General features: G+C 37.7%; 3 protein-coding genes across 7 annotated transcripts; 1 reads left to right on the top strand and 2 right to left on the bottom strand.

Annotated features, from left to right (window-relative positions):
- Positions 1-14,139: 14,139 nt before the first annotated feature.
- On the bottom strand, positions 14,140-14,615 carry LOC116206257 (stigma-specific STIG1-like protein 1). The gene is given in 2 exon segments (XM_031539077.1): positions 14,140-14,418; positions 14,421-14,615. Coding segments are annotated over 2 exon segments (474 nt in total).
- Positions 14,616-41,252: 26,637 nt separating this feature from the next.
- LOC116206176 (O-methyltransferase MdmC-like) lies at positions 41,253-44,837 on the top strand. 5 transcript variants are annotated; one of them, XM_031538975.1, is made up of 10 exons: positions 41,253-41,913; positions 42,311-42,379; positions 42,650-42,775; positions 42,946-43,013; positions 43,281-43,350; positions 43,470-43,535; positions 43,648-43,725; positions 43,808-43,868; positions 43,989-44,080; positions 44,181-44,837. In XM_031538975.1, the coding sequence occupies exons 1-8, from the start codon at positions 41,575-41,577 to the stop codon at positions 43,847-43,849; spliced, it is 858 nt and encodes a 285-aa protein (XP_031394835.1). In that variant the 5' UTR covers positions 41,253-41,574; the 3' UTR covers positions 43,850-43,868; positions 43,989-44,080; positions 44,181-44,837. The 5 variants fall into 5 exon arrangements, with proteins under 5 accessions (XP_031394835.1, XP_031394833.1, XP_031394834.1 ...); XM_031538973.1 differs by having other exon boundaries at positions 42,311-42,394; positions 43,984-44,080; XM_031538974.1 differs by having other exon boundaries at positions 42,311-42,394; positions 43,984-44,080; positions 44,178-44,837.
- Positions 44,838-52,874: 8,037 nt separating this feature from the next.
- Positions 52,875-60,841, bottom strand: LOC116205121 (general transcription and DNA repair factor IIH subunit TFB1-1-like). The gene is made up of 20 exons (XM_031537613.1): positions 60,452-60,841; positions 59,996-60,074; positions 59,684-59,745; positions 59,470-59,536; positions 58,771-58,900; positions 57,655-57,730; positions 57,402-57,497; positions 57,203-57,247; positions 55,853-55,909; positions 55,572-55,727; positions 55,377-55,442; positions 54,878-55,001; positions 54,721-54,777; positions 54,515-54,642; positions 54,220-54,411; positions 54,026-54,139; positions 53,844-53,921; positions 53,709-53,756; positions 53,528-53,596; positions 52,875-53,184 (listed from the first exon to the last, which is right to left on the bottom strand). The coding sequence occupies exons 1-20, from the start codon at positions 60,530-60,532 to the stop codon at positions 53,098-53,100; spliced, it is 1,812 nt and encodes a 603-aa protein (XP_031393473.1). The 5' UTR covers positions 60,533-60,841; the 3' UTR covers positions 52,875-53,097.
- Between the last annotated feature and the right edge of the window lie 11,248 nt (positions 60,842-72,089).

Here is a 72,089-nt window from a genome sequence, read left to right as displayed (position 1 = left end):
GGTAAGCGTAGTGCGAGCACACCAAGAGACATGCATTAATACGTTGAGCATGCGTGTATGAGTTGGTGTGAACATGCTTGGACATGTGTGAGGCACGCTTGATCATTGGTAAATGCGTGGGTTCACGCAGAGAGATGTGCGTCCGATTACGCGGTGAGGCTCTCTGTTAGGAAAAAGTTAGTGTTGGTTAACTTCCCCTGGGAAGGTTGATCGGCCTTCGGGCCAAGGCTCGTCTTGCCGTGGAGGAAGGGTGAAGGCCGCGAGTGGCCTGCCCGCGAAGGTTGGCATGACTCGCCGATTATGCGGGGTGGGTGGCCGGGATGGACGGCCTCTGGTCATAGCACGTCTCGCCATGGAGAGGTGAAGACCGCAGGTCGTCTATTCGCGAAGGTTGGCACAACTTGCCTGTTGTGCGGGACATGGTAGTTGATGTGCAAACATCGGATGTAGGCAATGTATGAGTTTTCAAAAGCTAATGTCGCTGCATTGATTTGATTCAAGTTCCCAGATTTACGAAGATGGTTAATTTGAAAAAGGGAACTTAAGCAATAAACCAATGCAATGTCCTAATTTGTTTAAAAACATGCATGCAGTGCAGAAAAGTAGAGTATAACTGTATCTGTTACAATGTACATCGCTCTTTGTGAAAAACAGCAAAAGGTCCGCCTAAAGGAAAAACTACAGGCCGACTCAAAGACTCAACTTTTGGGTCGGTTGACGGCATGAAGGCAATTTTGGTCTAGCATGACAGTCCCTGTTTATGCATGATTTAGGTACTACCGGGATAGCAACTAACTAGGGATGGGGGCTCCCGACTCAAGGGTATCAATTCCTTGAAATCGGGCATGATTCATTTCAAGGCCTAAGCAACAGTCGAACCGCGCGTCGTACCTCTACTTCGAACCCCTGTCTAACCTAGCTTCCTAGATTGCCGCTCGTGGGATTTCCAAGCGTGGTACCTAAATCCATTAGAATGATGCAATACAAGTGCAGAAAAGTAAATATGCGTAAAATAGATAAGCGAGAAAGTTGCAGAAAGCGATAAATGAACATGCAAGCAAGAAAACGGGATCGAGCCCAAACCACTAATTATCTCCCCAGCGGAGTCGCCAAGCTGTACGGACTCGAATGTGGACTCTCGTCGAGGTCTGCATTGCGCGCTTTTGGATCGCGCGGCTTGAGAGTGTCCACCTTCCCGTGGGGACGCGTGACGGACACGCGTGAGAGAAGGAGTCGCCACTTATCATTTTACGACCCGAATGTCGAGCGCGGATAAGTTACCCGGGGTCTAGGGATATGGAACACCTAGTCGTTGTTAAGGCATTGGTCAGTGCGGAACCGGAAAGTCCGTGTTCCGGGGTTCATGTTACATGCGGGCCTATATCCCTCATACCCTTTCGGTACTCTGTTTTGCTAGGCTTGCATATTTTATTATTTACCGCATGAATTAAGTTACACTCGGTTAGCACGTTTTGACACCGTAAATTCGGTGAATTAAACGATGTCGGTTGAGAGGCCGAGAGAGAAGTAAACCTGTGTGTCGGGGAATTGGTTCACAATCTTGCGTTACAGTTCATCAAACCGTGGAGGTTGAATTCCTGCATGAACCATAACCGCGAAATCTCGAATTTATTTTTGACTAGGCAAGCACGAAACCGATTCGAATGATTCGACTCTCGGACCGTTCGCTCACCGACTGGAATTCTTATAGAGTGAATGTACAATATAAAATTCCTTGCAATACTCTCGAAAAACATTAAAATGTAAATTACAAAGGGCCGAATTCCAGTCAACTCGCGTTCGGTTACTATTCCACTCTGACTCGCCGTGAGTTCAAGGAAACACCGAAAAACTGAAATTCATGCGCTCTTAGTGAATGGGGCGTTGGACCCTGTGATTGAAGGTTAGGGCGTTGAATCCTAAGAACAACGTGTCCTATGGGTCGAGCTCGACTCGCATGGATAAGCAATAGCAGAAAAGCAACAAACAACATGCATATTGTTTGGAAAAGACAATTCTAATGTGAAATTTGTGGCGTTACTGAAATTACGACTTACACGAAATCCGAGAATGGACTCAAAACGGGAAGAGGAAGCCTCATGCAATCCGAATAAGCCCATGAAGCTCTCGGCCACTACTCCTTAGAGAGAGAGCCGAGAGGTCCCATGGCCCGAATAGGGTTCCACGAGTTTTCCCCGTCTCTTTTCAAATCATTTCTCGCATGCTTAAACGACAAACATGATAAATGACACAATTAAACGAAAGTCGGTATTGCCATGATTTGATTAACTCATTTAAACATGCAAACATTCACAAACATATTATTTAAGGAATCGATAAAACAATACCGGCTTCATGCATGCAAGAACAACAAAATAAACTCGGAAACAAACTTGGATCAGGCTAAGGAGACCAATCTTAACCCGAAAAGAGCAACTTAAGTCTCGGCCATCCCGTTTAGAGAATTGGCCGAGAGCTTGCTTGCCATTTTCGGGTCGGGATGGTCTTCCGGACGACGATCCAAACCATTTTCCGACATGCTAGCAAGTTATAAGGTGGTAAACATGCATAACATAACATAAAAGTGTATAAAAATTAAGTCTTGCAAGTGAACATGCTTTGTGCACCATATAACTCCATGAACATGCAATAAATGTAAAAAGCCCCAACTCCTCTAAGTCAAGAGTGATTTACCTAGTCTTGGGATACGAGGAAAGAGTCAGGGAAGTGTTCGAGAGCCGGGTGACTCGGTAGAACGCTTGGAAGGATGCTCGGGTGCAAAGGATGCACGTTCGGGTGTGCACGGACGTCGAGCGTGCGGGCAGGCACTTGGGGGCGTACGCGGGCGCGTGGGAGCGGGCTGCTACGGGTGCACTGTTCACCTGAGAGCACGATCTTCACCCGAAATGAGGAAATCAACCTGAAATGATGAGCAAATGACTTCAAACCAAAAATCTAAGTTCATAAATGAACTCCTTGGGTCCAAAACATGTGGTCCATGGAGTTTGAGAATTTTTGAACTTAAGTCAGGATGATGAACATCGGCTTCCGACTTAAGAAACTCAAAGCTTTCTTCGGGTTTTCTTCGGTTTTTCTCTCTTGGTTTTGAAGTGTTGAAGCTTGCTGGTTTTAGCTTATGGAGTTGAGAGCTTTTCTTGAGGGAGAAAGCTTGGAGAGAGTGTGCAAGAGGAGAAGTGATTAGGTTAATCACTTTGGGGTTATTTATAAGCAAAGCTAATGGGCAATTAAGCAAAAGCAAGCACACTTAAGCCTCCCATTAGCAAATTTCGGTTTGCCTAATGAGGATGAGGATGAATGTGAGCCAAGTATCCTTCATGTGAAAGAGCCAAAAGCATTAATGAGCATTGATGAAGGCTTGAGTGTTGTCTTCAAACTTCTTGGATATTTTCATGTAAGAGTGCAAGTTGGCTGCTTGCATTGCAGAAGAAGAAGAAGCTTCTAGAGTAAAGGGTGACTCATCTTGGGCATCCCGTCGGTCCCACGACCGAAGAGGAAAAACCGAGAAAAAGCTCGGGTCTCAATTGATCACGCATTCGAGGCTCGTGATTCGAACCGAATGTTGAATTATCGATATACGCGAGGAAACGGATTTAATGAGTCCGAGATTGGCATTTTTCGTGAGAAATTGCCAAATGTCTGTATGAAGCTCGGAAGCCGGTTTTGCTCCTTTTATGCATTCAGAGCAAGGTTACCCACTTCTGACAACATATCTTGTATCTACATCCCATGTTGGTCATTTTGACATAAATTGTCAAATTACGTGGACACTTGACTCTTAAGCCGGTAACTGCAAATATGGAGCCGGAGATGTCCTAGGAGGCTGAAACTGGATTTCTCATATTGCTTTCTGAGTTTCTTGGGCGATCCGAAGATCACTACGATCTCTGTTTGCCAAGATGGGGCCTCTAAGAATATGAAAAGTGCATCTGAGACCCTTAAAGCACTGCTCGAGGGGTCTAGATGAGTTGTGTGATTCATTCCGACGATTCCACATTGAGCCTTGAGAAGGCTAGCACTGTGTAAGGTAGGCATTCGGCGTCAAGTTTCCTCAAAGAGGACTTCCGGATATGGATTTTCATTGAAAATAGTCTTTTGCGCTCCTCGGAGGTTACTCGGGAAACCGTGAAGGGTTTTGCTCTCTGATTTTCCCAATTGCGTCTGTCTGCTGGAGTTTTCGGGGCAACACAGGGTCAACTTCGTTTGCCGTTATTCCATCAGACTAGTTTCCGGTTATGCTTTTCCGGAGAGGGGTATGCCCGTTTTGTCGCTCGGAAGTCATTCGGGGTGTCTGTATGGCTTCTAAAAGACAATCAGAAGCACTGCTCGTGCTCTGTATGATTGTGGGGCATGGCCGCATCTGATATTTGGAATTAACTTTTCTCCGAGAAACCGGCATTTTTGGACTTCCACTGAAAAGTTGTCTGTATATAGAAAGTTGTTCTGTATAGAGCAGATGATTTGCGAAATGCTTTTGAAGACACTTTTCATCTGTTTGACATTGATGTGGATTTTTGAAGTCCAATATTGGCTGTCTTCCGACGATCGAGCAAACTATCGGAAAATAAGCTTGTTTGTGTGAACTTTGGAAATGCCGGTTTCAGACATTATTGAGCTCTCTGGTCACTTTGTTCGCTTCTGATAACCAAGGTTACTATTCTGTTATGTGCATATGTCATTTGCTCAATTTTGCTAACTTGAGGTGAATTGTGATTTCTTGCTCTGCCAAGCCGTTTTCTGTATTCCTGCTCAAGTCATAGTCTGGACCATTGCTGATATCGTTGTTTGGAATGGTGAGCCAAAATGGGGTGCTGACAACTGCGACTATACATCAACTGAGGCAGGGTGATTACAATCAGTCGCTAACATCATTTCCTCTTTCAACATCAATTACTTATCGGTATCATCAAGTTATTATTTTTGTCGATGACTCATCTACTACATGTTCGCAACAATGGAAGGCGGAGGTATGTTCCCAATAAGAGGATCTATTTACTGAAGAGTTTTATCGAAAGTTCAGTACTTTAGAAAGAGACTTCCAAACATACGTGTCAGTTGTAAGGTCAATAAATGTCCAACAACCACCTTTGCCTTCTTCTGAGCATGTGTCCCCTACCTCTACTATTATTGCCCAAAGAAGAACATGGTCCGCGTTTACTTGACCAACAATCAAGGGCTAGTAGAGAGCAAGTTAATCGGCTACCTACCACTTCACTAGTGGAGGTAGTCGAACCATTAACCACCAACTCAAATGGAGTGGCTAACAAGTTAGCCGTTAATTCCATCACACATGAGGGAAGTAGCGGAGAGCTTCATGATCCAACGAATTCGGAACATGAGAAGCTACCTTCTCCGTCTGATCAAGACCAGTTAGTGCACCAGCCACAACAACATCAGCTAGTCGCGGCAGATCATCCAGCACCAGCTGGACCCCAGATTGATAAGCTGCAGCAACATCAATCGACTGCACTATATTAGTCATCTGTGGCTATACAAGAGTCGGATGATTGCAATTAGCTGCCTTCATCCATACAAGCCGATGCGCCCAAGATGTCAATCTTCAATTCAACCATGCGTGAAGGGAGTACAAGGCTTCCTGGTTCAGCAACTGAGGAGCACACGAGGCCGGCTACTCCGCCGCCTCAAAGCAGCTAGAGGTGCTGGATCCTTCGCCGCTTGCAAAGGATTTCTCACCGCATTCCTCCCAACTCCCTCAAGAGTTGAAGAGGTCGATCGTCAAGAAGGCAATCATGTTGAAGATGAGGCCTTACCCCACGAAGAGGCCAAGCAATATCTTAACCAAGAGCCATTCCGCCATAATCTTGAAGATTTCACACATACCGACTCCAAGGTCGGTGTGATTGAAGTCTCTCTCAATGAGTCAACATCGGGCATTCTAAGATCTCAATCGAGCCATCATGAATCACAATTAGACGAGTAGACCCCACACAATTGGACAATAACAGCTACTATGGAGCTAACATTGTCAGGCGCCACTCTTCATTCAATCATGTCATGCCACATTGCATAGGTAACTCCAACTAGCTGTTAATTTGACCGAATAATTTACATTATGTTAAATGCGCAATCAAACCTAAAGATCGTGCTATATTAAGGAAAAAATGCAAATGTCGTGCCTTTAGATACTACTCTCCAAATATTGTGCTGCATTTAGGAAAAAATGTAAAAGCTGTCTCTTCTGTGTTATTTTTCAAAACTCGTGCTATATTTAGGAAAAAGTACAAATGTTGTACTTTTTTGTGTAATTAACCCTATTTTTAACTCAAAAACCCATGACAACCTCACCTTTGGAGGTGGGGTCGCTGGCAGGGCTCGTTACTTGGCAACGATCCAGCCTAGCAAGGGGCTGCCTTTTTTTATTAAATACTTATGAATAAGTTTTTTCTAAAAATTGCCACAAACAACTAGCTGGAGCAAATTGCATGGCGTTAAGTCTAGTTCAGTGATGCCATAACAGTAGGTTACGAAACGGACTGAGAGTGTCTTATTTAGAAACAATTTAGCACTCATTTTGCAAAGTGAGATTTGTAGAACTCACTTACAAAAATAGCAAATTTTTAAGATGATCATTGTAACTATCCCAATAGAAAGGTCAATCCATTAAAAAGAAATTGCATGAGCTTGGTGCAATTGACTTTCCTATATGAAAGGCTTGCGTTTTTTTTTTTAATTATAAGGGATGTCTTTAAGTTTAGTATAATGAAATATAAATTCTAAAAGTTAATAAATGAGTACGGATAGTCGAATATGGAACCTCATAATTATTAAACGAGGCATATATTAGTGTGGTACACCCTCCTTCTCAAAAGAGTTTTTTTTTTTTTTCCGATGATTCAAAAGACTACTTTTTAATTGTACTCTCTCATTGTTAAATGGATGAATTACATATCTTGAGACGTTGCTGCATGGCATGCATGACTAACCAACAACAAAATAGACACCAAATACTATCTTTTCCGGTTACAGGGAAACCGATACACATAATACTACTTTAGTTGCACCGCAAGAATGAAGGATTCTGACTATCATCTTGTACGTACCGTTCGAACCGTAGCAAAAGAGACATTTCATTTTTCTTTTTTTCTCTTTTTTTCCTTTTTGGGTTCTTCTGCTTGAAACGAATGAAATTTATCTGAATATAAATAAACAAAACAATCAAAAGTGTCCGACCAACATTTTCATGGTTATTTCACGCATAGCTACACATTCCGTAGATGCATTTGCCCTTTTTCTGCGTGCAGCTGTTGTTGCAACCCCCGCAATGCTTCTTATTGCTCATCGGGTTCACACACTTGCCCTTGCAGCAAATCTCAGAGTATTTACAATTGTGTCCACACGTCCCGCAGTTGAGCCTGTCAGTCTTCGTGCCCACACACTTCTTACTGCAGCAATATCGGCCCGGGCTCCCCGTAACGCGGCATATTTTCGGGTATTTGTCACATGTAGTCTGGGCAGCAACCCGGGATTTCTTCTGGGCAAGGAAGCGTCGAGGGATCGAGTCATCATTGACAGTTTCAGTGGTGGCATCTGCATCTGTTTCGAACACCTCTTCTTCATGGGAGAAGTCGGATTCGTATAGGGTGGTGCTGCCATGAGATAATAGAGCTAATGAGGTGAGAAGTATTAATACAAAGAGTTGCTTGAGAGAGTTCATGGTTGATTCTGAAAGGAGAGGGAGAGATCAGACAAGTCCGAGCAATGGGAAAGAAGTTGGTTTTGATATTAGAATGCAGTAGCAGAGAAGATTGGAGGTATTTATATAGAGAAGATCAATCAGTAATGCAAGGTTGAGCGCCCATTTTATTTTGTTATGATTTTATAAACCATGGGATTGTATAGTTTTCTCTTTATTTATTCGTTATTTCTATGAGTATCAGTGTCCTCAATCTATTGATTAAGACTAATCTTGTCTAGGATTAGTCCCTGTTTTCGGGTTTTAGACAATCTATTGAGTCCATCAGTGTTCTCAATTTATTGGTTAAGATGAAAAGTTTTCAGTGGATTTCGAATCTCTGTATTGCACGTAATCAAAGTCCTACCTACTTGGAATTCAAATTGCCGTTAAATCACACCCTCGAGTTCTCCCTTTTATTTTATTTATTTTTAGGTATGATTAGTGATCATATGTTTTTCTGCCCAACTATATCAATGAAAGGTTGACCACTGGGTAATTAGTCAAATATTTGAAAGTACGTGGAGTAGTCCAATTCAATGGTATTACGCATACGCAAGCCTAAAAGGTAAACAAAAGTTCGGTTTTAGGGGGAATTTTTAATTATAATTAGGGTGCTCTGAATTGGGAGAAAATGGCTGACCATGTCATGCTATAACGCGATTCGAATCAAGCCAGATTATATATACACACATATATGTATATATAATATAAATTATGCATGAGAAAAACACTAACGCTCCAAAGTATCTCGCACGTGTTGCATACTTGAATGCTTGTGAGAGGAAAATAAGTAAGTTAATTCGATAAAGAAATTAAAAAAAAAGACTAATTGAAAAAATAACTTTTTTATGTGAATTGTGAAAGACCATTTCTCACAGTCTTATAAACTATCACAACTAAGAAATCAACTAAAATGATCGTCTACATGGCTCATGTATATTTGCTGGTTCTTGTTCTACTCGTTAAAACCTCAACTGTTTTATAAGATCAAGGGAACCTGTACAATGAAATTATTCGCCACTAGCAACATTGTAATTGAAATAATTAATTAATTATTTTTTTCTTAACTGCTTTGATCTTGATATTAAATTCGCATCTATACTAGTTCACCGAAAATTTGCATCTATGTACTACGTGCTTTGTAGATTATAAACATGTTGAAATCCTTGACTTGTCTGGATGGGATGATTTGGCTGGGAAAGAATTTGCAAGAATACCTAAAAATCAATCCATTCCACTTATCAACAAGGAAAAAAAAATCAATTTATTGACGGTGAGAATGTCCTGTGTGAAACCATGCTATCACGTATTCTTTTTGGAGAATTTAGCAAAATAATCTTGTTAGAAGGCAAGACTTCCTTGGTTAATATAAGTTCGAGTCATCCCAAATACTGGAGAATCCTCTCTATTGGGCCACCTGTACGACCAGTGTGACCAGACTGACTTGTCTTGTGACATTGTAAGGTATTCACGTGGATCATGAAGATTATTTGGGCGAAAATCGGACACTCCTAATTATAAGAAAAAATGTTATCGCTAATAAAATATATAACAAATAACATATGAACGAATGCGGGGAAGATTTTCCGTTGATTCCAGAAAACCCGTCACGGGAGCACTTTATGCCTGGTCTGTATTTATTTGTCGATCTTTGACTTCTAATATGACAATATTAAAACCGGTTATGAGTTTGACCAAAATGTGTCATTCATCCATGACAAGTCAACAAGAAGACATTACAGAGTTGATAATACACGCAGACCTTCTAGAATTTACCACTCTTCTCTAATCTCAATTCTCAATTACTCACGATACTTGTCATCATCATCCTTGACACAAAATCCTTTGGGTAGCATGCAATCGTCTCATTACTGTGGTATACTTTAGAATTTCGCATTCATTTAATTGGGTAATTTGCATGCGTTAATATTCCTCTTGATGCGGACACTTATATATGTTACTCTTGTTTTCACGGTTGGTCTCCAATCGGGTGCCCAAGCGTTTTGGGGCGATCGGAATTTAATTGCTAAAAGTTCAATTTAAGATCGATATCGGTCATTTATGAAGACTGAGCAGGTACTCTAGATTTACTCGAGCTAATTACTCATCAGAAATTTCTGACAAATTGTCAATGTATAGTAGGATCTATCTAGCAAATTCGGAATTTTGTATCAAATTTTATAAAAGATGATCGAGTGAGTTTTTACGAGATCCGTTACGAAAGTAAGAGACTTATGCCGTGCAGATAAGAAACCTTCGCAATCCTTCGACTATAAACTGGTATTGCCAGCGCTTGCATTTTTGGTTTTCACTTAATAATGGGAAAAACTCATCCACTCACCACCACATTCAGACCGACCTGTTATATATAATTTATATAATTTTTAAATTAAAATTATAAAAATGAATGAGTAGAATTTCTTGAACTCCTTTATATGAGAAGCCACTAGTAATTAACGCTTATTTTTTTTTATCAATCTATTAACACATATATATACCATTTCCATGAACCTATAGACATCATGCTTTATTTTCTATTTTCCTTTGGGTATTCTACTCCTCTCATTCTTTTTCCCACGGGATTTTTGTGGGCTTTTTTTGACGGCTCTTGGAGTCTGCACAAGGAAAGAGCTCCATTTCTAAGTAAACAAACTGAGCCTAAGATATCTTAACGTAACCTCACTAAAATCCTTGGCCAAAAATGAAATTTGGCTATGCAATGAAAATTGTTTACCATTAATCTACAGTCAAAAAAGAAAAAAAGAAATTCTAGTCTACATCTCTTAGATAAATATGATTATTCTCTTATTGAAATCTGTTACCAAATAATCTTGGTCTAAGTCGCCGTACTTAGGTAGAAATCCTTCAAGAATAAGATAACAAATATTATTGTAACCGAAAAAAAACAAATATTGTTTATAGAATCTGTGGACTTACCAAATAGACTTCAGGGAAATAATTTCATACTATGGTAAAGAAATGTTGTATATATCTGTATATATATTGAGTGAATCTGCATTGATAATTGACATTGTGGTGAGGGCCACTGGGTAGTATGGAGTCACTGGCCTAACAATTTCTTGGAAAATATTCCTTCTTGACAGTAGTATGACCTCAGCTAATTACAGTAATATGTTTTTCCCATGTTCTTTATTTGATTTTGGCAAAGAAGGATTGCATTGGCTAATGGTTATATGGAGTCCTTGATCTAACATTCTCCAAAAAAAAAAATCTTCTTTCTGAAATATTTTGGACTAAAGAGTTTTTTTGACAATAAAATAGTAAATATGTATAAAATTATAAAAACCAAAACATTAGTTATGCCCTCAGCTTACTCAGGCAATATGTGTTACCGCGATTTTTAATTTCATTATGGGCAGTATCTTTTCTCATGCTCATATCCTCAATTTGAGTTTTAATTAAGTTTAATGTGTTTGAACAAGAAATAGGGAGAATGATGAGCTGACTTTTTTTTTTTTACCATGATATCTAGAAATTCAGTAAATCCTAATTAATCCAGTTTGAGTCGGGTCATTGTAAAGGATAAGACTTTCCTAATATGGATTTTATTCATTCATTAGATTTGAACTAGAGATTTTTTTGAATAAATATTTAAATTTGAGATTTTGCTTAATGAGAACAAATGCGAACTAACCCATGTTGGTTGGTGAGTTGACTGATAACTTGGAGAGAAGGTCTAGTTAAGAATTTATACCTTTGGAATGGCGAGAATATGAGAAGGTCTAGTTAAATTTATGTAATGATATATCAAACACAATTACCTTCAACATGCGGGCCCAAATACATGAGAACGTTCATATTGTTATGGCTGACAGAAGACATAAATCAAATGGTGGAGGTGGTTTATCGTAGTGGCACATGCCTCTGTATCAGAATCAAGAGATTTTTGGTTTGATATACATTAATGGAACTTCTCATATTGCTTATTTATTTTTCTTATTTTTATATTAGGTTTATTTATCTTCTTTATTCAAAAATGATGCAGTGCAATGGTGTATGCTTTTCCTGTTAATCAAAACGTCCAAAATTCGATGCTCATGGTGAAATTATACGTGCCTTTTTACTAGTTATTAGGATTTTTATTTCATTATACTAGATCCATGTTCTCCTTAAAAAAAAGTCATATATATATGTACATGTATAATATATAAATCAAATCTCACGGAAGCTCCGACTATCACGTGCTTTGACTTCATCGAGCAAAAGAAAACAAAAACTCGTGTTGACATCACCAGGATAAAATTTGTTTTGGTAAAATACACTTCCATCTATTGATGAAATCTAGAAAATAAACCCAAGGGGCGAAATCAAAGTCAAACCAAAGCAAAACTAAAATAGTAAAGTCGTGGGGGCGAGATATGATAATTTTATGTAAAAAATTGACAAACTTGTTGTAATATATATAAAAATTTTGTAAAGTTTTCCGAGTCCAAGGGGGGCGACCGCTCCCGGCATCCCCCCTTAGATCCGTCCCTGCTCCCATCCATTGAGGTTTTGCCTAATCACACTCAAACCTAATCTCGATCAAAATAGACATTCCACCCGATTCTTATTGTCCATGTCGATCTTATTGAAAAAAATTCTTTTGGTCCTTAATCTTTAGCTTGTTTTTAATTTTTTCTAATTCATATTATTTTTCAATATTGTTTCAAGATGACGTAGCTAGTCCATGTTTGGGTTATATTATTTAAATCATCAATAAATTTATTGACATGCAAATTTTTTGTTGATGAAAAAGTTTAAAAATAAGAAAATACATAAGAAAAAGAAAACTAATGTTGTAATTACTTTGTTTGAGATCATCGATGATCATTAAGTTCTTCAATTAGTAGAGTATTTGCCATTGGTGAGGCTCTACTTGTAACATTGATATCTTAAATTAGGACCTCTAAAATCTCAGTGTTGAGTCGATATTATAAACCGTAAAAATAGTCGTCCGTAACTTCGTGGGAATATTCATGGCATTTACTACGAAACACGAATATTCGGTATGTACATGATCTCTCAGTTTCAAATGTATTGATTCTGGATATCGATCTCGAGGATGGTGTTTGGTTGTCAGACGCCCTTGCTTTATTTTTCTAGATGAATGGACACTCTTGCTTTAGACCATTAAAAGCTCTAATGGTTGTTGACGAGTTACTCTTTTCTTTTCTTTTTTTATTTCAAAATATTTTTTGAAAATATTACACAATAACAAGTTTATCGAAAATTCAAACAGTCTAACCAAAGTGAATAAACCATGCGATTTTGAAGATCAAAATAATTTAAAAGAATAAAGATAGGATGAAAGTGAAAAAGAAAATAAAATTTGAGGGTTAAAAGAAGTTATTTTATTAAGTCAGCAAGGCCAATGGGGTGAAGTGTCATTACACATTACGGGGAAGGGACTGTATTTTTACCCTAATTTCTTATTTTTTTTTTGGGGTGAATCACGAAGAAAACGAGAATATTACGTGTCGATGTCATCAGGTCGAGAGCACAATCAATTTAAATGCATACCTGATTCCATTGTTTAGCAATCGAAGTCGAATGTTGGGATACCGGGCTTCCGAGTCTACACGATTGACACCACCTTTCCTATTTCCCTTTTCTCTCTGGCTTTGTCTTAAGCACAATGGTTTTGTGAGAGATAATTTCCATTCACAAGGAAAATTAGATGAATGATAAAGTGTCTTAAGTCTCTAACGATGGGATTTAAGACTTAATATGTGTATTCCGTGTAATGTGCGACCCGGGGACCATAACCCTCTCAATTGCATTTAAGCATTCGAGGTTACTGTAAATACCCAATTCCGCCCATCATGGAACTCGAAAACACTTACGGTATTTGCACATTAAATCTCACACACTACTAAGATGTCTATAGCTCCATAAACTAAAATGTTGATCGATCACTTAACCGGGCCAATTAATAGGATAGCACGTGACACATGGCCAACTAATATATATACGTTGGACCATATTATCGAAGAAAGTTCAAGAAAAGATAGCTTTTGTGTGCTTTGTGCATTGATAAATGAATAAATGACATCTCTTAAGAATCTGATTTATAACGTGGATGAGAAATAACAAAAATGAGTGATTCTTTCCTCAATTACACTTATGAATTTAGTATAATGAAATAAAAAATATAATAGTTAAAAAAGGGACACCAGTTGTTCCACAACGAGAATCATATCTAAAACTTCTTAATTGACAGACGAGGGTATGTGCTTGCGCTACACACTTTTTCTCCCAAAGTAAGTGATTTTATCATCTTCTGTATATTGGCTAATGCCAGTCGAATTGTTGCAAAAGAGACACTTATTTTTATTCATACGCTTGAAACGAATAAAATTTACCCTATATGTAAATGAACAAAGTAATCAAGAGCTTCCTATACTGACATTTTAACGGATATTTCATGCGTAGCTACACATTCCATAGACGCACTTGCCCTTTTTATGCCTGCACTTGTTGTTGCAAACCCCGCAATGCTTCTTATCGCTCATCGGGTTCACACACTTGCCCTTGCAGCAAATCTCGGAGTATTTACACTTGTATCCACACTTCCCACAGTTGAGCCTGTCGGTCTTCAAATCCACACACTTCTTACTGCAGCAATTTCGGCCCGGGCTCCCCTTGACCCTGCATATTTCTGGGTATTTATCACATGTAGTCAGGGCAGAACCCAGGACCTCTTCTGAGCAAGGAAGCGACCGATCCCTCGAAGAGGGATTGAGTCATCATCAGTAGCTTCAAAGGTGGCTTCTGCATCTGTTTCGAACTCATCTTCTTCATGGGAGAGGTCGGCTTCGTATAGGGTGGTGCTGCCATGAGATAATAAAGCTAATGAGGTGAGAAGCATTAATACAAAGAGTTGGTTGAGAGAGTTCATGGCTGTAAGGAGAGAGACAAGGCTGAGCAATGGCAATGTAATTGGTTTCTGATAGAATGGAGAAGAGAATGTTGGTGTAGGTTCTTATGGAGAAGATCAATCAATCAACATGCGCGTTGGTGCATCCTGTTTATTTTACTATGATTTTGTAACCGTGTGCTTGAGAGTTTAATTTGCTGTTGAGCCTCATTCTTGAAATCTCCTATTTATTTTATTTTATGTATGATACCTCATATCTGTTGGGAAGGGATGTGCTCAACCAAACAATAATGCAGCGATTAATCTTCCTCCCCTACTAGTGTAATTGAGAGAGGAACTAATCAAATCAACCAACAAGCAGTAAAGAAAAAAACACCAAGAATTTTACGTGGAAAACCCCGATAAGGGGAAAAATCACGGGACCGACTCCGAATCGACGATCCACTATGAATGAAGGTTATACAATGTCTTTCATCAAGGGTAAACCCTTGGATCACCAAACTCAAAAGAAACACTCTCTTGGATCACCCAAACACTAAATTCGTCACCCACATCGAGTGGTTCACAAAGTCAGCTGAAACAAAACCTACAGAGCTCGAATAGAAATTCTGACCATTCAGAACTTAGCCTCACGTATTGTGAAGCCGCTGTCAAAATTTCGTCCCAATCGGAGTTCGTTTGACGTCCCGATCGAGGTTTGATCTCCAGCTGCGCGCTGCCCCTGTTGATCCGAATTCTGCTCTGTAACTCTCCCTGTTTTGCTGTCCCAATCTGATCTTCTCTGTTCAGATCGGCTGCCCCTGTTCCTCAGCTGGTTTGCTGAAAAATAAACCTTACAAAAGTTGGTCCTTGGGCCTATTAAAAGCCCGATAAAAGCTCAACACAATTTGAGCCCAACTTTCTTCAAATTGGAGGGATCCCTAACAAACTCCCTCTCCCGACTATTTGGAGGCTTTGAGCATACCGGCCATACTTCGACAAACATGAAGTTTCTCCCTAACGAGAGTTTTTGTCATCATATCAGCTCCATTCTCATCAGTGTGCACTTTGTCTAGTTTCACCAACTTAGACTCCAACACATCTCTAATCCAATGAAACTTAATATCGATATGCTTCGACCTCGAATGGAAAGTGGAATTCTTCCAAAGATGAATGGCGCTTTGACTATCACAGTGTAGAACATACCTTTCTTGCTTCAAGCTCCACTCCTGCAAAAACTTTTGCAACTACAACATCTCTTTGCAACATTCGGTCACAGCAATGTATTCGGCTTTCGTTGTAGACAAAGCGATGCACTTTTGAAGCCTTGATTGCCATGAAATAGCTCCCCCTGCAAAAGTCATCAAGTATCCCAAAGTGGATTTTCGGGAGTTGATATCTCCTGCCATATCCACATCCGTGTAGCCCACTAATTTCGGCTTACCAATGCCAAAGTGTAAACACACCTTGGATGTTCCTCTAAGATACCTCAAGATCCACTTTAACCGCATTCCAATGCTTTTTCCCCGGATTGAAGAGAAAACGACTAACCACACCAACAGAATGAGCGATATCTGGCCTTGTACAGACCATGACATACATTAAACTTCCTACAGCTAATAAGTAAGGAACTTTCTTCATCTCTTCTTTCTCCTTCTCATTTGTAGGACATTGCTTCGAGCTAAGTTTGAAATGAGAAGTAAGTGGTGATGAAACTGGTTTAGCATTACCCATGTTGAACCGATCCAAAATCTTCTCGATGTACTTCTCTTGAGAAAGCCAAATTTTTCCACTTGATCTGTCACGAGAAATATGCATTCCAAGGATCTGCTTTGCCGGTCCCAAATCCTTCATGGTAAAGGACTTGTTGAGCTCTTTCTTCAACTCTGCAATCTTGCTCATATCATGACCAACAAGTAACATATCATCCACATATAACAGTAAAATGATAAAATCACCATTCGAGAATTGTTTTACGAACACACAATGATCTGAAGTTGTCCGTGTGTAGCCATAGCTCAACATGAAAGAGTCAAACTTTTTGTACCACTGCCAAGGTGCTTGCTTAAGCCCATACAAGCTCTTTCTCAGCCTGCACACCAAATGCTCTTTACCTTTAACTCGGAATCCTTCAGGCTGCTCTATATATATTTCTTCCTCTAAGTCACCATGCAGGAAAGCTGTTTTTATATCGAGCTGCTCGATCTCCAAATTCAGACTAGCTGCCAGTGCGAGAACAACTCGGATAGATGACATCTTGACAACGGGCGAGAAGATCTCCTCGAAGTCAACTTCTTTCTTCTGGTTGAAACCTTTCACTACCAGTCGAGCTTTGTATCGAGGTCGCGAGTTCTCTGTCTTCAACCTGTAGACCCATTTGTTCTTCAATGCTCTCTTACCTTGCGGTAGTTTTACTAGGTCAAACGTGTGATTTTCAGACAAGGAGTTCATCTCCTCATTCATCGCCTTCAACTAGTGCTCCTTGTACTCATGTGCCATAGCTTCATCATAGCACTCAGGTTCTCCCCCGTCAGTCAATAGCACATACTCATGAGGCGGATATCTTGTAGAAGGTTGTCTTACTCTGTCAGATTGTCTAGGTAGATTATCTGTAGGCTCTAACTGTAATTGCGAGCCTGTATCATCTGTAGTCACATCATCATCTACCTGAGGAATCTCACCCCCAGTCGTGGTTTCTTCATACTCACCAGGTACCTCTTCCACTGGATGTTCTACATCAACTGATACAGGAATAGAGATCTCGTGAGGATTGCCTACTCTGGCCTTCTCTAACTTTTGCAAATCCTCGATTGTCTGGTCCTCAAAGAACACAACATCCCTGCTCCTGATGATCTTCTTGCTATCAGGGTCCCAAAACCTATACCCGAACTATTTATGTGCATAACCCAAGAAGATGCACTGTTTTGCCTTGGTATCGAGTTTTGATCTTTCATCTCGACGAATGTGAACAGATGCCCTGCACCCGAAGACTCTGAGATGCTTGTACGATACTTTCTTGACGGTCCACACCTGCTGGGGTACATCTCCATCAAGTGCAACTGACGGTGTAAGATTAATAAGATCAACCGTTGTCATCATTGCCTCGCCCCGGAAAGACTTAGACAATTTCGCTTGAGAAAGCATACAACGAGCTCTCTCAATAATTGTGAGGTTCATCCTCTTTACAAGCCTGTTCTGCTGTGGTGTCTTCGGTACCGTCTTCTCAAGTTTGATACCGTGATTCCTGCAATAGTTCTCAAAAGGACCCCTATACTCACAACCATTATCAGCTCTGACACATTTCAACTTCATGCCCGTTTCTCTTTCTACTACTACATGGAAGTTCTTGAAAATCTCAGTCACCTGATCTTTAGTTCTCATAGGGTAAGCCCAAACCTTCTTGGAGTGATCATCTATAAAGGTCACAAAATAGAGAGCACCACCAAGAGATCTATCCGACATGAAATAACATCAGTATGCATAAGATCAAGTATATGATCGCATCTAGAGGGACGACTTCTAACAAAAGAAACTCTCCTCTGCTTACCAGTTAAACAGTGATCACAAGTGCTCAAGTGCATACCTTTAACAGGCAAAGACTACTTTTTAGCAAGAATTTGAATACCTTTCTCGCTGATATGCCTAAGTCTCCTGTGCCATAGCTCGATAGGATAATCCTCAGCAACATTAACCTGGCTGGAGTTGTGCCTGGCATGCAGCCTGTAGAGAGTGTCGGTTTTCTGACCCCGTGCCACAATTAACGAACCCTTGGAGAGCTTCCATCTCCCATTGCTAAATTCGTTACCGTAGCCTTCATCATCAAGCTGACCCGTCGAGATTAAGTTAAGGCGAATTTCTGGAACATGCCTCACCTTCTTCAGAAGCAACTTGCAACTAAGCTCGGTATCTAGACAGACATCACCAATACCGACAATCTTTCATGATTATCCATTCCCCATTCTCACATAACCATAGTCCCCGGTAGTGTAAGATGAGAAGAAATCCCGATGAGGAGTGATATGAAACGAGGTACTTATATCTGCAACCCAGGTAGAGTCCTGACACGTGAAATTCACATAAGCTTCATCACAAACGATGTAGGTCTCTCCATCAGATGCCAATGCTGTAGTGCCTTCTTCCTTCTTGCTCTCACCGTTGCCATTCTGATTTTTCTTCAGAGCTCTACACTCCCTTTTGTAATGTCTCTCTTTTCCACAATGATAGCAAGTGACCACTTTCCTCGTCTTCGACTTTGATCTACCCCTCGATTTGTCACGTGAGTTACCATGCTTGGAAGAGGAATTTTTGCTTTGACTTCTCCCCCATTGTTCAGTAACCAAAGTTTCAGACCGAATGGAAATTCCAGAGCTTTTCTTTCTAGTCTCCTCATTAAATAAACTATCTGTCACCGTGACCAACCATAGCTTTCCATTTGGCGCAGAATTGCTCAATGCAACCACAAGTATGTCCCAATTATCCGATAGAGTCCCTAAAAGTAGACAAGCCTGCAACTCATCGGGTAGTGTTATCTCCAAGTTCGTCAACTGGTTAACAATATCCTGGAAATTACTCATGTGCACAGCCATATCACCTCCATCCTGGTAACGAAGATGAACCAATTTCTTCACGAGAAAGGCCTTATTTTGCGGAGTCTTCCTCGCGTAGAGATTTGTCAATTTATCCCTCAAAGCTTTCGCATTTGTCTCCTGAGCAACATGATGATAAATACTATTGTCTATCCACTGCCGAATCAAACCAATAGTCTTCCTATTTATGCGTTCCCAAGCTTTGTCATCCTTATCTTTGGGTTTCGCTGAATCCCCTTCAATGGGATCGTACAAGTCCCTGCAAAATAAAAGATCCTCCATCCGAGACTTCCATATAGAGTAGTTGGTTGCATTGAACTTGAACATAGATCCTGTAGACTCCTCCATCTCGAAAACACCGAAAAAACTCAAACTTCTCTAACCCGAGGCTCTGATACCACTTGTTGGGAAGGGATGTGCTCAACCAAATAATAACGCAGCGATTAATCTTCCTTCCCTATTAGTGTAATCGAGATAGGAACTAATCATATCAACCAGCAAGCAGTAAAGAAAAGAACACCAAGAATTTTACGTGAAATATTCCGATGTGGGGAAAAACCACGGGACCAACTCCGAATCAATGATCCACTATGAATGAAGGTTATACAATATTTTTCATCAAGGGTAAACCCTTGGATCGCCAAACTCAAGAGAAACACTCTCTTGGATTGCCCAAACACTAAATTCTTCACCCACACTGGGTGGTTCACAAAGTCAGTTGAAACAGCACGTATAGAGCTCAAATAGAAATTTTGACCATTCAGAACTTAGCCTCACGTGTTGTGAAGCCGCTGTCAAAATTTCGTCCCAATCGGAGTTCGTTTGACGTCCCGATCGAGGTTTGATCTCCAACTGCGCACTGCCCTGTTGATCCGAATTCTGCTCTGTAATTCTCCATGTTCTGCTGCCCCTGTTCCTCAGCTGGTTTGCTGAAAAATAAACCCTACAAAAGTGAATCCTTGAGCCTATTAAAAGCATGATAAAAGTTAAACACAATTTGAGTCCAATTTCCTTCAAATTGGAGGGATACCCAATAATATCTTTATAGTAGCCAAACTGTATCGATGAAAGGTTGACTATTGGGTGATTAGTCAAATATCTGATAGTACGCGGAGCAGTCCAATTCAAGGGGATTATACGCCTAGAAAGTAAACAAAAGTTAGGTTTAATGGAGAATTTTTAATTAGGAACCACCTCTGAGTTGGGAGAAAATGGCTGACCTTAGCACAAACGCCATTCTAATCAAGCAAGCGCTGTATCATCAGATTAAAAAAATATTTTTATCAATAGTAATATTTTTTATGTTTTAACTAAAAATTAAGAGGACTCAACAAACAATATTAGCTTGCGATATTATCAAGTGGTATACCCATTACATATAAACTTTCTTATAATCAAGCCAACTGATTAGATTGTTAGCCAACAAAAGATTGTTCAAGATCGAAAAAATATTGTATATTATATGCAAAACAATATATATGCATGTGAAAGCCAATATGGTTATATTGTCTTTTATTATGCCATATGATCCCGCGTATGTTGTACAGTGTCTAAAAGAAAATAACTTATTCCAATCCAAGAAAATGATTAGTAAATAAAGATTGATAGAACCTTTTTATAGGAACTAGGGTAGCGCTCGCCCTTCACTGCGAGAAGGAGAGAAAAACAATTTTTCCATATATAAGTATAATTATTGTTAATGAATTGTATAGTAATGTAAGGTGGAATACAGGATTCCAATTCTAAAAGTAATAAAGATTTGAAAACACGATGTAACCTTTTTTTCCTGTTACAAATGAAGTATAAAGTTTATTACAATGAAAGACATATCCCAAATAACTAATAAAGTGAAATGTAATTTCACTAGATATCAAACTTGCGATCTATAAATCAACAGGTGATGATATGTGGTAGTGCGCTACACCCTCTTTTGATAAACACTATGTAATTTTTTGGGTGAAATACGGACTCGGAAAGCACGACATAATTGATCTTATGCACGCTTGCAATATAACCATATGGCATATATATTAAATGCAATTGAATGGATGAAGATAAATCAAAATAATAATATTAACGAGATAAAAAAATTAAATTGAGTTAACAGTTATAATTTGCTTTTATATTAAGTGATAAGTATTTTAGACTCCTGATTTTGGTTCAAGGGTCGAGATTCGAATTCAACTGGACAAGGGGACATCTCTTCTATTTTATTAATTCCAATATCGGTTTTCAAACAAAAAAAAAGAGAAAGAAAGAAGAAGAAAAAAAGAAAAAACCTTTACGGGGCGTTTTCGGACTTACGTGTGCCAATTTTGACTTTCAAAATATGGAATGATACTCGAGGGCGAAAATTTTTTGTCTGCATAATATTGATCCTTATATTTTTTTTAACACAATTGTGTTTTCGGAATTTTTTCGGATATCAAATTGTAAAGATAAGAATTTCGAAATTAATTGAGCAATTACGATCAATGCGTGACGTATGGTCGATATCGATTTGTATTGAGATTCGGTCTCCACTAATACAAATTGAATTTTTCATAGAGCCGATTATCTTTTGAATTCTTCAATTTCGGAAAATTTAACGGACACCAAGAAATCGAATTTTGTCCAAAAAATGCTCGTACGAATAAATCGATAAAAAAAAAAGAGAAGAAAAAAAAGAAAAGAAACAATTAATATGCATGGTACAAAAAACGCTCGTACGAATAAATTGATAAAACAAAGACAAAAAAAAGACAAAAAAAACAATTAATATGCATAGCAGAGGGGTCGGCCAAATGGCCAACCCTGTAACCTCTATCTTCTGCCAGCTCCATCCCGACCTTCTCCATATCATCCTCACCCAACCCATCGACATCTTTTCTTCTGCTTTCCCTTCTCTGCTGTTTTTATCATCAGCCTGCTCTTCTCCTCTCGAGCTCCTCTGGACAACGAAGACAGAACAGCATCATATCTGATCTTTCTTCCCCCTCTCCCTCCCGGCCTTCCATACAGCACAGACAAACAGACATACACACGTCTCCCTCTCTTCTCTTCTGCTTCCTCTTCCTCTTACTGCCCTCTCCTTCCTTCACTCTCACTCTCTGCGCACATTCACACACACATACACACACACAGACTTCCTTCTCTCTTTCTTCCATCACCATCAACTCCTTTATCCTTCTCCTTCCATTTCCTCCTCTGCCTCACCTCCTTCCCTTGCTTTTCTTTCAATCATCACACAATGATCATCATCAACACAGCTACTAGACTTCCATCCATTCCTTTCCCTCAACGTTTTCATCATCCCTCCATTCTAAACTCTCGTCTCCTCTTTGCTGCTGGTTACTCTTCTTTCCAACTCTACTTACTGCTGTTAGCACCTGAGCCCTATCACTCAAGCTACCAGCCAACTCCTCAACACCCCTGAGCTACTGCTGCTGACACTCCTTCCCTTCCCGACCTGCTGGGTTGCTGCAGCTGTGCCTCGTCCCCTCAATGCTGCCGGTTTGCTCTCGTCCACGCCCTACTTATGATCATGTGCTGCCCCTTAAGACTTCTCTGAGCTCCCTAGTGCCACTCGCTCCCATCCATGGTTTGCTGAACTGTTGCTAAGTTGCTATCCCTCTCCTCGAGCTCACTGAGCTGTTAAGCTGCCCTCCCCGAAGCTCCCTGAGCTGCAGAGATGCTGCCATTCCTTCCCCGAACTGTTGAGTTGCTGCTGCCCCCTTCCCTCGACTAGTTGAAGCTGTTGAGTGACCCGCTGCTGCCCACACTCATCCGCAACCGATTTGTCAGCTGCGACAGGCCGCTTCAACCTTAATTGGAGAGCTTTCAAGGCATACATTGGTCCTTCCGACATTAGCTCGGAAGATGTATAAAGCTCAAACCTAGTGGCATGCTTAAGGCTCTATCTTCTGGTTGATTCGCTGATTGTATGCAGGACATTATAAGATGTGTGTTTTGGTTGAAAATAGCATGAATCCGTTTAATGATTAAGATCGGCCTTTAAAAATCCAGGATGTGTAATAAAAACCAATACGAGCATGAATTTGAATATTTAAAGGATCGAACTTAAAATTGATTGTTTGAAATGAGAAAGAATCCGCATGAATCGAATTTCATGATTATTCGGCTCTAATGGAATAAAACAGACTAAAAACATTAAACTGGCCCAATTGATTACTTGAGCTTAAATCGATGAAACAATGGTTGATGTGATTGTGTGTGACCATGTTCGAGTGTTTGGATTGTTGAAATGCCATTTTAATAAAGACCTCACGCGAATTTGGATTAATCACTTAAAGTCAGTTTCAATTTGGATTTAATTATAAGGCGATTGGGGATTAGAACTCCATTCGGACAGTCTGTCAATGACCGATTCGATGATTCAAAACCAGTAATACCAAAAGCATTCAACAATTCACTTGAATTAATCAATCTCACACATGTGGTAATTGGGACGATCCATTCGACTAATTAATTCACTTGACATTTAAATAAATCGCGCGAACCGACTAATAACCTATAATCGAGTCGATAAATCATGAACCGATAGTCGTGCTATTTTCAAAACCCATAATTTTTAACAAATTACTGAGACATGTGGTCCGCATAGCATGGACATCGAATAAGGGCTCGCGCATCCTTTCTCGAGTTTGGGCCAGATTTGAGGCAACTCGAGTTAGAATGTGGGAGATCTTATGAGACCACTTCAGGGCGGATCAATCGTCTTTTGGCTCCGTTAGGGTTTGCATAACCTTGGAGGGTGTAGGGGATCGGTTGACACTGGCTACCGGCCTAGACGACCTGCATCACACGGACTCAGTTTCTCTTCATAAAGTAGTTTTCCCATCACAAGGGCACGACTATCGATTCATGACTTACCAACAACTCTAGGGCTAGAGTGATCGAAACAGTTTGAGCCACGGGGAAAGGCGCCTTGAGATTGGCCGATCACGTATATACACACAAACTTGTCTTCATTCATTCTTATCTAGGTTGCAAGATACCAAGAATAAGTTGTCGATCGCTACCTTATCCATTTCTCGGCTGTCTTATAACGAGTTGTATCGTGTGCCTTGGGCTTGGCTTTGAAAAGGCCCTTGAATACTAGCCTCTTGCTACTGGCTATCTCCACCAAATTCGTGTCGATTGCAGCTCTTGGGCTTTCTTTTTCTCTTGGGTCGACCTCTTGGCCTTCATTCACTATCTCACATGTCTAGATCCGCATTTATCACAAGATGCAAAAAATGAATGTAAACAATACCCTCTTGCATGTCTAGTGATGCGAGAGATTCGCTAGATATGTAATTAATTGCAGCATGAGTATCTAGCCATGATTCATGGAGAATACGCCTATGGCATGTGATAGCCGTGGATTGGCCAGCCATTAACTTCATTGGCCTGTAGTTTCCTTTTAATGAAAATAGTAGCGGCCAAAGGCCAGCCATTAAATTCAATGCACTGTTCTGGCCATGGATCGGCCATTGTCGTCAACCGTGATATTTCAAGATCATGGCTTAAACCCAGCATTGTTGAGTATTCTCAAGTAAGATACATCTTTAAATTCACGATGATCTTAATAATACTTCAAACAGAGGCTAGATAATTGACTTAAATAAGTAGCGCCAGGTCCTTTGGCTCTTTGCCAAATAAGCTTCCTTGAGTAGGCCCAGTATCTTGGCCATTTGATCATTCACTATGCTTAGGGCGTGAAAAGAAGAAATCTCTTGGGATCTTCCTGTACAAATGCCCAAGAGCTTTTGAGCAACGACTAGTGGTACGACCGCCTTGTCAACGTTGTAAGTCGGCACGTATCCTTTGCCTTAATAAATGGATCGTCTCCTGGACAAGATGAATGCTATAATATAGGCCAAGACATGTAAAAGGCTGGATCTGTAGACACTTGACATTGCTCCATTTGCTTGACGGTCATCACTTCAGGCGGTAGTTTTAACACAAAGCCATCCAGATGTACGACAATGGTAACAAAAGTTATTGTGCTCTTGGTTCCTCTCTCATCAAACTTGAATTTTGTGGCCGATGCTTCTTTAGCCTTAACATTGGCCTTCTCCTTTGATGAAGATTCCAAGTCAGGTTGGCACTTCACTTGCAGCCCTTTCGTAGCATGGGACTTTGACGATTGGCCGGCCTCTCGCCTCTCAACTTTTCTACGCCGCTGCTCATGGCGTTTTTGCATCCTGGTGAGCGTCCTTGGCTTCTTTGGATGTAACACCCTTATCCACCTATTAATGGGAGCATTGGCAGGTGGGATAATGAAGATTGCTTTGGCTGGAATCTTTCGAGTGGCTGGCCGCGAGCTATTTGGCTGCTCATGATTTGGCCGAGCCCTATTGCTTGCAACAAGAATCGTCTCTGTCCCCCAAGAATTCTCCAGTGCATCTTGGGTTCGGCCCTAGGCGTGACCTCAACACCCGAGTGCTTTGGCCGCTCAGTTGTTTCTGTTTGGCCACAGTTACTGGGCTGGCCGCCATCCCCCGAGCGCTCTTGCTGCTCAATAGCTTACCTTTGGTCACGATCACTGAAATGGTCGCTACCACCCGAGCACTTTGGTCGCTCGGTTCTTTCACTTGTGTCACGGTCAGTGCACTAGCTGCTGCCCCTTGAGTGCTCTGGAAGCTAGGTAATTTATCTTTAATGGCCACACTTGATCTTCCGGAAGTGGCCAGACCCTTTGTGGCTGAATTGGTCCATGACTTGGTCTCTTCAAAGTTTCTGCTCGTGGATCCATTCATCCATTCTATGGAGACCACTTTTGCAACCACGTTTCCATCGGCAAAGGTTGGTTATTGTGCTGTTGCCTACTTCCCCATGTCAGCTTTGAAGAGGAAAAGATATTCTCTTTAATCAACAAGTTTGAACAGCGGGGACATAACTTACCATCAACAAACGACCTCACAAGTGTCTTCTTTGCCTCTTCAACTACCACGTCTGGATTATCCTCAGAGTTTTGCTTGGACGTGATCGTACTGAAAGCATTTGCCGTCTTTCCCTCATCTTCATTCCATATGCATCTCTTGGTAACTCGTGACTACCCTCCTTAATCATTTGCCGTCTTTCCCATTCCATCAGCAGGTCGAATAGAATTTTGTCGTGGGATTATGGACTCGACAATGCATTGGCCTTCGAGAGTGGGCTTCATCGATCCAATAAAAAATGAAATGATTGATTTTCTTATTTCCCTCTATAATTGTTTGGATAAAGGAAAACGAGGGGAAGGGATGGGAGAATTTCCAAATTTATTGTACGATATTGTAAATTCAGGAGGGAAATGGAATGAATCATAATCTAGGGTTTTAAATTTCAACTCTACGAGAAATAAGATACACGCACTTGTTTAGGAATTTAGAAGGTTTTTTAATGAATTAGAGGGCCCTAAAACGATAAAAAATTAATTACTTTCAAGTTTTATTTTTATTAATAGGACTATTTATGCTTTTTTTTATTTATCTTTGCTTTTTCTTGTACTGAGTCTATAAAATTCCGTTATAATCCCAAAAAAGTATTTAGTTCCCCTAAATTAGGGAATTTAGAGGTAAAAAGACCAAGAAAAACATTGAAAATTAAAAAGGATTAGTCTGCCCTCTTTCATTTTACAAGAATGATATGTAAAAACGACAAGATGTTAATGAATTTAAGTGATTTTTTACCCATACTTTTCTCTTTTATCAATCCTATCCAAGCATGGAAAAGTAAATCCCTCCATTGGGATGGACCAACGATAGGTAGGGCGGGAGTGGTAGTTGCTAGGGGTGTGCGAGTCCGAGTACCTTTTTTTTTTTTAATGATATCGGATCCTATCCTGTAGGGGACATGTTCTAAGATTTTGGAACCAGACCCTACCATGTTGGAATCCGGAACTTGAACCTTAATTATACTACAGATTCCGAGTACCCTGTTGAAACCTGTAATTTTTTTCTCTTCAAGCACAATAAATAAAATAAATAACTAAAATCGAAAAGATCTCATTCATAATCACTCAAACAAATAAATATCGACATAAATTAATCGGATCACTTCCATCCACATAATTAAAGGATTATGTAGCTCTCCTTAAAATTATATAATAGACAAAGCAAATACGCAACTAAAAGATTATGTAGCTATTTAGCAAAAAAAGGATGATGTAGTTCTTCTAAGTGGACAAAAAAAATAAGCTCTCTTTAGGATTATGTAGCTCTCTGACGATAGGTGGGGCGGGAGTGGTAGTTGCTAGGGGTGTGCGAGTTTGGGTACCTTTTTTTTATGATATCTGGACCCTATCATGTAACGGACATGTCTTAAGATTTTGGAACCAAACCCTACCATGTTGGAACTTGGAACCGAAACCTGAATTATACTACAGGTTTCGGGTACCATGTTGGAACCTGTAATTTTCTCTCTCTTCAAGCACAATAAATGAAATAAATAACTAAAATCATAATCACTCAAAACAAATAAATATCGACATAGATTAATTGGATCACTTCCATCCACGGAACTAAAAGATTATGTAGCTCTCCTTAAAATTATATAATAGACAAAGCATATACGCAACTAAAAGATTATATAACTATTTAGCCAAAAAAAAATTGATGTAGTTCTTCTTAGTAGACAAAGAAAATAAGCTCTTCTTAGGATTCTATAGCTATCACATCGCACATAGAGAATTATATAAATGTAAAATAATATTTTAGAAAATTATAGGTCCCAGGTACTAGTTCTGTGAATATCCTGTACTTTGTAACTGGAACCGGAACCTATTTTCACCGGTTCTTTAAATTACTATTTGGAACCTACCCTATTTTCTATTGGAGTTACCCATACCCTACCCTATCGAGTAGTTTCCAACCGATTCCAAATATGCCCGGTATTCATGCACGCCCCTAGTAGTTACCCTCCTAGAATTTTCACGCCTTAAATAGTTTATCGAATTTTGATGAAATTTCCTTTATTTGCCTCCTAACTCGGAAAAACATTTTAATATTCGTCATATGTAAGAGATGGCATAAAAATTATACGATAGGCTAAAATAATTGTTGCGTAAGTAAAAACTTTCTAACTTTGAGATATATTTTCTATTCTTATGTACAACACAATCTAATGTTTAATCATAGAGAAAATTCAAGTTCTAGGAGTCTAATCAAAGATGGTGTAGCCGTGGTGCCCTTGCTTGTCAATTAAGATGTTGTAGGTTTGATACACATGGTGGAACTAGCGATGTTCCTTTATTAGCTCTTAAGATTTTTATTTCATTATATTAGACCCATTGACCTCTCTTGTAATCGAAAAAAAAATTCTAGGAGTCCAACTTTGCAAGGAATACAAGATTTTCAAATAGAAAAATCTAAAAAGTTACTGCAAATGCATGAATCACTTTTCTACATTCCAAGAGTTAATAATTTTTTATTCGATAAAAAGGAGGCTTACACGACTACAATAAAAAGGAGAAGGGAAAGAAAAAAAGGAGGCTTACATGACTACAATAAAAGGAGAAGGGAAAGAAATATGCATGGAAGTTCTACCATTAAGAATCAAACTTGAATTCTCTTTAACTCTGAATAAATATGTATGAAAGGTATATAGAAAAAAATTAAATATAAAATCTCTTAATTTGAATAAAAATGAATGTTAATGTATTACTCCAATTTCCTCTGTTGAATATTAAAAGTTTATAAATTTTTGCCATTACTTGATTTTCATTTACAATATATGATAGGTAATCTTATTTTATTTTATTTTACTTTATTTCAAAATCATTTTACTTCTGTCAATTTTTATTTAATTAAATAACAATTTAAATTAGGAAAATAGACCATTATGTTATACAAATAAGACGAATATATCCCCAATAAATTCCCAATGCAAAAAGAAAAAAAGGAGGTTGGTTTTTCTAGAAATATATACGCAGAAATAAATGTCATATTTCTCGTAGGAATTATTTCTGCATGAAAGTAATGCTTGACAGAATCATAGAAATCGCAAAACAAACACCGCCTTAAGTAGATTAATTTGATAAGTCGGTTTTCAATTATATGACTTACCGTGTTTCGAGCTCACCAAATCCTGACTCAAGCCTATAAATTGCAACTCGATTGCCCCTATCTTCACTAAAGCAAACAAAACTTTTTGATACTGGATTTTTCTTTACCTCATAAGCTCCGAGCTCTCAAAACCTTTTATTTTTATTCTCCAAGAACAATATTTTTTTTTCCATCTGCTTGGCCTGGCGTTATGGCGTGATTTTTAGAAGGTTTAGTCACCCAAAAACCATGCATTAGAATAATCTCTATTTGGCCACTTACACGATCTATGGCTTGAGTGATCTGTTTCGTGGGCTTATAAGGTGTTCACGTAAACCGTGAAATTAGTCCGACAAAGCTCAAACATCCTCATTATCCAAAAAAAATAAAAAAAGATATCTTCTTCCGTAGTGAGCATAAGAAAACAATTACGGTCTCCAAAGATTGTACGTAAGCAAAACATAATTCACTATGCGTTTTCAATTCGAGTTTGATATTTTAGTCCTTCCTTTTATATTAGCATAAACGAAAATAAATTTCAATTTCGAAAATGGCAACCATAGCTCATCGAGTTAAACTAACTTCTTGTGCAATGATTCCTCCATAGGATCACCTGCACACCCACTTAAAGTTTCAATTTTGTTAGTTTGCTTGAGATTTCGTCTAACCTAGCTGTTGCTACTCCTAACTCTGCCGCTATTTTGATGACGAAGATTGTCGGAGCAACTAGTATTGCTGCTATTGTTAAGGTATCTATCTAAGTTTCGGCTTTTGCAACAATTATTATCCCAAGCTTGAGAGCTGACTCCAACTCATGGGAGAAAACGTAATGCCTATCAACATATAAAACAATGGTAAGCCTATTCGCGTTTTTTATTGTAAACAATGCAACAAATTGTTGAATATACCAACACTCTTGATTGAGCTATCTAAGACCTTTTTTTCCCGAAAATGATGGTAGATATTAGAAATAATAGGACCTTTACTTTTGATTTCGATAGCATGCTTATGGATGACGGGTTGACTGGCCTTCAAGAACAATTTGCCTGAGTTTAGTTGATAAGAAGGGATAATGCTTCTTCCCATGCAACCCTATTGGGTTAACGAAAAAAATGATGATGACTCTATGGACCTCAAGTTTTGTTTTTTTTTAATCTAAAAAAAGCTTGTGAGTCGAGCTTGATCTTGGATCCAACCAAAATCGAGTTTAGGCCTCGCAAAACCATCCACTATGAGAGACCTCTTTTTCTTTAGGATAATGGACCATATTAATGTTGAAATATTCGACATTCAACAAAATTGCTGGAATACTGGTCCAAGCTCAAACTGCAATATTTGAATAGCAGGTTGAGCGGGTAAGTAATGCTAAGGGAAATTGCAACATCGAGTATGAAAGTCTTTCGTCAACTGAATGGAAGGTAAACAGAGTTATGAATGAAAATACCGAGTTCTCGAGCAAGGTAGTAAAAAGTCCATATGGATATGTGGCACATTCGACTCCCAAAATTGCCTTTATACAAAGAATTTCCTTCCATCTCTTCATTTGCGCTTAAGTTATTTAGTTACCAAAAATATAGCTCGTAATATAAAATTTTTGGTTACAAGGAAAAATAGTATAATTTTTTTTTTAAAAAAAAGAGAGGCCGCTGACCCCTATTTTTCGATTTCAGGTTCAAAATTTTTTATTTTATATTGTTTTTATTTTATATAATTTATTTAGGTCCCTCAAGTTTCCCTTCCCGCAAAACTCCCGGTAAAAAGTCGCCACTAAAAAACCGTGCTATCCAGTGAAAAAAATAGATGCAACATTATTTTTTTAACTGTATGGTAAAATTATTTCAATTTGTGTTGCAGAGTGAAAAAATTTTAAAAAAAATCACGTCATACGGTGTTATTTTCCCATAAGAGAAACACCCATAAAATATACATATACTTTTAATAAGAAAAATCTACGAGTTTCATAAGAGATAAAAATAAAGAAATAAATAAACAAGCATAATTATTTCTTAATACATAGTTGCGGTATATATGGTAGATACTGATTATAATGAATAGATAAAAAAATAAAATTTAAGAACAAAATTGTAGTTCACCCAAAAGAAGAATATAAATTTTAAAGTCCAAAAAAGGTAAATGTACTATCAATTTCTAAATCCCAATTATGATCATACAAAATTAGCAAGGGGACAGCTCACTTATCATATAAGTAAAGACATAGTCACTCTGATTAGTCAAAACTCAATTGGTTTTCCGAATATCATAATTCATATCGAAAAAAAGATGTAGCCGCTCTCATATTTGGCAATATATAACTCACATACCATCAAAATTCATATTTTCTTTACATGCTTGTAATGGGCTGGTTACATATTTGAACGACACCAAATCACAAATAACACGTAATTTAATGATTATTTCATTTAACAATATAATACCCGTTATGCTGTGTATCTTTACATCTTACCAATTATAAGATCCCAAATTAACAATATACTTAAAAGGAAAGAAAATAAAAATTTTGAAATTGAAACATATGGTATAAATTTTTCGTGAATTAAAAATTGGGTTAACAGAAAGTTAACAATAATAAATAATTGTACCAATATCTGCAATGTATGTATTACCCTATGCCATTCTTGCACTTAATATGCGAAACCTCAATTCCATCCTTATGTTTTTTTTGTGCATATGAGATTGAATATCTGTCAAATAATAAGCTATTTCGACGAGAAAATTAATTTTATTCTGCTCATAAGACTAAAAATACCTGGAATTGACATCATCTCAGAAGAAAACAAAAAGGAAAAATCATGACAATGAATAAATGGTAGGAGAATCGTGGCAGGTATCTACCTTAGTCAATTTTCAAGCTCATCCATTTCAAGTTGTGGGGTATAAACTGGTGTTCTCATCCTCCAATTTCCACCTATACCGCAAATAAGGGCTCTTTGTGATCTCTTATAACTGTGTATTATTTGCTTCATTTGCTCTCTATCTAGATAGTTCTCTAAACACCCTTTAGGTACAAAAAACCAAAACCGTCCCTCTTTATTCATATTCTTATTCGATTATATTTTTTTTTGTCTCTAATCTTTTTACATCGATCACCCTCGAAGTAAAGAATGAGATTATTAGTTTCATTGTTTTTATTATTTTCTTTCATTTTTCTTTCCTCTTTTTTTAGCTCTCATTGATGTTGATTGTTTGGGTTAAACTCGATCCATCTTAACTTACTGAACTAAGGACCCAAGGGAGAACGAATCTTAATTTCAGATTTTTCGTCCCAAAGTTTTCTTTTCATCATTCTTTGTCAATTCAATGATGAACGAATAACCCTAGTCGAATTTTCAGTAGATTGAAGTTTGTTATATATTTGTGTTTCTGTATTGTCTGCATATGCTTCTAGAATATATTTCTAATTTTACACCCATGAATATATATGTATATTTTTAGATTCCTACCAACAACTTCACGTTACTTTCTATTCTTTTACTTCAAAAATCATTACATCGAATCTCATGGATAAAGGTAAGGCTACCTTTTATTCTTTTACTTCAGAAATCATTACATCGAATCTAATGGATAAAGGTAAGGTGGTTGTTTTTCTCATGAGCCTAGAGGACGACAGCGAGTCTTCTATGGAGTCTCAAGTGCGCTTCTCTAGGTCGTATGCCAACTTCTTGAATAGTGGCACTCCTACTTGAGTTCTCTTTTATGAGAATGGCCGGCGGATGGAATTCTCTGCATCAGTAGTTGAACTCATCCAAAGCCGTTTCTGGGCCAAGAATTGTAGGATACATAATACTCCTTGAGAACCAAAACTTTATTTTTGACTTTATCGGGAAGGTAATGTATGATGTTAACACCGTCACTAAGAAACCAATTGTTTTGATAGATGATAAGGGACGTCAGTTCTTCCCCGTAAGCCATCCCGGTGGTTCAATGGAGCAAAAGGATATAGAGTCCACCTCTACTCTCCACCCAATTCAAGTTCATGCCTCCATGAACCCAGCTTATGTAAGAAACATGTTACTCCTATTGGCGAACTATTGCCAGGCTGAAGTGCTCGACATCTAGCCAATGGCTGGAATAATAGCTCAAATTCAAGCCGAAATCTTGATAAAAAGAACGCGTAGACTGAATTTGTAAGTACTGAGTATTTGAATGATAAAACACTTTTTTTTTATCTTACTATCTATCTTATTGAGTTCTCCTGTCAGACTATGAGTTCATTACCAGATGCAATATCTGATCGTAAAGATAATGAAAGAAATAGAAATAGACAAGCAAAGTTACATGGATGGAAACAATCATCATGTCATACTAGTGTGTGAGAGGCCGACGCCTCGACTGTGGGTGGGATATCTCTTCATTGTTCAGTGCCTCTTCAACCACAGCCCCGCAACAGCATATGAATTTTGCATAGGTTGCTCTAGTGCATTTGCTTGTATTAAGTCGAATTATCATTAGTCATATGTTTGCTGAATTGACACATAGAGATTACCTTTTTTGATTATCACAGAGCCGGCCAATAGTGCCGAACATGCTTCTGAAGGAGAAGAAGACCATCCTCCTAACTGGGAACTAGGTACATAGTTTTTGATACATGGTTATCTTTTAAATTGATTTTTAAATGACTTCAAAATCTTGGAATTACGATAGCATTATCTTCCTCTTGTTTACATTAAGGAGTTCATCATCTACAATGCCAAGGAGTCCGAAGAAAAACTACAATTCGAATAGGAGAAAAAGGATGAAAGAATAAGAGGGTCCCAGACCTATACAGGATGATTTGAATAAATTCTAGGAAGTGTGTTTTCTGAGAGATTCCAATGTTGCTTTATTAAAATTTCTGCCAATAATATCAATTTCTTCTCTAGTGTTATTCACCGAAAGTCTTTTGGTGTGAAAGATATATGTGATATGCTTGGAGGTTATAGTAAATGCGACGAAATGTCACATGATATTAATAAATATTGTTATTCAGTTTCATTTTTCCAAATACGATGGACATCTCTCTTATTGTTTTCTTTTGTCAAATTAGCTAGTCTACTGTGCAACAATAAACGAATTTTTGATATACTCAATTCAATTTTGTACTAAAATAATCTAAAAATGAATCTTATAACTAAAGCGTTTATCTTTTTGATAATGTTGTATCTCGGTAGCCATAATTAAAACTTAAAAATTGTAGATGTAATTTTTTCGGTTGCATGTAGACATAATGTCAGTTCATAATATTAAGGATTAGTTACCTAAAAAAGAATTACAAATTTATCATATTTTGTCAATTCTACTAGTTTTTCATTGGCATAAAAATACACAAATTATCTATTTAATATCAATTTTAACACGGCATTAACTTTTTCATTAATTTAAATGGAAATTATTGATCTATACTATCGATGCCACGTGGCTCATGGTGATAGTTCAAGCAGGACCCACCAAATTATCTTTAGTAAAGAATTATTCTAGAAAATAAAAATAAAAAAAGAAAAAAGAAAAATGATGCTAAATCGAAGATGACAAGAGGAGGGGCGGTGGCCGGCAATATTTGACACGACACGATAACACGACATGAATACGACACGAAGTTAAACGGGTTCGGGTTGGGATTTTTTGATATTCGGTCTAAACGAGTTCATGTCATGTTCAACCCGTTTAGACACGGTTAATAAACGTGTCTTAATGGGTTGAACCCGCATAACCCGATTAGACACGATTAAATCTGTTTATTTAGACGTGTTTAATCGTGTTACTTAATCGTGCAATCCGTTAATCCGTTTATCTAACTGAATTTACCAATATACCGTTCCACTAACCCTAATTTTGAAATTCCTCCTGCGGTGCTTCATGCTTGCCTTCCCATTCTTGTTCCTGTACTGTAGGTTGTACCCCTAAGTTCCTAACTCGTAACCCTCCCTCCTTTGGTTCCGCCTCCACCTCTATCAGCAGAAGAATCCTCCACCGCTCCACCGTCCAAGCGTCCACGATCGGCTCCGCCGTTCCGCTCGACCCTGCGACCTCGGACCCCAGCGACCGCTACCCTGCGAACCTCGACTTGAGCCCTCTCTCCGACCTCAGAGTCTCAGACGAAGCGACGTCGGCTCGTTCCTCGACCTCAGACGAAGTCGACCTCGAACTCGGCTCGACCCGCGACCTCGACCCCGCAACCGCGACCGCGACCGCCACACTGCGACCCTCAAGCCGTCGACCTCGAGCCCTCTCTAACTGTTCAGACGTTGCGACATCACCGAGACCTCAGACGAAGTCGACCTCGACCCCGGCTCAATCGTAGATAGGTGATAACGTTGTGTTGGTACGTTGATTCTATTCGTGAGGTAATTGCTAGAGAGTGGATAGTTGAGGCGACACACAATTACGATGAGTGGTTGACCATACTTGAAATTGACCCATCACCTGCATTGCAGCCAGACCACCCGCAATTGCGTATATGTCAATGCCAGATTATATTGAATCTTGCTGAAATGTAGAAATCTCTCCTGTCTGGACTCTTTAGTTGTTTTGGTAATTGATTAATGATTACTTGAAATGTAGAAATCACTCCTGCCTGGACCCTTTAATTGTTCTGGTAATTGATTAATGATTACTTGAAATGCAGAAATCTCTCGTGCCTGGACCCTTTACTTGAAATGACCATAAAATTATAATAAAAAAAATGTGATTCGATACACCTCATATGTTTATAGTTATGAAATTATTGCAATTGATTAGCTAAGAAACTTTGCAATTTAATTTGCGTGTTCTTTTTCCATTTGCATTAATCGGTTTCTCATTGTCTATTATATTAGCGAGGAGCCATCAACTATAAGGGTCTAATACCGTGGTTAATTAAAGGAGCCATCAATTCAGATGCCATCACTGCAAGAGCACTCTTAAAGTAACATAAGCAGTTCTCTTCCAAGTTCTGGTAACATCTTTCGAGCTTCTTATAGTGCCCAAGTTATTGTGGGGAAGGCTATAAATCTGTTCAGAAACACTATGGAGAATTGGTTGAGGCTGAAGTTTCTGTGTTTCTGGTACTTTGTAATTATAGTTTGTCATGTCTGTGTTTTAGTTCTTTCCATTTGACATCAAGGACCCATTCAATGATCATGATTCATGACGGTAACTCATTGATTAGTACCCTAAAATTGATATGTCGGGTCAATGGTTCGATATTCGTCGATAGCTATATCTTGGAATGATTGTCTTGTTATGGCCTTCTCTTGTGAGGATCGATAAGTTTGAGACGAGTTTGAGTTCTCCGGTTCCTATGCCGTTCAGTGTCTGACTTCATGTATGTTCTGCAGTTGATATGATGCAACTTTGGAAGCAGCTGATGTAACTAAGTCCTTGCAGAAGCTGAAGCTGCTTACGGCGAATAAACTTTCACTGGATGATCTCCAGATATAACATCCACCGATCAGGAAAGGGGGCAGTCTTTTAAATCAATTTCTTTTGACATTGTGGCGTAATTTCCTTCATCTCGATTCATGTTGGCTCGTATATAGGGTTCTGGCACCAGCTTGTGGAGGGAGCTGACCAGCATATTAAGATTCAGCTTTGTATTTAGCACTTCTTGTGTAACGTCATTCGCCGTAAGCAGCTGAACAATGCTGCCTACTTTGGAAGCATCAATGATATGATGCTATTATAAGTTATTGTAATCTATTTTAAGACTAGACTTACATATCATGATCTTTATACTTCCTAGATTATGATCCATTTCTATGAATGAAATGAGCATGGTTAACTTTTTAGAAATTTCTGTTCGGAATAAACAAGTCGTAATCGTGTTAATGTGTCGAATAAACGGGTCATGTTAATGTGTCCGTGTAATCGAATTGATCAGATAAACGGGTCGTGTTAACGTATCCGTGTAACCGGACTAATCGAATAAACGGGTCGTGTTAACGTGTCGGGTAACCTGTTATAATCGTGTCGTGTACGAACACGTGTACCTATTATGACACGTTTCAATAAACGGATTTAAACGTGTCGTGTCCAAGTTGACACGGATATAAACATGTCGTGCTCGTGTTTCCAAAACCTGACCCGTTTAATAATCGTGTCATGTACGGGTTATGACTTTGATGACACGAACCCGTTTAGACACGACACGACACGAATTGCCAGGCCTAGCCGGCAGTGAGGGCTTTGCTGGTGACCAAATCGAGGGGGGCAAGGGCTAGGGGGGTTGGGATGGGCCCCCATCACTGGCCACCACCCCTCCTCTTGTCCCCTTCGATTTTGTTTTTATTTTTTTCTTATTTTCTACAAAAACCATCATGAGTTACATGACATTGGTAGTATATGTCAACAATTTCTGTTTAAAATTAACGAAAATGTTGGCATCATCCTAAAATTGTTATAAATCGATAGTTTGTGCATTTTTAGGTTAAAAAAAAGTCCGTGCTAGAATTGAGAAACTATGAAAATGATCATGCTTTTTTAGGTAATTAATCACAGTATTAACACATGAAAAATACGGTTATGGAAAATTTCACTTTTAATCATCTTATTAAGTAATTTTTAAATGAACTCACCATACTTTAAATTAAAAATTAGACATATTTGCATAACTAAACCAGTTACCATATGGATTCTTCAATCTAATTTTTATAAAATAAATAAAACAACAAATTAATAAATAAATAAATTCATATAATAAACTTCTGTGAAATTAACATTCTTTAATAAATGTTTAAGTACGATAATATTTATAGGTATATAATATTTTAGAAAATTAAAGATATTTACAAGAGATTATAATGAAAATTACTGTTGATATTCGAAGAATTTTTTCATATGTAAATTTGCTAATGAAATTATTAATGTTACAAATTCTATCATGAAGATAAAAACGAAATTATATAAATTATACTATATAATTTTTTTCATTATTACATTATCGAGGTAAATTTTGCAGAAATATGTACTTATACCTCTATAATATTAATAAGAGAAAAAGACTACATGCAACATCTGCTTATGATACTTTAGAGCATCAACTTTTACAACAAAAACTTATATTTATTTGGCAGAATTAAATTTCAAGATTTTCGTTATGAATCATTTCGTGGATATTTATTCGGTGAATAAAAAGTCATTTTTAGTGTCAATCATTTTGTAGATAATAAAATTAGAATTGCTTAACTTTATAAAGAAAATAAAATTAATTATTTTCTATAACAAAAAATTATATTTATTTGGCAAATGAAAATTTCAAAAAAAATTTAATTAACAATAAAATTAACATTGATTAACTTTCTATGAAATATAAAATCAATTATTTATAATATAATATTTAATGCATATTGAATCTACCAAACTTAATGTCGAGATATTTTCGCTCTGAACCATCCACTTAGTCTATGGGCTTGCAAAAGTGAGATTGAAAGGACAATAATAGAGATGCATCAAACAATGATCACGACCATACCATATATCAAGTTAAATTGTGAAGTCGCTTGAAGTACAAAATTTTGTAGACATTTACCTATTGAATTAAACATGCCCATATCATTTTCATAAACATTATGACTAATGTTGCTCCTATAGTACACGACATCAAGTTGAAAATTATGATTTCATATATACTTTGACCTTGCCACGATACCGTAATATTTTCTTTACTATGTTATCCATATCAAACTTGCTAAAAGTAATAGTTATATTTATGTCATTTAGATCTATAGTTTGAAAGGCTGATGGAGGGGGTACGATCGAATCTAAAGTCAAAAATTAGATGGCAAGCGAGAGGGCATAGAAGCAATAGTAGAGTTGTCAAGCAAGCGCTTGTGTCCTAGGAAGAAAGAACAATCAATAATTATGGTCTGAACTGATCTCGAATGAAATTTCCAGGTCTCCCTACCGAACATGCTGTTAGACATTTGTTCATGTATACATAACTTACTGTAGAAGCTAGACGCATCAGTTAATACCGATATTAAATCCAGAGAGTGAGTGACACACTCAATATTAGCTTCATTCTTGTATTTCAATGTTTGATAAATTAAAACATTTTAAAAAATTCTCTGCAATAAAAAGAAAGTAATAAATTTCACATATGTAAGCGGAGACGACTTTAGCTACCAGAAATACCGTTATGAGAGCACTTTGCGGTCTAAATTTGTTTGTCAATCTTTGACTTCTAGAATCACTGCATTAAAAAAGATCGTATCCGAATTTGACCACATGCATGTGATGTGTCATCATTTACAAATCAAGAAGAAGACCATAACGAGTTGATAATACGGCAAGACATTCTAGATTTTACCACTTAAATTTTTCTGATCTGAATTTGCGATTGATCACGGTAGTAGTAGCTGTCGATTTTCTTTGTTTCTTTCTTTTTTATTTATCTATCGTTTTCTCTTTAAATAGAGAATCTTGTTGCAAACACCATCTCCTCATCCCAGTCGACAGGCTCAATATCTGTTGGCAAAGCTCCATTAGGGGGTCATGGCCGACGAAACTTGAGCTCGTCTGCCACCTTGTTTGGGAGTGGGGAGGTGGTGTCCGGTGATCGGCATGGACGCGTCCACCTCCTTGTCTTCCATCTTCTTTTTTTTTGTAATTATATTTTTTTTTGTTTAGGTAATTTAAAATTTTTGGAAATTATTTTTTTTCAAAAAATGCCATATCAGCCTCTACTTGACGGAAAGTATAACCTCCAAACCAGAGTTGAGAAAGGTCGGCGACAAGAACAACAAAAAGGTTATGAACGAAAAATGATAAAATTTCCGAAAATTGGGGACTTGTAGTATTTTTTTTTCCCTAGAAATTTCGGTTCATTTCAAAAAATTGAAAAATGAAACCGAAACAAAAACCAGAATTTTTTTAAAACAAAAAAGTAAATTAATTAAAAGTCATGAATTTTTGCTTTTTTCTCAAAAATATATTAGGAACTTCTATTTTTGGGGCCATGAAATCACAAATTTTAAGTTTAGTCTCAAGTCTACCATATTGTCAAATTGTCCATATTTTTTCACTTATTCGGACCTTATCCTATAAGGGACAGGTTCCAAGATTTTGAAATCGGACCTTAACCAATTGAATCCTAGAACCGGAACCTATCCGGAACTTATATTATATTATAGATTTCGGATACCATGTTGAAAACTATAAATTATTGAGTAAGAGATTGAGATTTTGGGGGATGGAGCAGCGAAAAGAGGAAGATGGAGACGATCTGGGTTACGTAGGACAGTGTGGTAGGAGCAAAGATCAAGGCCAGTGAGAAAAATAAAGAAAAACCAAAAACAGGTAATCCACCAGCAGGCAAGGCAGGAGCGGAGCTGTGAGCTGAGCTGAGGAAGAAAATTGCGTGTCCTGTCCGTGTGAAAGCAAAATACTAACCAATCCTCAATCAATCAGCCTCAGAATTCGGAAAGTGAACGCAATTTGCTTGGTCGAGTTGGTGACAAATTAGGATTTCTATCTTGCTTTTGTATAAAAGAAGGACGCCCTGGTGTGAAGTGATCTCGCTACGAGATGGGAGTGATTTTAGTGAATTCCCCTAGGGTTCTGGTTCCGTCCCGACCGATGAGGAGCTGATAAGCCACTACTTGAGACTGAAGATAAACGTTACGGTGCAGCTTGATAAATCTCTTGATCTCAAGGCTAGCGGTAGGGGTGTTCAGGAAGATGCAGACGGAACAGCGAGAGAGAAAAGATGGAGATTGCAGGGTTTAGGTAGACTTTCAATACTGTATTTTTTTTTTATAAATAGTTACTATTATTCAGATTTAGATATCGATTATGGATACCCTATATGCAGGAATCAGAACCGGAACTGGTTTTCATCGATTCCTTATTTTAATACCTGCACTCTACTCTATTTTCAATACGGGCTACTCAGATTCTACCTTAACAGATAAGTTTCGATCGGTTTCAGGTATACCCAGTATCCGTGCACACCCCTATAAATTAACTGATATGCATCACAATATCATCAATTAATAACTTTAATAATAATAAATAATAATAATAATAATAATCAGATTAAAAATCAATAAAAAAATTGAAAAAAAAACCAAAAGAAAAGGAAAAACCCAATAACCCGGGGGGTTGTAGGGGCTTCGCCGGCGTCAAGAAAATTAGTGGCCACTATCCTGCGCCTCTCTCTCTCTCTCTCTCTCTCTGACACTCACTACTCCCAGTCTGTCTCCCTCTCCATTCTACGCCTCTGATTCTCTCAATACTGTAACTCTCCTGAGCAGAGAGCATCGCGTCGTCTCCTTCTGAACCGTATCGTCGTGCCGCTGAGCCTCCCACCTAACCTCTCCCTCTCCGCTCCACTTCTGATTTCTCCTTGTGTCGTCGCGGCTGAGCCTCGCCTCGCCTCTCCCTCTCCCTCCCCGCTCCGCCAGTGTTCTCTCTTGTTCTCTAAGTTCCAGGATGAGAATTGGGACAGCGAGCAGCTCACTTGTACTCAATCGCTGTTTCTCCATCTTTGCTAGGGAACCCTCTCTATCCACTGCTGTGGTAAGGAGATCCCTCGCGATATCAACCACAAGGCCAACAGCCTTCACATCGGTTCGTGGGAAGTGCTGGTGCTCCACCACCACCACCACCACCAGGCCTGTCGTGGTAGCAGATGATAAGAACTATGGCGACAAACAAGTGATAAGTGTCACTCCCGCCCTTTATAACTACATCCTCTCCAATGTCAGGGAGCCTCAGATTTTACGGCAACTTCGGGAGGAGACGGCCTCCATGCGGGGTAGTCAGATGCAGGTCCCCTCTTGATTCCTGGTCTCGCTGCTATTATTCGACAAATTGAATAATTTGTTCAGTAAAGCTGAAACAATGATGTGATTGATATCAATCGGGCTAAGAACTTTTAATTGCTTGTACGCGTTCGCAATGTGTCCTGTATGTTACAATCTGCTTGTGTACTTTCACTTGCTATATAGTCCAACTAACTTGTGATTGTTGTTTCCGGGGTTGTGTGCAACATCTGCCACTGTGCTTTTATGCAGTTACAAGTTGCCGAGTTCCTCGGAAAATGCAAAAATCGCATTGCCACCAATGCTAGTTTTCTCTTAGGATGAAAAAACTTCAACTATTATGGCACTACAGGATACTTCCTGCTTTCCCTAATATATGTGATGAAACGTACATGCCTTGACAGGTTTCCCCTGATCAAGCACAACTACTCGCAATGCTGGTGCAGATTATGGGCGCGCAACGGTGTATTGAAGTAGGTGTTTATACTGTAAGTTCGTCTTGTCCTAGAAGTTAAAGTTTGAGATAATATCAACTTCGTAGTAGTCCCGTTCACTGATATTAGGAAGGCCAACATACGACTTGCTCCTTAGCTGATACTGTGCACTATGCAATAAACTCTTCCACATTCTTTCATGGTTAACTTCAATATGCACCCCAATTAAATACATTTTGTGTTGTCCAACAATGTTTCATTTGTGCTCAATGAATAATATGCAAACGTTGTTGACATTTTTTATTATAGGGATACTCCTCTTTGGCAATTGCACTTGCACTGTCAGAGTCTGGCTACTTAGTTGCATGCGAAAGAGATGCTAAGTCTCTTGATGTTGCGAAGAAGTATTATGAGCTAGCTGGAGTGGTACACAAGGTGATACACCCTTTATATATGCGGTAGCTCTTTTCTCTTCTCCCTCCCCCTATGAATGGATAGGAGATCGAGCTGCTTCAGTGCACCCTATGAATTGATAGGTTATGAATTGTTTTTATCAGTTAATGTATTTGTCTATTGACAGCCCTAGACCCATTCCTCGCATTTAGGTAGATGTTAGACATGGACTTGCTGCAGATACCTTGAAGTCTCTTATTCTGAATGGTGAAGCTTGCAGGTATATAACAATTGTAGTATCCTGAATAGGCTCCATAGTTTTATTGAGTCCTGAAAATATATATATATATATATATATATATATTTGGTAAACAGGTCCTGAATAGTTGCGTCATGCACACTTTGTTTTCTTGAACTCGAATACGTTAGCTATGCAATGGCTACAAATATACTCTCTTTTTCCTTTTCTGTATGTGATTTATTTACGTACTGGAATTACAGTAACTGATTCATTTGGCGCTTTGCTTGTGTTTACTGTTTTACGCAGTTATGATTTCGCATTTGTTGATGCCGAGAAGAAAATGAATCAAGAATACTTTGAAATGCTCATGCAGCTGGTGAGTTGAACATAGATTGGACTTTCTCCAAGTTAGAAGCAAATCAGGATTCCCTTTTGTAGGGAGGCTTATGCATAGTTATTAATAGACACGTTGGTACTATGTTTCTGTCATTTCAGGTGAGGACTGGCGGCGTCATTGTGATCGACAATGTTCTGTGGCATGGCAAAGTAGCTGATCCTATGGTGAATTGCCACCATCTACCAATCACCTGAATCCTCAATTATAATTTCTTTCTTGTAGTAATTTTTCTCGTATAAAGAAAGTATATTAATCCTTATTATTCATTACAAGCAGGTAAATGACACCAAAACTGTCAGCATTAGGAATTTCAACCAAAGATTGATGGAGGATGATCGTGTAAGCATTAGTATGGTAAGCTCATTCACTCTGTTTTTAAAGCTGGAATGATTTGGTCCTTAAAAGTGGAGAATTCATCTGACTCTTAGATTCGTAGGTGCCGATTGGTGATGGGATGACAATTTGTCGGAAAAGATGACATGCATTAACAACAATGGGTAAATCCTTTTTCCACGAATAGATATGAAATTAAAGTTTTTTCTTTGTTTCAGTCGTCAGTCAGCTTCATTGCATTACTTCCTGTTGGTGTGGTTTGATTTATTGTTTTTTTAGTATAGATTGGGAAGTAGTTGCCTATATCAGTCCGCTAAGCACTTCTACATACTGTGGATAATTCCAGTGCAGCCCTCTGGCATAATTTTTCGACAAGGTATCCTTGATATCCTCATGTTTGTTTCAATTCATGGAGGACATTGTCACTCTCTTACTTTTGTTTCCCCTGGAATGTGAATGGGAATGCTTGACAGCAGATATTACGAGCATGGAGCTTCAGGTGCACTATCAGAGTCTAATGGTAGAGGGCATGCTTGTGGATTTACTTAATTAGGTGTCATACGGAATTCGAGTGTTCAGATTTGATAGAGGAATGGGAATCACTTGCAGTATCTGTTGCTCCGACGAGGTGACAGTTGGACCAGGTAAGTTAACTAAGCTTTGTTGTATTTGGACTGAATCGAGGGGTGCAGATGACAGGTTGTGACTTTGTGTTATTGTCAAGTAGGTCTCCGAAATTTTGTTTTTCTAATTTTGGGATATCTTATTCATCATCTATAGCTACCATCTTATTTTGGTCATTGACGTGTTGTTGTCAAGTAGGCCATCATTGCATTACTTACTCTCTCTTTTATTCAATTACTAACAGTTTGACATATCTCTAAATTGGAGCATTATGCAACAAAACAAGCTTATTTTAGGAAGAGATATTCTTGATCTCATTAAAATGCACTTAACTCATTTTCGAAGTCAGATGTTTCTGTAATTTGCTAGCCTGGAGCGGCAGGATTTTGATAGGCGGCAGGGTCCTTGGGTTTACAAGGTAGAGGTGAACGTAGATTCAGAATCGAAGAACAATATGTAATTTTCGTTGAACATCACGATATTAGAAAAGGCGACTGCCCCCTCAGTCCTCCGGTTCTTGCCATAAATTATCATCCTACGGTCTTTGTTCTCATCCTTCTCGCGAACTATCGGAAATGTAACTGGGTGACAATGGAGATGGGCATCAATTGTGGTCGCCATTATGGTTCCCATATTATTTGTTAAGAGATATTATTTAAATGTTAACCAGCAAGATTGTCAGAGTCGTGATTCTACTTAGAATCGGTTGGGATTCTTAGAATCGTGAATCATAAAATCGAATCATGAATTGTAAGATTTTATCTGTAATTAAAAAAAACATATACATATATATATGTATCATATATTTCTAAGCAAAAAAGATAAATCATTATTCATCAATAGAACAATATCATTTAATTATTTTATATATGAACACATGATTTTATGGGATAGATCCGGATATTAATAGGTTCTGATGTAAATTGTTGATGGTACGCATCCCAGTACGAATTAGACTTTTCCATCTTCAAGAATCATAAGATTCAATTACATTTACAAGTATGGATTGTCTTCCTTCGATGACCCCATTGTCTGGCGGAATCAAGAAGAAATAAGCAAAAGCAAGGATTTATGTCATTTCTTTCAGGAGCGGATTATGAGAACCTGATGTTCATTGAATTAGTAATCAGCTCACTACCAAATACTGGTCATTGCGATCTCATGAAGCAAAGAATAGTATAATCGTGAGCAGTAGAAGAAGAAGAAGCAGACCAGTCGAACTCTGAAGTCTGAAGAGAAGACTGCTCGGCTCGTCGAGTTCAATCGGAGAATGAGAAGACAAAGGTAGGGCTTTTTCAGTCGGTGAACGAGACTGAGAAGACGAAGATATGAATTTTTTTAAAGAGAGAGAGAGAGAGAGAGAGAGAGAGAGAGTCGGGTCAGGCTGCCTGATGACCTGACTAAGCTGAGCTTGGGCCGAAACTTGGGCTGACAGTAGAATCGGTTCAATCGCATCGATTCTGCGATTCCGCGATCCACCTCGCGATTCAAGATTGATCTCAGCATTTCGATCCATCCCCCTGAATCAGATTTGCTTGATATAAATGGAATCGTACGATTGTACGATTCGAATCACGATTCTAATAGCCATGTTAACCGGCCGATTGGAGCTACTGAACTGATTAAACCGAAATTACATGTAGCACGGTGCCATTTTGACATGTCATCACGCTGTAATGCTAATGCAAAACGAGATATGATGAAAGCGTGTGTGGACTGAACTGCATTTCAAATATGTTAAGGATCCGCATATGATTTAATGGAACTTGTTCATATGATTTGAGATGGCCGTTGATTTCAAGGGGTTGGGGTGTCGCCTGTCGCCACCAACCCCGTCTGTGGTTGTTGGCGCCCTCTTAGGATGTTGGAGACCTTGGATGGGAGGATGGTGGCCGCTGGCGACGGCCCAAAGAGCCCCTTCTCCCTTTCCCATGACGGGTCATGCGAAACCCATTCTTGAAATAATTAAAAAGAATTTAACTAAAGCTACTCGTTCATCATTGAACTGATATATAGTAATGAAAAAAGAAAACTTCGGAACGAAAAATATGAGATTGAGAATTGTTCTCCCTTGCATCCTATCAACTTCAAGGAGAGCTAAACAAAGAGAAAAGAAAAATGCAAGCACATAATAAAAACAATGAAACTAATAATTTCATTCTTCACTACGACGGTGATCGATGTAAAAAGATTGGAGATAAAAAAAAGTAATAACCACATAAGCATATGAATAAAGAGGGATGGTTTTGGTATTTTGTACCTAAAGGGTTTAGGGTAAGAGCCCTTGCTTGCCGTGTAGGTGAAAATTGGAGGACGAGAACCCCAATTTATACCCACAGCTTGAAATGGATGAGCTTGAAAATTGACTGAGGTGTGTACCTACCACGATTCTCCATACCATTTATTCATTGTCATGATTTTTCTTTTTTGTTTTCATCTAAGATGATGTCAATTCCAAGCATTGCAGTCTTATGAGCAAAATAATATTAATTTTCTCGTGAAAATAGCTTATGCAGTATATTATACGCGAGCTATCATTGAAATATTTCATTCATAAAATAAAGCGAGTCGGTATTTGATCTTTTTGTTGAATTTAGACTCTACTTCCAAACACCAAATCGACACATTTTAAGCAGAAGACTAATGCGAAAAGTATATACTACAATAAATATGGCATGCATAACGGAAAAATCATTTGGCAGATATTCAATCTCATATGAGCAAAAATACACATGGAAAGGATTGAAGTTAAGTACAGAATGGCATTGTGCAGTACATGCATTGCAAATATTGGTTCTATTATTTATTATTTTTAATATTTTGTTAGCCCAATGTCTAATTCAGGGAAAAAAAATTGTATCCCATGTTTGAATTTCAAAATTTTTATTTTGTGTATATTTTTAATTTGGGATCTTACAATTTGTAAGATTTAAAGATACACAATGTAACGAGTATTATGGTGTGGAATTCAATAATCATTAAGTTATTTATGATTTGGTGTCGTTCAAATAGGTAACCAGTCCATAACAAGCATGTAAAGAAAATATAAATTTTAATGGTAAATAAGTTATATATAGTCAAATATGAAGGCGGCTGCATCTTTACATATGTGATAAGTAAGCCATTCCCTTACTAATTTCATATGATCATGATTGGGATTTACAATCCATCAGCAAAGGACGTCAAAGTGCCTTTTTACCTTTTTTTGGACTTTAATTTATGCTCTTCTTTTAGGTGATATACAATTTATGTTCTTTATTACTATTTCTATCTTTTGATTATAGTCCATATCTACCATATATACAGCGACCACTATGTATTAAGAAATAATTATGCTTTTTTATTTTTTTTTCTCTTATGAAGCTTGTAGATTTTTCTTATTAATAAATAATAAATACATTTTATGGGTGTTTCTCTTATGGAAAAATAATATTGTAAAACACGATTTTTTTTTTCACATTTCAACCCAAGTTGAAGTAACTTCACCATGCAATACGAAAAAAATTCACCCCATAATATTCCTTTTATTTTTTTCACCGGACAACACGATTTTTTAAATGGCCACCACTATTTTGGTGGTGTTTTACAGGAAGGAGAACTTGTGGGACTTAAAACAAATTGTATAAAATAAAAATAATATAAAATTAACAAAAATCTGAGCCTGGATTCAGGGAAGCATGGCCGCAACCTAGATTTTGGGGGGGGGGGGGGGGGGGGGGGGTTGGCGCTCCCACCCCCCTTCTCCGATCCCGCCGGTAATTTTCTTTTTTTCTTTTAATTTATACTATCTTTATTTTGGTTAATTTGTTTTTAAGTCCCTCAAACTACACTTCCTGCAGAACTGCCCCAAAAAAGTTGTTACGTTAACATTTCATCCCTTTTTTTACAGATTGTTGTTTGGCGTAAAGAGAGAAATTCGTGACAAATGGTAAAATTGTTTCAATTTGTGTTGCAACATCAAAAAGAGAAAAAAAAAACCATGTTGTATGATGTTATTTTCCCACTATTGAAGAAAATAAGACAATGCATAGTATTGTAGTCTCATTGGAAACCTTTTAAGCTATGGTCATTCTATGAGTAAACCTTTTTCAGATGAACTAATTAGAGTATGTATTGTTTTCTTGAACTTGGATATTTGTACTGGCAATAAGATTTGGTTAGATACAAGAATTAAATTTTGAATTATTATATTTTGCAAAGAAAGTTTATAAAGTCGACATTTATTGAATTCAGATTTACCATATTTGTTACAAACTGCTTCAGCATTCTACAAACACTTTTACAAGGTTCCTTGGTAGTTGACATGAGATGAACAAATCCATCCCCTCATAAAATTGAGGATACATATAGTAGTCAAGGTCAAGTCAGTACCTAACGGGATTTGTCTCGGGCTGAGAAACTCTCGTGGTCCACCAAAAATAAGATTGACAATACATAATAGACATGATATATCAAGGAATACATAACATATGCGCACGCGCGTACAATATAAGAACCCATATAAAATTAATATTGCATGAAACTACATATTTTAAATATTGAACAAATTAATTTGAATGAGTATCTTCTCTTAATCTTCAGCGGGTTCAAGCATAATTGCAGAACCCATAAGAGCAAACATTCCCCTTCCTGCAAGGATTGTTGCATTTGCCACAGTGTGCCTTGTCATTAGAAGGATTCACACATGTCCCTCCACAGCAAATCTCCGCGTACTTGCACTTCTTCCCACACTTCCCGCAGTTTTGCCTATCCGTCGAGACGTTCACACACTGCTTTCTGCAGCAGTCCGGGCCAGGGCTCTTGGCCAACCGACAGACCCTCGGATATTTATCACAAGTCATCCTGGCCGCCGAGATATTCTGGGCAAGGAGGCGGTCACGCCTCCCCAAAAATGAAACATGTTCATTAGGGTGGTTTGAAATACTGAGGACCAAAGAAGTGAGGGTTAGAAGCACAAGCACTGCGAATTGCAAAGTCCTAAGAAATGATATATTTGGGGACTTCATAGTCGTGGACGATCGAGGCTAGAGAGAATTAGTCGTATCTTCGAATAAAAACTTATAGATATTCGAGAAATTATACTGAAGTCTAAATTGGACCAAGGGGGGGTATTTATAAGAAAATTTATGTGGCCTAATTAGAGTTGTCTTTTTCAAATCGGGGGAATGCTAAATATATAGGTAAATGGAAGTTAATTTTCCAATTAAACAGAGAAATTGAAATGTGAGCTAAGAAATTGGAGAAGGGAGAAGAACCAATAAGATTCATTTTTGTATTTTGGTGGACTTGTCTTGCAAAATGTGGAATTTCTTATGAAATTTCTGGTTATAGAAGTCTATGATTGACCTTTGGATGGAGAATTAACTTTATTGCGAAAAGCCATTCATCCCTCTTGTCACAATTTCTGTAATTCTTATGAGAAACTGTATATTACAAGCATAGAAATAAAATCATCACTTTTTCATCACAATGGTATCACGTACGTATCTGAATCTTGTATTTTCCCCCCTTAATTTACATATACTAGACCTTCTTTCATGCACGAAACATAATCGAGATTTCGTCCAAATTATTGCGCAAATTTAATATTTATCTCATCTAAAATTTAGAAGTTAAATTTGACACTTAGAAAAATATGGTGTAATGTAGTAGCACGCATCCTTATCTGGTAGTGTACATGTTCCAAATTCAATTCTTGTAATGGAACTATCCATGTCGCTTATTAAGTTTTCAACTTCGTTAGACTAGGTTCACAAACCTTCATTGTAACAAAAGAAAAGTAAAAGGAAAAGAGGATATTTCAATTTTATTAAAAAAAATGGCCATGTTTTTTAGGGAGCAAATAGCTTATATTATTACAATAAATTTGACTCTAGGAAATTTATGTGATGGTTAAGATATAAGGAATTTCTTTATAATATAAAATATAAGATAAAAGTCAAAATGATAGGTCTCATTTCAAGTTACATGACAAACTCAACGCCCACAGGCCACAGCCCACTTTATTTTTATATTGGTAGAGTCCGAACCAAGAAATAGAAGAATTTAGTTTCTTCAAGTCACAGGCTGGAATTAGTTACAAAATCACTTATAAGAGAGAACAACCTTCCACTTAAAATAGATAGATAGAAGATATATAAGAACACCCCTTCTTCACGATTATTCCTCCATTCTTGACTCTTGAATTTAGTTTCGAAAACCATGGTCGTCAAAATTATCAAGTTGACATTATCTCTCCTTCATATTAAATAAACAACTAGTGAACGAGGCACTCGAGCTATGCGTAGACTGAAAAAAAAGAAGATAATGAGAAAAAAGTTCATATTTGGAAAGTAAAATTGGACTATACGAAATAATTTAAAGCAAATCACGACCTAATAAGTTATAAAAGAATGATTGAATTAGCATATGTATACTTCTCCACATATAAGTTGATATTTAGGCGTGTTTCTAATGGGCACAAATCACAATATAGGTCTAATTAATATTTCATAGAACGAAATTCTATTTTGCAAATTATTAGTTTTTTACGTTAACTATTTTTGTTTTCTATTTTGATATTTCTTTACTATTTTGTTTAATTTTAAAAAATTAGGAGGAAGTTATGGGAAGCTCAGGGGAGGATACTCCACTTGGGAAGGCCACGTGGCACATGTCCAAGGGCGCAACGACATAAACTGAAATTTTTTATACAATTGAAATATTGATCTGTGCTACGATAAAAAAGGGCATTCTAGTAAATTTCTAAGGGTACTCTTGTAAATCACGCGCCATCGCTGCCTTTTGCCTTATTATAATAATAGAAATAGATAATATTGAAAAGCATCCATTAGGAAAAATCCGATAATAATAATAATAACAAAAAGATCTTCCGAAACAATATAAAGCATCAAATTCAAGCAGAAGCAAGGCCAGTAGGCCCACTACCTTCTCTCTCCCTCTCCCACTCCCTCTTATTTAGAGAAGAAAAATCAGAGGACCAATATGAGCAAGGAGTTTTTCAGTTTTTTTTCTTTTACAGGGGAAGGGACAGCGGCTCGCTCCAAAAATTTTGACGCTTAAAGTATATATATATATATATATATATATATATATATATATAACCGTTCAATTTATTATGAAATTTCTTATATTTGCTTTCTTACCTCGAAAATACTGAAGAAATTTACCCATGTCGATTCAAATCATGAGTCCATCCCTAAATATGAGGTGGAAGGGGCTCCATGGAAGCAACTAGGGATGTGTGGGTCCGGGTGTCATGTTTTTTCACGATACTCGAATCCTACCATGTATGGGACAGGTTTCAAGATTTTGAAACTAGACCCTACTATGTTGAAACTTGGAACGAGAACCTATTTGAAACCTGAATTATACTACAAGTTCCGAGTACCTTGTTGAAACCTGTAATTTTTATTTTTATTTTTGTCTTCAAGCACAATAAAAGAAATAAATAACTAAAATCGAAAAGATCTCATTTACAATCACACAAAATAAATAAATGTCGACATAGATTAATCGGATCACATCCATCCAAAGAACTAAAGGATTATGTAGCTCTCCTTAAAATTATATAAGCGACTAAAAGATTACGTAGCTATTGAGAAAAAATGATGATATAATTCTTAGTAGATAAAGTAAATAAGCTCTCTTTAGGATTCTATAGCTATTACAATGCACATATAGAATTATGTAAATATAAAATAATTTTTTAGAAAAAAATATAGATATTGAGTATCGATTTAGTGGGTACCATGTATTTAAAACTGGAACAAGAATCGGAACCTAAAACAGGTGACGGCGAGCTCCACCACCCCCTCCCTCAGTCACTCTTGTTTCTAAAATTTTTAATTGAAAACTTTTAAAATGTCTGATGTTTAATTTTGTTTTGGAATTAAAGTATATACAGATTTGTTTGTTTTTCAAATTAAAATTTCACTCCATTCAATTATATTCTATTCTTCTCTTAATTCAAAAACACTATCATTACTTTTTTTCTTCAATTTAATAATAAATTCTAACATATTTCTCATAACCATTATTACAACTAATTTTTCAATACTAATTCTCTCAAATTATTCATGACATGTTTTTCTTTTTCTCCAATTTCATAATAAATTTCCTCATATTTTTTCATAATAATTATTACAATCAATTTTTTAATAAAAAATTATCCAACCGATTTGTCTTTATTTTCTCAAAATAGAATAGAATTAAGTAAAATAACTACTTTACTCCAAACCAACTTCATATCCCAAATTTTTGGCATACACCAAGAACTTGAACAGCATGTTTGTAAACCCTAGTATTTGATATGGCGTCCTATCCCCCACTTATACCCTGTTCATGACCTAACCACCAAACGTGGCCTTACTAGTTCTGTCGATAGTCCTAGAATTAATCACCCACATATGAAGGCTGGTCTGCCTATCTTTACGGGTGGGGGGTGCGGTTGGGTTTTGGGACCGAATATGAGAGAGAAATTTGACTGGGTGAAAATCACAAAGGAACATCGGCTTATTTGGACGTAGGGATTTGAACGGGGAGGATTTGTAGAGAGCGTTATTCCTCAAAGCTCTTCTGAAGCCGTCGAACGGCAGGCGACCTCAACAACTGTATATTTACCTCAACAACTTTGCATATTTTTCTCATATAGAATTTCATCGGACAAAATTTAATTGATTTACAGTGGAAGATAATCTTGCAAGGAGAGGCCCGGCTGCATTATCTTATAATCAATGGAATCTGGCACTTAATGTAGAAAACACCCACTTAGACATATCCATTCGGTCTCTGACTACTCTTAGCAGATCGCTTCTGCTGGTCAGCATCATAATGTTGAAAAGCCGAATCTAAAGCCTGCATCAAACACAAAAATGCATGTGAAGATATAAGCCTTTCTGCAAACAAAGATAGCTTGGCCCGTATTTTGCATGGTTCCCAAACAAACCTGTAGTAGTCCTCACATAACCTTAGGTCTCAGTTGGTTCTTGCTGAAAATTACCAGCTAGTTGCACAAGTTGCTAAGATATGGACAGCATCTAAGATTATAGTCTATAGCCCATCTATGCTAGGCCAGGTGATCACAACCATGTCAATTAATGTGGGATCCAAACAATCAATAACAGTGATTTACCCCCTCCTCAGGCCGGGGCTAGCTAAGAATTTCCGTGCTTCTACTGGAGGCATAAGAAATCCCTACCTGATGCATTTGACGAACAAGAACTGAAACTTGTTGCTTGTGGTTGGCTGGTACAGATTTCTTTATCTCCTGTCATCCCATCAAAATCATAGTTAATGATAGTTACAACATGGGAGGCTGTCTCCAAAGGCCTTCTCAGAAAGCCACATAAAGAGGGAACAAAGAGGAGCCGGAAAAGTACCTCTAGCTGTGTATAAATCTGTGACATGGCGTCCTTCAGTCTAGTTACCTGCAGGTCATTTGTTAAATGAGCAAATGAAATCGGTCATATTAAATACACACCTTGAGCATTCATTGCGTGGAGATGTAGGTTTACCTTTGCATAAAGGTAAGAAGTTGTAATTGGATACGATGACCAAAAATGTCTCAGTAATTCCTGTATGGAGGCCCAGTGCTGGAGAAGAGAGTTGATTGTTCAGTATTGGAACAGAAAATATATTTCTGGCAAACAAGCAAATTACAAATTTGTAGCACTAATGTTCTTTGATTCTGACTTACATGTAGAAGCTGCTCCTTCGCTATGTTTGGCAACATGTCCAGAGCGCTATCTTGAGAATTCCTTCCCACGTCATATTTAGTCCGTGATATATCACGCGTCAGCGCATTGAATACCTAAAAGGTCAATCACAACCTAAATCATCTTGCAGGAGGGACAACCTAAACAAGCTTGTATCCTGAAAGAATGCTATTACCTGAAAAGCATCTTTAGATGAAACTACAGGATCACGCAGACCCACAGATTTGACCTCGGATATGCATTTCCTGAGGGACCCAAATGCATCCCTCGGGTTTGCAGCACTCTTCCTTTTCGCTGTCCCCATTGCATCCTCCCCCAGAATTTTAACGGCATTGACTTGTTGAGAATCAAAGTAGTCTCGAGGGTCCTGGTTCCAAAGATACAATAGGAAGCAAACAAATTAAAAGAGAACTTGAAACATTACATTTTTACAAAAACAAGTCACTGCTAGAAGGTTCTTCTATGTTTACCTTGATACAAAGCAGAGCCAGTGGAGGATCACGGGGTGCTTGAAGATCTTCAATCTCTGTCATACGTGAAACTCTCTGTAACTGCTCCTGATCAGCATTTGCATCAGAATCCGCATTAGCCAACTCAGCTACACAAAGGAAAAAATGTTAGGACCTATTCTTATTCTTCAGGGGTATAACATCAATGATTAAAGAAGTAACCTAACCTTGTTTTGACCGGGCAAGTGCCTCCGCAACAGTCTTAGTGTCTTCCAGTTCCACTTCTATACTCATATTACAAAAAGGACAGATCCAGTCTCACATACAGATGTCTAATGAAACATGCAATTAGAATGAAATAAAGTGTAGCAGCGAAAAACGCACCAACAGATTTCCCTTCAAGTACGACTGCCGCATGCCGATTAAGGTCATGAGCTAAAGTCCTTCTATATAGCTCATATTGTGGTTCACTTACTTCCTTGCCGTCATCACGAAATATCCCATGATCCTACATGGAAGATATGGATGAAGAGAATAAGAGAAAATTCACATTATTACTACATAGTCAAGGAATTCTATCACTGGTCAAGGTGGTCTAATCATTGCTGATCAACCAAAGTAAAAATTATTTGTCCCCAGAATTTAGTGAAACAAAACACGAGATTATCAAAGTGAACTTTCTTGTCTACATGTCTGCAACATCAACTTACGAAGTTTTAAGTGTATAGCTAGTATTATCAAGTATACAAATCCCTAGGTTGATCAAGAATGCAAGAATGCACCAAATTCGAAGAAATAGACTTTTCCAATGAATTATTTTCTCCTGACAAATCAAGAACTAGATTTACGAATGAAGGCAACATAACTAGTGAAGCCATCATACCGGTAGATGTAGGTAATCATCCCCTTGGTCAGCTTCCATGTTTACCGTGGGATCCACCCGTCTAATCTACAGGAAAAAAAAATGGACTAGTAAAAAAACAGCAACAACATGAGGCAGAAAAACATAAAGAGAAAGGGGAAAATTCCAGATGTTCTTAAACTGACAGTACCCAAGTTTGTAAAAAGAAAAAAGTACCTTTTGCCGAGCTTCCTTAGCCAATATATCATCATGCTTCAGGAAAATGGCAAGTTCTTCATCTTCAGCCGCCTCGGCAGCAGCAGCAATGGCATTTTTTGTGCTGTGAAGGTATTCTGCTTTAAAATATTTGGTCCAGAAGTCCTTTTCTGTCATCTGAGTATAACAAGTAATGTTTACAATGAAAATTAAGTATTTGGATGAATGTTATGTCATACTGCTACAGGACAGTGCAAACAGTATAAAAAGTGGTTGAAAACCTAGTAGCAACATCCCATTACCTTACTGGGAACAAAACTCAAGAATGCTTGGTGAACTGCAGGTTTCTCGGCAAAAATCTGAAGGAACAAAAGTAAAAATGTATTAAAGGGATCATATCATCTTTTATATAAGCTAAAGGAGAGTTCTAAAAACTTTGCTTAGCTCGCCATGTGTCATGCTCAAATAAGTTTATAGATTATATGCATATAAAAATAATATGATTCTTTTTCCTCCTCTTTCAACTACTACATTGATATAATGTTTTAGTTTTTTTACCTTTCTCTTGCAACTATTTTTCTCTTTTCTTTGTCTTTTTATCACTTCACATATTATAAAGCCTAAATTTGAGAAAATATACTCTCTCTAATTCTTAAATAAAGTTTTCCTTACTTGGTTAGTTCTTAGACCCTTAGCTATTCAAATTTTATCCATAACTCCTACACTTTTCACTCAGTATCTTATTTGAGAAACTACATCATTATATTGTTTGTTGGTGAACTTTTAAACTTGTAGGAGACATTACTCTCGCAATTCCGAAAGATCAAACACTAAAGGTTAATTCCGCTCCCAACAAGTGTGCTTTTCGGGACTTGAACTCCCGAAATATTATGCATTATATTTTTAACATCATACTTATGGAAGCATTTTATAAGACAGTATAAAAATAATTGCCCAAATCCGAGATAACACATTTATAATTCTTTTATATTTTTCTATATAAATTTGGCTCTCTCATTTTTAGTTCTATCAATTTAATCTATTGTATTCTAAGAATATATTGAGAACTATCTCAACTCCTACCATATCAAATGTCTTCAATTAGTGTTCACTGTAAAGTCTATTTTATATGTAAGTTTAAATTATCTCAAAAGTGCCATAATATTTGTATAAGGGACCAAATTTATTCAGTTACTTGACATATCAAGTTAACAAATTATGCTGCCGCGAAGCGCAGAGTCCAATACTAGTATATATTATTAAAGACCATCCCACAAGACTAGGTATAAATCCCTATTCATAAGCATGAGCAAAACCTAACTGATGAAATGAGCAGATATATTTTTCTCATACATTCGCATGCACAACAGATATATAATGCCTTGGCAGTTTTCATCAATTAAAATCTATAACACAAAGTATGTGTAGCCTTTTATAATTCTTCGTTTCCTCTAAACATGCAACATTCAAGCTCCAAGATAACTAATGACTGGACGACATCAAAAAGGTTAGTTTCAGCCTAACTATTGAACTCCCTTACTGATGATATATTTATTATCCCATCCATCCTATCATGCAATAAACCGAAGCAGTAGTGACAAAATTGGAGAAAATTAGATTCTTTAGAATTATATTGTTTAGCAGCTGAGTACCTGAAGAATGATTTCCGGTGTCAAACTGAAAGTAACTTTGTTTGTCTGCAGAAATTTAACAGCTCTTTGGTATCAGTATGATTCATAAACCAAAAGTAAAATTTAAAGTAAAAAAGAAAAAAATCCAACTGCTTGTCCAATCAGATGAGTTGGTGCACATCAATATGGGCAAACAGAGAGAGGTGAGCAGACAATGTACCCGACCGTCAGTTGCTGGCTTAATGTCTGAAATCATGGCACTTTTGAAGCCCATGCGCTGTTTTTGCTTTTTGCTAGATTCTCTCTCAAGTAATTTCTGCAAGCAGGATACACGAAAAATCAGATATTATATAATGCTTCAATAAGTTTCTTTCTGCCAAGGACCTTACTCTTAAGCGACAAAAGATATCAGTCAGAAGACAAGACCACCAATGAACAAACTAGGTGACATTTTGCATAAACATCAAACTAACCTTCCTTGTTGCCCAAAATTCAGCCTCCGTCAAAACACCACCAATCACAAGTTGCTTATGAAGTTTCTGCAACTCGCTGTGATGGGCAAACTTTTGCGAAATCAGGTGATTCTAAGAGAGAATTGTTATGTAGTATGAGAATATAAATATCCCAAATCAGCAAAATTGAGGTTGAATAATTATCTTAAAGAAATTCTTCACATGAGAAAAAAAGCGAAGAAAATTAACCAACACAATACAGGAAAGATAAAAGATGTAAGCAAAAAGTTCGTACACTTGAAATGACAGGCCAGAATAAGGTCTAGTAAAAGTCGGACAGTATGGATTCGAATTGGATAACTGCTGGCGCCAGAGATAGGAAGCTGAGGACGTGGTTTGGGTTTATGTAGCAAAAGAGAAACAGAGGTTGAGGATGATATCTATCTCCGCATTTTGGACAATGCTGAATAGGCAGGGATTTGATGGTGTAGAGTCTCCAAATATCAGTTTCATTAAGAGATGAATTACAGATGTGCCTTTTATTTATTATATTCAGAAATTTGCTTGGGGTTTACAAACATTTCTGGACATGATCGATCCATGTTATGTTCATCAACTCTCTGCGACACTGTGGCTCTTGTTTTGTGTATGCTCTATATATGCACCTCTTTCATGCCAATTAATAATTTTCCTTCTATTATTATCATTATTAGCATAATAATAAAAGCATACATGCCATTTCGGCAATACCAAAAGGTTTAAGCACCCTCTTAATAGAAATCAAAGCCACTACAGGTCCATTATTGTCTCATTTGTGAAAAAGAAGCTCATTAGAGTAGCATCATACTAGAGCATCTACTAAAAAGCCAAACATTGGTACTGCTGTCTGATAACCCAGACTACCATGCATCTTTCCAGGGTTTCTATGGGGGTAGGGCTAGCTATCTTTAAGGCTTAATCCAAATGAGTAAATTGCAGGTAGCATCTTATGCCATGGCATCTTTTTCTGCCAGACTAAATTGTAATTACAATGATTCTCACAAATCAAGCACGATAAACTTGAATCATAATATGCTACAAGCAATGATCAAAGCCTAATATAGCTATTCATTTCAGGACTGACTATAAAATGTTTACCTATCCTCTCGCAATAGTTTTATCCGGAGCTCCAGCTCTTCTCTGTTGATTTGCTCATCAGGAGTTATGATGACATCAGGTTTTGCAGGAGCAGCTTTTGTAGTCTCCCCAGATTTTGCAATAGCTTTTCCTGTTCAAGAAGTGCCGACTGAGCTTCAGAATAGATAATCATTGACCTTGACAGCAACAAAAGGTACTATAATTGAGCATTTGACAATATAATTTTGACCATGCATCTGAAGCTCATTTTCATCACAAGATACAGATACTATGATAAAGTAGTAGATTCAGGGCACATGGGTCATATAGAAGATATGCTTCCCATAGAATACAATGAGGTAGAAGGATAAAAGTAACAGACTTCCATTTATTCCGTTGTCACTGAAGCACAATAGCAAAAAGTCTAGTGAAGTGGCTAGAGGCCATAATATCTACTTAATTTAGCTTTCAAAGAAAGCGACTCTAAGCACTATATATGTCTAGAGTAGCATCCCATCATCTGAATGAAATTTCAGTAAGAGAATGATTACAGGCATATACTTCTTTGACTGGACCCAGAATGATCCGGACATATACTTCTTCGTTTAGTCCCAAGCAACAAAACTAATAGCAGAAAACCCCTGTCACATCTAAGTAGCCCTTTCTTACCAAATAAATTAACTTGAAGGATGAATTTAATTATATTGGACTTATTCTTACCAACAAAATCTCTGCAAATATGCATATCGGCGTAGCCACCATCAAATTGAAAAATGTAACTTCTACCCTGCAGAAAGGAAAACCAATTGTATATCTCATATTTGTATTCAATCAATTGTTTATCAAGTATAATAACAGTAACGAATCACAGCATATTATTCATGTTTTGAAGAAACTATCAAAATCCAAGTGCTAGACTAACTGAAATTCTAACCTGGTCATTGGTCAGATTAAGCCATGCCGGTTTACCAGATCCCTCCTTGGTATTTTTGTAACCTGCCAACCAAATTCATTCAGTAATAAAACCATCAAGCACATCACGATCCTCTGTGAATGGAAAATGTGCTCCATCGCCGACCATATTACATTCTAGGAGAAAAGAAAAAAATTGTTTCCTATGTTCCTCTCCGTCTCAAAGATTGCTCACACAAAACAAACTCAGAAGACCCAAGAACACTGTCGGATATAGCCGCACAGTGTCTGAGATGGCACTTAGCTGTTCAATCCATTCAAACGGTAAAGGTACCTTTAATAGTTTCAAAATTCACATCAAGCTCCGCAGCCGGATTAGGATCCTTGGGCCTAAATGTAAGTCTATCACCACTCTGCAAGAAAGAAACGGATAAGCAGCAGTGATGCCGTCGCCTCATTCAGCAGCAGAATTCCAGATACACGAATGATCGGAAAAACATCATCGTTCATGAACTGCTTGCGCCTCGGTAAACAATAGTCCGTTTGGGCAAAAAATTTTGTAGAAAAGATCCCATTCTTCTTTTCGAAATAGCTAGTGGTTCCACTAGGGACAGAAACTGACACTTCGGCGATTAACCGGACAGTCGCAAAACAGCTGAGTAGGATATATCCTTAGCAACATTCGTCCGTCCAACATTGTAAGCCGGTGATTTAGGGACGGCGAAGCGAAAAACAACAAAAAAAAAACCCGACAGAATCGATTAATCAAGAAAGTGGCGCTGGCCCCTACCATTTTGAGGATTCCAGGGGATCCCGGGTCCTTGATCGAGGTCTTGTAAATGGCTTTCTTCACTACTTGCCCGCTCGCCATTCTCACCGGATAAAAGTTTATTGCTCGGAAATCAGCGGGGCCCTGAGTCGATCTCGATCGGCAGTGCCAAATTGAAGCGGGAACAGCAGGGACTGCGAGAACCTAGGGTTTCTGAGAAGGCACTTGAACAGATTGGGAAGGGATGTAGGATCCAGGGGAGGACGAGAGGAGAAGAGAGGCAGGTGCAGTCGCTCTGCTCAGCTCAGCTCAGCTCTCTTCCTCACAGTCTTCTCCTTCCTCTCTGTCAGCTGAAGTAAAGCGCCAACAAGAACACAAAGACTATGAGATGCCTGCAACCGATCGATGCTCTCTTATATATATAAGATGTCCTTTACCCAGATAATATTCTCTGCTTGAATTGGTCTCTAGGGATGCCAACAGTCCGGCATATACCGTAATGGGCTAGGCCAGGGCGGGTATTTGAATGCTCGGAGGTCCGTGCTTGTGGGCTGTCGGGCCGACCTCTGTCTTATTCAGAGCGGGTCAGACCCAACCCGTCGCTCCCCTTTTGATTGCTCCAAGTGACGATTTTCGCCACATTTTTCAGTTTGAATCAAGTTTAAAGAATAACTTCTTTATTCGGTGTGCATACTAGTATTCAGAAGTCCAACGGGCTCCGACTGATGTAGTTCGAGCCCGACCGGCCCACTAGAAGATGAAGTTCTCAACGTGAATTTTCTCCATTGATATGGATATTCTCGATATTAGCAAGTATACAAATCGTATTAAGTAATATAGATATGCGTAGAGTATCGTTCCCACGGAAAATTGATTCAAAAGTATCGCTAAGCACTAAAATTAACACACTCAATAGAAGTCAAGCAAATCGGTAATATTGAGAGGTGTAACTAAAGAAAGTAATACTAACTAGCAAGATTACTAAAGAGTAATGTGAAAAATCTATGTTTAAAAGACCTAGGTCTCAATTCCCTTGATGTTCCTTAAATCCTTTTTTATACTCTCACTTTCTTTTCTTTAAACGAACCAAGTATATTACCCCGAGATTCGATACTCTTCCCTAAGTATCTCTCGATTTGCCTAGGCAAGATATCTCCTTAAACCAACTTCATATATCTCTATGGATATTGCCATTTTATGGACACTTATTAAGCAAAAGTCTCGATTTAGGGTGCCTAAGGCGAGCTAGTATATCTCTATCCAACACGCGAAACAACCTGACTTTCCCAAGTAGTCAAAGTAGAACATAGGCTATTTCGATCCCTTCTAAATCCGACTTACTCCATAGAGTTCGTATAGATTATTACCACATCAAATAGTTGGTGAACAAATGACCATACGCACGGATACGAAATAAATACCTCAATTCATTCACCAAAAGATCAAGAGAGTATCTAGGTTTAATTACACGTCAAGTTCCTCGAAACCCCATAACAATCTTAGTTCATGGCCAAAATATATATCATCTCATAAACATTCATCATAATAAAAAAAAAAGAGGAACATGAGGAAAATAAAGAGAAAAGTTCGAGTGTTATCGGTTTCTCAACTCCTTGCTCGACTCTTCTCCTTGCCCCCCGCCGCGCCCCCCCCCCCTGTGCACGGGTACCGGGTATACCCGGAACCGGTTGGAACCTACCTTAATGGGTAGGGTTCGGGTAGCTCGTATTGAAAATAGGGTAGGTTCCGGATATTAAAATTAGGAACCTGTGAAAATCGGTTCCGGTTCCGGTTCCTGCCTACAGGGTATCCGAAATCGGTTATTTATTAAAAAAAAAAGAGGAAAGAGTAAAGTTATTATCTTCTCTAATGAATCAGAACATATGCACTTTGTTGTGTGAGATCGTATTATGGATGTTCAATTTTGTCGATGAATTGATGATACATATTATTATTTCATTGTTGTGGATTAATCTAAATTTTATTGATATTCTATTTTGCGTAATTACTGATTATGTATGTGATATTTTCGATTTTATTTAGCGAAAAGAAAAAATTTACAAGTTCCAACAAGGTACCTGGAACTTGTGGTATAATACAGGTTCCGGGTAGGTTTCGGTTCCAAAATCTTGGAACCTGTCCCTTATAGGGTAAGGTCCGGGTATTATGAAAAATACAAGGTATCCGGAACCGATCACCCCTATATAGAACACACACACTTAATCTTCTTGTCTTCACCCTCATTAATAAGGGCTTATCAAGTGTGCAAGTTGTCCAATTGATCTCGAAAAGGGCTTACAGTTGTTGACTTCCCAAAAAGTAAATCAGTTCTTAAGGGCAAAAAGGGCGGACATCAAGTGTTGCAATTTCGGAAGTGAGTATTGTAACATTTAGCCTACTGACTTATGCTTCATATCCAGAGTTGCAACCTTTGAAAATGGGTGTTGGAACATTGAGCAATCTATCCATTTCTCCTCTCTGCACCTACTACTACCAAAATGAGACGAAATGAGAGCGAAAATTACTAAAAACACTAACAAAAAACTTAGACACCATACTAAATCATTCACGGCATAAAAACTATTCAAAACACAAAATTCTTCAAAAAAACTATCCAAAACACGAAATTCTTCCAAAAACTAGCCACAATTCAAGCACAATGAGGAATAACAAACTTATACTTATCAAGACTCATCACACCCCCAACTTAATGTTTTACTAGTCCCTGCGCAAAAGTTGGATACACTATTCTCTTCCTGAACATCAATAAACATGCATGACAAGAATACAAGTTAGAATCAAATCATCCGGGAATATAAAGCCTCATAAACCACTTCCCCGCCAACTTAAGTATCGAGACACATTATTCTTATTAAGAAACTTAGCATGCAATGGGGTAAATCCTCAACAGGTCATGTGTTTTGCACTCACTCTCAAGTGTTTAGGTTTAGTGTTTACACTCAAAATACATTCCATATATATGCATCGCCATAAACTTGCTTGTCCATCTCACCTCCACTATTTAAGTGAAAAATAAAATAAATCAAAAAGTAATGGCCAAGGTCGAGAGTAGGAAAATTCTAAACTAGAGACTCCTAAGAAGACTCAGTACTAAGAACTGGAAGAAGTAATGGGCAAATGGACTTGTGACTCTAAAAGGAAAAAGAACCTAATATAATATGAATGTTAAGTTCTCCCGCCCTTTCTCCCTTGGAAACACTATGAGTATGAATATACCTCCTCAATTTTAAGTACATTGGAATTCTTTTCTTTTTTTTTTTTATCCTTTTCATTCTTTTTCTTTTTGAATTCTTGTTTTTCTTTTTTTTGAAAGGGATGAATAAATACATAAGAAGAGAGTAATATACAATAAGGAAGAATCCAAATGCTAAACTTGATCCCAATGCCCTTTTTTTTAAGGTATGAATAAATACATAAGAAGAAAGTAATACACAATAAGGAATAATCCCAATCAGTGTTATCACAATCGAACCGGATATCGAACCAGTCGAGGTATGGGTTCATGAGTTTATGGGTTTGACCGGGGATTCGATGGGTCGGACCGCGTGTTTAATTATAAAATAAACAAATATTTATTATCTTAATAAATATAACATCTACTAATAAATAGCAGATTGACAAAAGTCAAAACCCTTCTTCCTGCCTTGGCTTCTTCTTCTTTAGGTGTCCAGTGACTTCTTGGAGAAGCCAGTTCCCTACGTCTCCAACTCCAAGTCCAAGGTCTCTCTCTCCCCGTCACATTCCCAAGTATTTTCCCTTGACAAGGCCAAACGCGACCAATTTCCATCTCCGCTGGAAGATCTAAAGTTCTTGCCCGATGCCGAGAAGCTTACACCAGCAGCTCTTACCCTCTTGCTCTGATTTTTCTTCCTCCTCCTCCTTCTCCTCCTCGTCCTCGTTGACCGCCTTGAAGCTCCTCTTCTAATCTTTGAGGTTTCTTCTTGATCCCATTGTCTTTTTTCCGATTGATGGCGAGAACTGACCGGAGTTAAATCGATGGGGGGATCGGAAAGCCGAACAAAACTTGGAGATGTTTGGGATTATATGGCATATACAAGAAAAATTTCTCTACCCCGTCGCTATCTCCGTCGGCTTCATTCGACATCTCAATTGGACAACTTTCCTTCTGTGATTGCAGGAGGTGCCCAAAACTCTGCTTCCCGTGGCTGAGGTGAGAAGAGCCGAAGATGAAGAACAGCAGGAAGAAAACTAGGGTTTTCGATTCAATTCTGCAATTTCTGCCCATTTTCGATTTCAGGTCAGAATTCGGTTCGGATTTCCCTTAAAATTTCTGAACCCTTGCAATCGCCCAGTTCGAATGGGTTCGATGGGTTTATCTAAAAACCGATCGGTTTTTTGGGTTCACCAATTTTTTTGTGCATTTTCGATTTTTAAGCAAATCGGACCGGACATAGGTCCGGTTCTGATAACACTGATCCCAATGCTAAACTTGATCCCAATTACATATCATCTCCTTTCACATATTAGAAATCACTACTTTTTTTCTCAAGAAGTGCGACGATTGATGCCAAGTACCCCCACCCACACTCTAAAGAATGAATATCGAACTTAAGGCTTGATTACGCAGGTTTTAACTAAAGATGAGGCATAGACCCTTAAATTTTACTTAGCTCACTAATGGATAACAATGATTCGGTTTATTTCCTTTTTTTCGAAATAAGTACAAGAAAAGGAATTTACAAAGGAGAATAGCAAGACTAAAACCATACCCTCAAAAACCAGTGCAATGCTCTAATCACCTTCATCGTCTTTATGTTTATTTTTTTGTGTAATCTCGATGAGTTTATAGAGCAAGTTATAGGGTAACACATGGAATGATGACCCTCAAGAAGAAAATGAGATTTATACAAGGAATATCAATCATAGCAATTAAGGCCCAATATCTCGCAAGGGAAATTGATTTGCCTTCTTAGCATGTTCTACTTCTTAAATCAAATATCTACGACACGATGGCATAAGCAGTGGTTTCATGTATTTAATCAACTTATATAAACTTCCAATTTGATCAATTTTTATCCTAAGCAAGCATAGTTATATTAGCTCAAAGAGATCCTAAATCTTACACAACAAAAGACAACCAAATAAAATATGGCCACAACACCTCCAGCAAAATCAACTAGCAACTCAAAAAGTATCAAGGACCTACCAACAAGCCAAACCAAACACTTGACTCATAAACTCACATGCCCCAAACTTAGGACGAAGCATTTTTCCTAATACAAGAACAACATAAATTGAAGACAATGAAAGTAAAGAAAAGAGAAAGTGAAACTCCCTTAGTAATAGTTGTAGCTTAATGGAGCTCAATCTTCCTAGGGTAATTCTTCCTTTTTCATGCTCGTCAGTTTCTTTCTTGTCCTGTGTGAATGGGAGTGAGAACAAAAGAGTGAGATGGAGAAAGGGCTCTTCTTTCATGTCCTAAATTAGAACTTTGATTTTTTTTTCTTTTTCTTTTTTTGGAAATGTAAATGCTCAAGAGGACATCTATCACAGTAGGTTTAAGGCTACGACTTTGAATTCTAGAAGTGGTATTGACTAAAGGAGCCTCAAGGTCAGTAGCTTCAACGTCACAACTCCAAATTTGAGATGTTACAAATTCGGAGCTCGAAGTTAGTAGCTTTAAGGTTGCAACATGCACTTTCGGAAGTTACAACTTCTCTTGTTTTGATCTCCTTAATGCTCTTACATGAAAACCCAACAAAACCCAATAATTTAAAAGTATGAAATTCTAAATAAATAAAAACAACATGAACACCTATTGAATAAATAAGAAACAAAAAACAAGGCATTTAAAATCAAGCACTATTCTAAATATCACAATAAGGTGAATAAAATAAGAAAAAGTAAAGAAAACTCCCCCGAATAGAAGAAAGTGTCTTGCTTTGCATGAAACCACCATTGCTTCAATTGCCATTTCAACTCATTTCTTGGTCTTCGAACCCTTTCTTATAGCTCTTGAGAAAGAGATTTTAACAATTTTCTATGCCAATGAAGCCAATATTGGAATTGTCACTTCCCTTGAGAATGTATGAAATTTCTAATCAATTTGGGTAGTTTGAAGACCACTAAAATCCCCTCTTGAATTGTTGCTCCTGGCAAAGACGGTGGCTCTAGCCACCTCAAGACTCCAAGAAAATCTACTTCTTCTAATTCTACTTCAGGAACTAATAACTCCTCAGGGGGATCTTCCAGTTTGCTTGCATCCTCAGGTCCGAGTAGAGGCATCGAGTACTTATCGATTTTCCTCTTCTGTCGATGTGGCATTGTCCTTGGGCTCCGCAACGTTGATACTCATGATGACGTGTTCCTCCACTTTTTGCTCACCACACGACATGATTATCGTGAATGATCTCTTCCTTTAGGTTAAATTCATCGTCGCTCGGCAACACCTGAAGAGATTGGTTGTGAAATATGGAGGAAATTAACTCCCCTTGACTCTCGATCCTCCGACGTATAGCTTTAGATTCTTCTAAATAAGCCTTCCCATATTCTAGGTGAGACGATTGCAACTGCAGGTAATTCATGAGAAGCTCCTCAATACTTGGCTCATCTTCTTGCATTGGGGGCCATTGTTACGATTCAAATCTGAGCGAATTCGACCATGCTGCTTGTTGATCTTGCCACGAGAAGCTCAATGCATTCCACCAATCCGCATAACTCTTTGTTGTATGCCTTGCCATCAAGCTCTCCATTGATAGTTCATAATTATCGGACCACATCTTATTAATACACCTATAATAATCAAGAGAGAAAACTAAATTTTGTCAATAGAAGAAAATAAAAAGAAGAGCTTGATCTACCACTAAAGTGCTTGGTTTCAATGTTAGCAATAATATTAGAAACAATCCCTGGCAACGTGCTAAAAAATTGATGCGGATATTCTCGATATGACAAACCCGTAAGTATACGAATCATATCAAGTAATATAGATGTGAGTAAAGTGTCGTTCCCACGGAGAATTGATCCAAAAAAATCGCTAAGCACTAAAATTAACACATTTAATAGAAGTCAAGCAAATTAGTAATAATGAGAGATGTAACTTAAGAAAGTAATACTAACTAGCAAGATTACTAAAGAGTTATGTGAAAAATCTATGTTTAGAAGACCTAGGGTCTCGATTCCCTTGTTGTTTGCTAAATTTCTTTTTATACTCTCCTTCTCTTTTTCTTTAAATGAACCGAGTATATTACTCTGAGATCCAATGTTCTTCCCTAAGTATCTTTAAATTTGCCTGAGCAAGATTTCTCCTTAAACTTCATATATCTCTATGGATATTACCATTTGTGGAAATTCATTAAGCAACAACCTCAATTTAGGGTGCCTAAAACGTGCTAGTATATTTCTATCCAACACGCGAAACAACCCAACTTTCCCAAGTAGTCGCAGTCGATCATGGCTATTTCGATCCCTTCTCTACTTACTCCATCGAGTTCATATAGATTATTACCACATCAATGTAGTTGGTGATCAAGCAACCATACACATTAAGCACAGATATAAAATATCTACCTTGATTCATTCACCAAAAAGATCAAGAGAGTATCAAAGTTTAACTACACATCAAGTTCCTTGAAACTCTACAACAAGATTAGTTCATAGCCAAAATATATATCATCTCATAAAATTTATCATGATAAACAAGAGGAAGAACATGAGAAAAATAAAGAAAAAAAAGTTCGAGTGTTATCGATTTCTCCACTCCCAGCTCGACTTTTCTCCTTTGTTGAAGTGAAAATGGCATTGCTCCTCTTTTTATTTTCCTTTATTGTTGTAGCCCTCTTCTTATTCTTTCCTTCTCAATAACAAGAATGGACAATAAGAAAGAAGAGAAAGTTGATGATATATGTGATGCGTATCTCCGCCTTGATATCCTCCTTAAGCCTTGTTTATATAGACCACGCGTACTTAATATCCTTGTCTTCACCATCATTAATAAGAGCTTATCAAGTGTGCAAGTTGTCCAATTGATCTCCAAAAGGACTTGTAATTGTTGACTTCCCAAAAAGTAAGTTGGTTCTTGATGGCAAAAAGGGCGAACATCCAGTGTTGCAACTCTGGAAGTGAGTGTTGCAACATTGAACTTGTTGACTCCTGCCTCATCTCCAACGTTGCAACCTCCGAAAATGGGTGTTGCAACATTGAGCAATCTGTCCATTTTTCCTCTCCGCACCTACCACTACCAAAATGAGATGAAATGAGAGCTAAAATTATCAAAAATACTAACAAAAGACTTAGACACCATACTACATCATTCACGGTATAGAAACTATCCAAAACATGAAATTCTTCGAAGAACTAGCCACAATTCATGCACAATGAGGAATAACCAACTTATACTTATCAAGACTCATCATCCATTGACAATACTCAGATTTGAGATTTTGTTTAAAAGGAATAAGTGTCGAACAGCTTGAATCAACTAATGTTGACATAATAGCTTTTTAGTTAGTCCAAAATATTAGTATATATTAATTACTTTATTAAGATTCCTTTTCAAAATATGAGAATTTTACTTGATAATTGTAAGTGGTGCCCCAAGATATGATTTTTTTCTTTAATAATTAAATTGTCTATGTACTAAATACCTTATAGATATTGTTAGAATTTACAAGTGCTATATAATTAAGTCTGTCGACAACCAATTTTCCCCTAAAAATTTCACTATTTTCCTTTTATTATTTTAATTTTAATTTTAATTTTGTTTTTTTCTTTAGATATAAAAAATTAATTCAATAATGAGGCGAGGCATTTTTATGGAAAATTTTACCGGTAAAATTATAAGAAATAAAACATTTAATATTAAGGAAAGTCTAAAAAGAAAAGGACGATAGAAATAGCTACAAAAGGTTGAAAACCAAAATTAAAAATTTTTCTCATAAAAATTTTGATAAAAGGATAAGAACGGAAAAGTAGTCAAAGCTATTGGATGGACTAAAATCGCAAAGTATTCAAAACTATAGGATGTAAATGATAAAAAATTAGAAGAAGAATTAAAGTAGAAAATTAACCAAATCTATAAGAATAGATATAGATTTTCCTATTCTAGTTGTGCTTTTCAAAGAATCATTATGTTCCAAGTTATCTTCCAGGCTCCATTTAATAGTGGAGAATTTTCCACTCAACTCATCTCAACTCCTTTTATTATAGTTTTGAAATATAAGTAAAATTGACCAACTTATTTTTTTTCATTTTGAGAAACATGCCTAACCCTTTTCTCTCGTCTCTCATTTCCCCATCTTCTTATGATTTTCCATGGTAAAAGAGCGCTGACCAATTAGAAACAAAATGGCAAGTCTTTGTGAAATAACTTCGATGGGAAGAAAAAGCTACTACTCCTGCACTATACAAACTCCAACTCCAGGCACCTCGCTTTCTTCATCTCCAGCTTTCTCCATCTACAGCCACTACCAACTCATCCCTTCTTTTTTTCTTTTTTTTTTAACCAGAGGTAGGGAACATGGGCTTTGATCAAAGTCTGTTGTGCCTCGAATTGAAGCAACAAGGCTTCGATCGAGCCCTTGCTACTGTGATTCGAGGCATAGAGGGCGTCGATCGAAGCCCCTATGCTTCCAATCAAAGCAGAAAGGTTGTGATCGAAGCCTTGTTGCTGTTATTCGAGGCATAGGGGCTCCGATCGCAGCCCTTTGTGCCTTGAATTATAGCAGCAAAGGTTTGATCAAAATCTTGCTGCATCATTTCGAGGCACAGTGAGTTTCGATCAAAACCCCTATGCTTCGAATCCTGCACTATTTGCTCCAAAAAAAACTTGTTAGAGGTAATGATCGTTGTGAGATCTTGATGAGCTAGAGAGAGGATTTGCAAGGGACTGGAAGCTAGGAGATGAGAGAGAGGAAGTGTGGGTAATTTTGAAAAATAAAAAATATTTGCATCAATTTTAAAATTTTCAAACGTTAAGAAATGAGAAGAGTGAAGATAGATGGAGAAGAGTAGAGTTTTTTTTTTTTTGTTATCAAATGTAAGCTCATGGAGATCTCACGAAGGCCATTACCTCTAATAGAGGAAATAGTGATTTGAAATCACTATTTCCTCTATTAACCTCTAAAATTTTTTTCCAAGCAAATAAGGTGCTCTATCGGGGGCTCTGATCAAAGCCCTCTATGCCTTGAATTGCAGCAGAAAGGGCTCGATCAAAGCCTTCCTGCTTCATTTCGAGGCACAACGGGCTTCGATCAAAGCCCCTATTATCCATCTTTGGAACAAAAAAAAAGGCAATGGGTCGATAGTGGAGACAATCAAGCTTTGCCATGGCTGTGGAATGGCTGGAGATGGAGAAAGTGGGGCAGCTGGAGATCGATGCACAAGGAGTAGAAGGAAGACAAGGGAATAAGAGAGGAATGAGAGGGGGAAAGAGAAGGGCTAGGGCATATTTCTGAAAATGAAAAAAAAATTAAGGGCTTATTCTTATAAAATATTTCAAAATCTATATGAAATACTAAAAGCTGGGTCAAAGTATCAGGAAGCACCACATAAGATGAAAGAAACTTCTCCTTGCATAACTATTTGTCTAACCGCCAATAGCCATGTCACAAGTGGCTATGTTAGCATATCGCTCACAAAATGAAAATTATTCGCAATCATAGAAGATGAAAAGATTAATATAATAAATCTATTAAACTATTCATATTTTGCTAAGTGATTTACATTTTCATTGGGGCACTTGTACGAAAATATTAAATTTTCAGAAAACTCTATAATATTTATAGAGTTATAATAAAATATTAGTCAACTCGAATGTTTAATATAGATAGTCATGAAAATAAAAATTATTTTTATAGAGTTATAACTGTAATTTTATCGATTATCGTATTTTTTCAGCCAAGCTCATTCGTCTAGTTGTAATAATTAAAGGAGTTGAGACGAGTGAAATGGAGTGAGAGGAAAATTCTCCACTGTCAAATGGAGCCTAACTAATCTTCTTTCAAGTTTAATAAAGTTCGTGGAACCTCAAGCCAAGGCTCAACAAGCTAGGAATCATGCTCGCAACACATCACGATCACTTTGCCTGGCCACCTATATATAACCAGGGAGGCTAGCAAGATTATATATATGTAACTTTGATACGATCGTCACCTCGAGTTTCCAGCCTTTGCTTAAGGTTATTGGCCAGTTGGATCGACCTACTAGTCATTATGGCTAGGGTTTGCCACTCATTTGGCCATACCGTGCACGAGGTTGGATGAGCCAACTGGGATGTTGGCTTCAATCTAGTCAGAGCTTTCTAAATCGAGATGCACCTTGCTATATATAAAATTACTATATTAATTCCCTATAAAAGAATATATATATATATATATATCTTTATTATATATAATGAACAGGAATCAAAATCCAAATGCACTCAATTATTCCTTCGACATATATATGAACTGTCAGTATCCAATTTCAGTCCATCGGCTCCCGGGGGGCAAAATTGTCATTTCCCAATTTATCACCTTTTCTTAAAAAAAAATTTATTCAGGCGAATCGGGCAGGGCCGGGCAGCGTTGACCGGCTGCCCGTGAACCGCCGGCCTAGAGAAAAAAAAATGTTCGGGCAAGCCAGGCAGCGCTCGCCAGCTGCCCGCGATCCCTGCCGGCCCGGAGATCCCCAAATCGCG

The sequence above is a fragment of the Punica granatum genome, chromosome 4 (genome assembly GCF_007655135.1).
Source record: "Punica granatum isolate Tunisia-2019 chromosome 4, ASM765513v2, whole genome shotgun sequence".
In the NCBI taxonomy this organism is placed as follows: Eukaryota; Viridiplantae; Streptophyta; class Magnoliopsida; order Myrtales; family Lythraceae; genus Punica; species Punica granatum.
The sequence above is the reverse complement of the archived record's forward strand: the minus strand, read 5'-3'. Positions and strand labels throughout refer to the sequence as shown.

What these genes read in the sequence shown, in the direction of transcription:
- LOC116206176 (XM_031538973.1), top strand. Translation starts at nt 41,575, where the DNA reads ATGAGAATTGGGACAGCGAGCAGCTCACTTGTACTCAATCGCTGTTTC. An exon ending in TTGAAGTAGGTGTTTATACT is followed by an intron (nt 42,395 to 42,649) that starts GTAAGTTCGTCT and finishes TTTTTATTATAG; the next exon opens with GGATACTCCTCTTTGGCAAT. An exon ending in GCAAAGTAGCTGATCCTATG is followed by an intron (nt 43,536 to 43,647) that starts GTGAATTGCCAC and finishes CATTACAAGCAG; the next exon opens with GTAAATGACACCAAAACTGT.
- LOC116205121 (XM_031537613.1), bottom strand. Translation starts at nt 60,532, where the DNA reads ATGGCGAGCGGGCAAGTAGTGAAGAAAGCCATTTACAAGACCTCGATC. An exon ending in AGCCAGCAACTGACGGTCGG is followed by an intron (nt 57,248 to 57,401) that starts GTACATTGTCTG and finishes AAATTTCTGCAG; the next exon opens with ACAAACAAAGTTACTTTCAG. An exon ending in ACTTGAAGGGAAATCTGTTG is followed by an intron (nt 54,778 to 54,877) that starts GTGCGTTTTTCG and finishes ATATGAGTATAG; the next exon opens with AAGTGGAACTGGAAGACACT.